This window comes from Gymnodraco acuticeps, unplaced genomic scaffold (assembly GCF_902827175.1).
Source record: "Gymnodraco acuticeps unplaced genomic scaffold, fGymAcu1.1, whole genome shotgun sequence".
NCBI lineage: Eukaryota > Metazoa > Chordata > Actinopteri > Perciformes > Bathydraconidae > Gymnodraco > Gymnodraco acuticeps.
In genome coordinates, this window is record NW_022990027.1 from 150,468 (window position 1) to 222,556 (window position 72,089).

Below are 72,089 nucleotides of genomic sequence, written 5' to 3' on the forward strand. Positions count from 1 at the left end.
CTGCTACCAGAGCATCTTATCGTGTCAGTCACGTTCTTGAGAAACACATGAAGTCTTTCAAAGACGGCGAAGTTGTGAAAGAAGCATTCCTGGAGGCTGCCGACGCGCTTTTGGGGGACAGTAAAAATAACAGTAGCATTTCAACAGGTTTTTGATATAATAAAAACTCAAGTTAGATACCGTTATTAATCAGCTGTAAGTTTTAGTTTGTTTGAACTTATTCATTATAATTATTGTACAAAATGGTATAAGAATGCTAACTTAAATTGATTATAGTCTGTTATCAATTCAGGTTAAGAAACTAGTGATGCTTGCATCCTATTTTAAAGGCATTTCTTTTTATACTCTACTAAAATGCAACAAAAAATGGGTTTGATTCTATTAATTTTGTCTTTTTTATTGCACTGTTGCAGCAGATTCCTGAGTAGCTTCAGATCTGAGTCGTCTTATTAGTAAGCCTAATTTATACTTTTGTAGCAACACTGTTTTTATATAAATGGCAAATAAAGGGTTCAGAGTCTTTTCTTTTTGTCCTGTGTCATATGTGGCAGCACTGCCACAAGTTCCTCTTCAGAGAGGGTCTTCAGTACAGGTGGCAATATCGTCCCCTGCCTGCGCTCATCTCTGAAACCAGACCATGTCAACAGGCTGGTGTTTCTTGCAAAAAATCTTTAAGAGATGACATGAGCAGCCCTACCAGCATGGTGTGACCATGGTGGCCAAAACATTTTTATTTGGTCTTAAATTGTAGTTCAACATTTATTTCCTGTTACTTCTGGACCATGACGGTTGGCCAGCCTTCAACGTTTAACTGAGTGGAATATGTTGAATATGTTTTACCAAAATGTTGGCTATATGTTAAGGAGTTTTCAGTAGGTTGTGACAGTGCACTGCAACATATTGGATTTAATTTATTTTGGTCTAATTTATTTGTATTTATCATATTAATATATGTTTAGTATGGTTTTGGAAGTGTGCTCCAACATATTTATTGATCTTGTTTATTGGTAAAATATTATTTGATTTAAAGTTCAATAAATGGTCAATGAATAATTGTCAAAATAATCGTGATATCAATTATTGACCCAAATAATCATGATTGTGATTTTTGCCATAATCGCACAGCCCTAACGTGTCGTGTTGCACTGTGCATTATGAGGACATCAGGTTAATGAGAGATCTGCCAACATGTCTTGCCAACTGGGAAAAATCTGATTTCTTATTGTCTGGGTGTAATTCCCACCTGGGTGTTAAACAGTCTGCTAGATACTGAACACACTGATGAATAGCTTTTGTTTGGCAAATTAATACAACAACAACAACAACATCTTGGCTGTGTCATTATGGTAAGCCATTGCCACTGACAAAAGAAACTGGGTAAACATACTTAATATTAATCAGTAGCTTTCAACAGAGTAAATGAAGTGGAAAAAGAACAAAAACGTACACTTTGACGTTACTTACATCTATTTGAATGACCTGGAACATATTTATTTCACCTTCTTTTCCACTCTTCACTGATTCTTTTTAATCATCATTTAGGCTTTGTCTTTGAGTTGGTGCCAACTAAGGACATAGTTAATCAATGGTGGCCAAAGCTGAACGCTCACCATAAATCATGAGGTATTGTTTTCTCATTTCCATGCACTGTGCCAAAGATTTAGCTTTATTTGGAGAAATTGCTTTTTAATTTGGTGGCTGTGATATTGTCCACGCCCTGCTTAGCAAAACAGCAGGTCAACAAACATATGAACAAAATGGTGTGTTGTTTACATTTGGTGCTACCATCTGTCGGGTACAGAAGAAAACAAAAGAAGAAACATTCTTGAAAACATTAGTGTGACAAACCATTTGAATTTGAATAGAAAAACGAGGTTCTGTTTCTTGTAAATAGCTGTTGTATTGGAAGGTAACGCTGATTGTGTTTTGGAAATGAGATGAAGAAACCATATGATTACCTGTAGTGGAACTGCAGGTGACTCAGGCAGACTACCAACTCCTGCTGTTAACCATAATTGCAATAACTGACACTTATTTAGATTAATCCAACATGATGGAATGGCAAAGCCTCATGACTTTCATATTAGATGTGATGCACCTCCTGGAACAGGTTCTGTAACTCTCAAACTATTTTTAAGAGGCCACAAATCCATCAGACCATCAGAGGAAGCTGTTTTCTTACCGTTCCTGCCAGTGGGTGCTACTTAGATGAGTACCAATCATGGACATACTAATGTTGCAACCTACAGGCAAAGAAAGTAATAGCTGCAGCAAATTCAACACCTACGCCACCTGCAGGCAATTCATGTTTTAGCTGCTTTTGTTACAGCTTGTAGCTGAAGAACACAATTCTCCTGTAAGAAAATATGGATACGGTATTGCTCTGCCATTTTATTTTATGACATTGATCAGTTTTAAAACCTGCTAATTATTTATATGTGCCCTGTTGTTCTAGTGCTATGATTGATCATGGTGTGTTTTTTAAACAGTGAATGTTTTCATAAAATTAGCTTTTAAAAGACCAGTATGTCGCCTTCCTTACAGTGTTGCATCGTGACCGCTGTATCGTGAGATGTATTTAATCCCCAGATTATTGCCTATACACTGCAATATTTACTACAGAGTTATGGTAGCTCTGGACACTCAAATTGCTTTTTGTCGGATTCATTATTGACTGATCGAGACATGGGCACAAATTAAAAGATGTATTGTAAAACTGCTTAACCTAAGTTCAATGCTCGGCCTCGCAAAACAAGAAATCAAAGTAACAATGAAACAACCTGGCAGTTAGTTCCAGCGTAACATAATAAACAGTAATTAAGTAGGCTTACACAATTATTTGTACATCATTTAAAAAACTGCAGTCATCAAAAGTGTTTTTCTTCAACCATTCATACCTTTCCAATACCAAATATCAAATCACATGTAAAGTCTTACTAAATACTAAAAGAATAATTCCTCTGATAGATATTTGTGCAAAATCCTCTCAATACAAAAAAAAAACACTCCTAAATTATTTTTGTGGATAAGTTTCTAAAATGTCTTTTATGCACTTAAGACATGTAAGTGTTGATTATCTTGAGAAAAACAGCTAGTATTTGGTGCAGTACGTGTACTGTTTGGACATGTTTTCAGGACATCCTGTAATAGTGGCTATTTTTACATTTTGAACAAATTGAATAGACTCGGACAGCTCCTCAGGATGTTCCAGTGAAATCAACAGTCAGTCATTATCAGCATCATTAGGCTTTACTGCTATTCAATCCATTAAGGTTCTTGTATACAGTACACATCATGCATTACGTTTAGATCTACATCTTGAAAAGTAAATCCATTACCTCCTGGTCTGACTTGGACATCTGCAATGTGTCACTTTCCACAAAATCCTGATTATCATTTGGGGTAAATCATGTTACGGTGCTAAATGATTACTGACAAAAGACAGTCGTAGCGATTCATACAGAAAACACTGAGTGAATACTGAAATGCAAAAAGCTTTTACTATAATGCAACAAAGGGCTAACAAAGATGCAGCTGGTTGAACTTAATTTAATAAGTAAAAATCCCTGTCAACCCTTTTTACGTAAGGCATCAGCTCCCATTGAGGCACTAAAGTAACTCCTGAATGCCAAACAGCAGGCAGACACACTTCCTTAGAAACTATTGAAACACTGTGGATAAAAATGTCTGAACTTGTTGTCAAAAGCTGAGTTTACGTATTGATGATAAGTCAATTACACATGGTAATAGTTGAATAGAAAACCATTCATTTTCTTTCACTATAATCATTTCCATTACTACCATGTAGTGCTTGCTGCTATTTGGTTAAAAAGAACACAATGGTTCTCTAGGAGGAGATTCAGGTGATAAGGTGTGGGGGGGGGGGGTACCTTGGTTGGTGATTGGCTAATGGTTACACAAGCCAAAACCCTTTTCAGACAGGTTTTTATATGGATCAGGACAAAAAGTGAGAGAATCTTTTTTCCTGAAACGTTCAGAAACGTTCATGAAAAAGGGGATTTTGCATAATAGGTGACCTTTAACTGAATGGTAAATTCACTTTTACACTTTTTGGGTACTTTTCTCAGTTTCATTTATGATAATATCTGAGCAATGTGCATGCTCATAACATTTGGCTTAGCAAGCTGCTCAGAGAAGTCCGCTCCAAGCTGCCTGTTGTGCATAACTGACACTTGTGCTGTGGTGCGTTCATGTGCTATGTCCAAAAATCTACTGATGAACCACAGCCTTTGTAATGGGGGAAGCTGCCATTCTGACCCCAGTGGTGTTTGGTAGCCAAAGCAGGGTTTGAGTATCCAAATCATCACAATAGCATTTGAATGTGCCACACACACAGACACAGAGCAGCCAGATTTCCCCATCCCACACAATGAGAACCCATACTCTCACAGAACTATCTCTAGATTGTGTTACCTCTACAACCTTGACCACGAAATGGTGAATCAGGTGGATAAAGATGGCAGCCTCCATGATGTTGTTTATTTCTCCCAGAGTGCCGTGCACATGCAGCATTTCTAAATTGGCAAGAGTGAGACCTGGATGATTTGTACAAGCCTGGCAAAATCATCTTCCCTGGCAGCAAGGTCAAACAAGAGGAATGTAACTATAGCTCGATCCGTGCCGCAGTATGACTAATTGCCGGGTATTTTTTTATTCAGACTGAGGCTGTTGTCATCCAGGCAGCTTAACAGGAGCAAGACAGTCTGGATGTGCAGTACTTTATCAACACAATGGCTTACGTTTGACTATTTCAAATGATACATACACATATAGATAACAATCAGTGACATTCTCTGCAGGACAATGATTCAGTTATTTCAAAAGGGTTATGCAGCTTGTAGTTGAAATGGCCTTTGACCTCCAGTGCTACAATCAGGCAAACACATCCATCTCTGTTCCCATTTCCTCTGTGTAGCGATAAAGAGTGCAGTTGTAGAAAGAAATGGGGGTTAGAGAGCTGGAGCTCAGCCCAGTCAGTGCATGCTGGTCCATGGGCATGAATGCAGGTCTGAAGGTTAATTGCTTCCAGATGTTCATCCTCACTAGTTTGTTAATCAGATGAAATGATCAGTCTCCCGCAGTCAGAGGTCCAAGCCAGACCTAACACATTATTGTACACAATTTGGTTTTCTTGAAATGTATTTGATTTTCCCCCCTTGTACCCGAGTACTCCATTAGAAAAAGATCTGAAGATTAATTTATTTAAAATGAATGTAACTCTTTGCATGGCAGTAGATTTAGTGAATAGGAGAAATGGGACTTATAAAGCCATAAACCTAAAACAATAAGGAGCAAAATGAAGCTTCTGAAGAAAATAGGATTTGCTTGAGGTCCTGGGCAGTTAAACGGTTTGCACCAGCCAGCTCATTTCCTCTTTGGAGAAAGTAACACCGCTGGCGTAAGTCCTGATGGCAACACTGATTGATGATGCTGTAAATTCCTCCTTATTCTGCTTAAAAGTGTAGTTTTGACCATTTGAAACAGAGAAAAGTTCTGTTTATGTAAAGTTTAATGCACTTCATATTATAGAGTGCCACAGTGACGCATCCTAAAACCCGGAAGTAAGTTAGCATTTTACCACTTCCGGTTCCTTCGCCAAAAAGCAATGGGATTTCTCCATAGGATTCTGGAAAATATCTGGAAATAAGGTCTGTGTATGACACAAATTGAAGAGACAGATCACCTTTTGTTCTACGACATTAAATACATCAGCAGTGACCCCACTGGGGATTTTTGAAGAGTTTACGTGTCTGAAAAACGATGGTTGTTAAGAAGTGGCTGAATAGGACTACAGAAGTTGTCGAGGCCGTTGTACGTCATTACACCGAACACGTAAACACTCCCGCTAAGTTTGTTTTTCCCCGTGTTCTGCTTGAAAGCAAGTACCTGCCTCCTGCAAACTGTTAAAACAAACGCTTCAACTTGTGCAATTTTGAATCTGTATTTTTGAATAGTGATCTTAAAGTGGACCTATCATGCTATATTTGAATAATATATTGTAGGGCCATACCTATATAAAACATGTCTGTGAAGTTTATTTTTCAAAATACCAAACAGATTATGCATTTTAGCCATGCCTCATTTCGCTCTATTTGTTCTATTCCAGCCCTGTTTTTGCAAGGGCTGATTCTGTGGCAAATGAGCTGCAGCTGACCACGCCCCCTGCAAAGGAGGGGGCGAGGCACAAGCGTCATGTTACCATGCTGTTACCATGCTGTTACCTTGCCACGGCAACCTCTCATTCCCCTGATACAGTAGGTGGAGAGTTGCCCATATAGGCAGAGCTCCTCGTTCCTGACGTCAGAGATATTTCAAATCTGTATCAGTCTGTATCAGATCCGTTGCAGCCCAGTTTTTAGAGATTTGGGTATGGAGGAAAAGAGAGAGGGTTGTATTTTCTGACACTTGGTGAGTTCCCTGACACACCGGGGACACATATTCATGTATAAAAGACGTACAAAAGTGCATTTTGCATGATAGGTCCCAGTGTTTCCCCTATATACAAATAGTGGCGGCGCAGCGCCGCTGCAGAAATATGCGCGCCGCTGCTAGGGGGCGCCAGCCAGGTACTTTTTTTATTTTTATTAAAATAATAATAGGTGGCGACCCTTTTTCATTTTTGATTGTTTGTTATGTGGATTTGTAGTATTTGTGTTACTGTATGTTCAATAAAGGTGTATTTTTGCTAAATCTTGAGACATGATTGCCAATGTATGTATTAGGTAGGCAGGGCCGATTTTTGGCGACATGGGCGGTGTAGAGTTATATTTGTATTTATTCATGTTAGCAAACTATGGATAAGCTTAAAATGAGAATAATTTGGGTAAAACTGTGAGCTGCATTTGGGGCCTGTTGACATGTGTTTTTGAGGACAAAGGAAGATGGGGGAAGGGGAGAGCATGTCCTGATTTGCATTCAACTTAGATCTAGCTGCAGTGTTTGTGAGGTTAAGAGAGGTCTCTTGGGTTTCTCTGGTGCTTATCAATAGTAGCAGTTAAGTGAATACTGTTCAAACAATACCTGTGTTTGTGTTTTATATTGATTTCTCTGTTTTATCCTTTCATAAATGTAAGGACTACAAATGGCTATAAACATTCTGGGCTGGTTGGAGTAAACAGGGTTTTATGGCTCTGTGGGGGAGGTGTAGGTATGCAGGCCTTGAGACCTTTTGTTGTAAAGTGAGCCTGTTTGGTTTCCTGCTGCGTTTCCTGCTGCGTTGCGTCTCCCAATGAGATGACCTGAAAAGATGACCAGCTGACCTAACACCAAACCCCTCCTTCTTACTCTGGTATATCTCCGGTGGATCCCTGGCGTTCGGCCTCTTCTTCACATGCTGCGCTCGGGTGAAAGTAGCTCTGCAGTATGCGGACTAGAGCAGGAGTAAGCCGGCATTACTCCTTAAGCATTGCAATATAACTGTAATATATCATGTTGTATTGTAATGATTGTATTGCATTGTCATATTGCCATTAAAGTAGATTATTGTTAACGGTTACTTTGTAGATATGGATTCCTTCCTGTATTATAACCAGCTTCATAGGAACGCGCGGAGATTTGAAAAGCGGATCAGATATCCCTTCAAATCCCCAACAAAATGGTGACCCGACGTCTAGAGATAACGAAGCGGAGGAAGAATTCAGACGCTTTCAAACATCTCAGACAATCAGCAGGACTCTGCAACTTTGCAAATAAGGTAAGCAGACGATGAAAGTCGCCTGTCTGTAATTGGATACGCTAAAACTTTAGGATTGTCTGTAGGCGTTTCACAGTGTTTTTATAGTTTAAATGGAATATACAATGCATATTTTACTATGTTAGGAAAGTTATATACAAAACGTAAACGTGGATCGACAGGTAGACGAAAGTCCTGCGTGACGTGAAATAGAGCAGTTTGGCGCGGATCTGCAGGTGTTTATTCCTGAGTGGCGTAGAAATGGTGCAGTTTGTGTGAATGCGAGGTTTGAATCCTGCACGGCAAAACCTGAAAACTCGATATATCAGATCGAGTCGCCGTTTAAAACTGGGGTTTAAATAACAGACCAATGCTAAAAGCTTAAAGCCAGAGGTCTGTTATATATTAAACCAAGGTAGAGCGTTTCCCTTTGTCTGGAAACTTCTGCTGCTGCCATCTAGTGGCTGAAAGGGGGTATCACACCCTTGAAACTTCTGCTGCTGCCATCTAGTGGCTGAAAGGGGGTATCACACCCTTGAAACTTATGCGAGCTTAGAGTTTAATCATTACATTGCTGGCCGGTATTGTTTGGTAAACTGGTACAAAACAATAAGGGATTGAACATTTTTTACAACGACAGCACCAGGAGATGAGTAAACTCAAGAATCTGTAGAGTGTAAATACATTGTGCAAAACACATTTTACACTCGAACTGTTTGCAAATGTAGACAATATAAATAAATGTTCAGAAAGAAGACATAGGCCTACACTTGATTCAAATTTCATTACTGTGATCCGATTGGTGTGCTCTGCAGGTTTACTATTGTTCGAAGTAACAGTGGGATTTAAAATGAGAGAAGATATGGAGATGTTCTTTCATAGTGTGTGGAATATGTGATGCTGGAAACATGTAAGTATTTCAGAGTTGTGTTGGGTAAATATGTAACAATGGATGAAACAATTTTTGGAGTGAGTTTTTGTAATATCATAAGTAGACATTAATTATGTTGTTTAGATGGCATTTAACAACTAAGACAGATAGTATGATTAGAAAGAGACAGAGTGGAAAGGGTTGGATTTATTTAACATCAGTGTGCTAGACTTCTTATAGGTAATGTGTACCGGGACCTGGACTCCCCCTCTGAGTTAGAAAGGCTTTGATCCCGACCCTCCAAGCAGACAACGAGACCTAACCCAACAGGAGACTCCTCCTTCTCCATCGTACAGACAGAGAACCAGAGCTGAACCAACAACAACAACAAGACTACATCAAGACTGCAGCCAGAACTATCTCCACCTGTGGCATCCAGAACCAAACCAGCATGCTGACATACAGAGAGATACTCTCATCGGTCCCTCAAACAGGACATGAAGTTCCAAACTGCGCTGCGAGATTTGGCACAATAGACATGAGAGCAGAATCCGCCCTCCATAAAAACAGCAGAGAGACTGTAAAGGAGGAGTGCAACAACAGTGGCATGATGGGGCTGCAGATGTGACTGGGCCAATGGCTGCCTAAAAGAGTTACAGCGGATGGATTCAACAGCTGATGGACTGAAGAGAAGACAGAATCAGAGGAGTTGGCAGGGTCGATTAGAAGTGAGGAGGCCGGGGTCACGGCTTGAGAAAACCAGGGGAGGAGGAAAGGAGAACGGGAATGAGTGAGTTACACATAAACACACTTATTCACGAAACGCACATTTAAATAACTTGAATTAACTTCATAAATACGTAAAGACAGAAAGATTTATTAATCATTTGGTAAATTAAAAATAGCAGTAAAGAGGAAACTATTAAAGTAAAATGATAATCATCCTAAAACACACTGACAGAGTATAACCATATTCTTCAATATTTTCATCATGTTAACAAATCATTCTTTAAGAGATTTTTATTCACGTGTGAATAAAGTAGTGATCTCATTGGTTACAATATTGATCACCATTAAAAGGATAGTTTTAGGAACCACTCTATAGGACAAATCTTTGTTTGTATTAATGGCTAGTGCCAAGCCACATATTAAATTCCAATCTAAAGTGTTGATTTCACCATTGTGGCATAGTTATTACCAGACTTCGGTTTTAAATCCTTGATAAAGGAGGGAGTAATTGTTGCATGTTCAGACACCCGGGTTCCACACACTGCTAAAGAGTTTAACATCGTTTTTTAAGTAGACCAGAATTATAATGAGCTATGAAATGCAGAGCGACACAGATCCTAGTAATGTTTTGACTCAAGATAATAGTTATTGTACAAAAGTTTCTGAAATAGATCATTAGACATTTTAATTAGTAGTGGTACTCGAAGGAAGTGAGTTTTGTACCAAGTTTCAGGAAAGGTGGGAGGCAGAAGTCCCAATGACAAGTGAGAATCATCTTGAAAATTATAGTTGAAATCGTGACATATTTTTGTAGACAAAGGATACTGGCCTATGCTGAAATGTCAAAGTCTCTGCAGAGCACGACACATGGCCAAAAAAGACGGAGACCAACTGACCTTTGACCCTGACCGACAGTGTAACTTGACAAGGCACTGTGGATGACTGACTCTGGGGTGAACCTGACCAAACTTGACATGACAACCAGACAGTGTGAGTGTGAATGTATGCCGGCATGTGATCAGTGTAACTGCATGATTCTAAAACAATAACTAACCAAGCATGTTTTTGGACTAACATATTATTTTGGAGCTCCAAGGGAAACGAGAGGTTTCCTAAAAATTCCACAAAAAGGGGAAACCGCACATGTGATATTTTCCTCTCACATGAGTTGGCGGTTTGCAAATGTAAAAGCTGAAGATTCTGTTTCTTTTAGGCCTGAAGGACGGAGAGGAACACTTCTTTTCACTGAAGTGTTCACTGTGGAAATAATGATAATAATGTTCGTTATGTTCCTAACCAATTACCTGACAGTTTTTGTTCCCCTCCCATTACAGGCTTTTGTTACACATGATTTCATGTGTAAAAAGGGGGAGTGAGTAAGTATAATGTATAAATGTCAACATGGCTGTAAAATTCACAATTTACATTTTTTAAGGATTGAGCATTGAATGTAATTAACCTGCTCCATATCTGGGGATAAGATACTGTTTGATGAATGTTGAGATGTTTCTAAATATTGATTTGAATTATAACAGGTAACAAAGAAGCAGTGGCCAAGGGGCTACTGTGAAACCGAAGAAGTTGACCTGTGATAATGAAACAATTTTGTAATATTTTAACAGACATTAGAGTAACTGAGGTTTGAAATGTAGAAAGAACATATTACAGTTAAAGCTAAAACATAGTAGTGTATTGAGACAGAATTTAATTTAGACAACATCCTGTAACTAGCCTGGTAAAGAAGTAAAAGCCATATACTTTATTATTTAGGTCATTATGGGGATATACATTTCATCTAAATTTATAATAGAAAGACATTTGATGACAGTTTGTTGGAATTCTGTATTCATTTTTTCAGCGTGATAATATCTAAGCACTGACAGGTAGAAGCAGTATCACCAGGAAATCATTCACTTTGTTAGTATCGTGATTTTGGTTGTTTTTGAATCCATAACATTAGTGTGTTTCTTTACCAGAAACATTAGCAGTTCATATTAGATTTGGATTTTAAATAGGATTTCATTTAAAAATAAACACAGATGCTTGTCAGAAATTCAGAGCTATTGAAATATGTTATTTAGTTTACCTAAAGATGTTGGGGTTCTTATTTAGTTGGCACAATCCAAGTATTAAGATTCTGAAGCTGTACTGGCAGATAGGAGGTCTACAATTAATTTGGAAAACCTGTTCACAGACGGCTGTTGTTTCAAGACACCCCACCAACAGGCTCCAAGTGGGTCAAAACAGCTGAGCGTAGGCTTGAGGGAGTTGTATCAGATTTCTCCACACAGGTCACCGGCGCCAAAAGGGGGACCCGAGAAGCACGAGGACAAAGTGGCTCAACCCCAGGCTCTCCGACCCCGACCGAGTGACCCAGCGGACCTCTTATGCCGTCTGCCTGGGAGAAAAGGGGGACAGCTCGTACCACGGGAGCCAGTGTGCGGCGGGGAAACCACCTACTAGGACCAGGGGACGACATCAGGACGGACGTGGCCCTGGCAGACGTGGACTACTCGGAAGCAGCAGACTGGAGGAGCAGGACCCTGGAGACATCCTTACAGCAGACGACCCGGGAGGCATCATCAGCGGGCCGGAGAAGGAGGACCCTGGAGACATCTCTACAGCATCGACCCGGAAGCCGCCATCAGCGGGACGAGGAGGAGGAAGACATCTCTCTAGCAGGCAGCCCAGAAGCTGCTGTCAGCGGATTTGGGGAGACAAAGACACGGCAAGCCGGGACGGCGCAGCAGAGGAGTCTACTTTGCTCTGATCAGTTCTACCCGTGAAGGGAAAGCTGCATCTCCCCCTCCCTATTAGCTGTCCTTGTGGGCTATTCCTCGGGGGGGGGGGGGCTGATGATTCTAGCACTCAGCTACCCCCTCATGGTTCCTTCACTGCCATGGAAAGTGGTGTTCGGTCTCCATGAAGGTTTCAAGTACTCTGAATACCAGCTTCGGATGGATTTACGGACACAGTAGAAAAGAATGACCGTGGGTATATTTCAAAATGCCTTGTCTAAGTTTATCTCTGGAGAAGGAGATAAAAAGGGGGATTTGTAGAGTTATATTTGTATTTATTCATGTTAGCAAACTATGGATAAGCTTAAAATGAGAATAATTTGGGTAAAACTGTGAGCTGGATTTGGGGCCTGTTGACATGTGTTTTTGAGGACAAAGGAAGATGGGGGAAGGGGAGAGCATGTCCTGATTTGCATTCAACTTAGATCTAGCTGCAGTGTTTGTGAGGTTAAGAGAGGTCTCTTGGGTTTCTCTGGTGCTTATCAATAGTAGCAGTTAAGTGAATACTGTTCAAACAATACCTGTGTTTGTGTTTTATATTGATTTCTCTGTTTTATCCTTTCATAAATGTAAGGACTACAAATGGCTATAAACATTCTGGGCTGGTTGGAGTAAACAGGGTTTTATGGCTCTGTGGGGGAGGTGTAGGTATGCAGGCCTTGAGACCTTTTGTTGTAAAGTGAGCCTGTTTGGTTTCCTGCTGCGTTTCCTGCTGCGTTGCGTCTCCCAATGAGATGACCTGAAAGATGACCAGCTGACCTAACACCAAACCCCTCCTTCTTACTCTGGTATATCTCCGGTGGATCCCTGGCGTTCGGCCTCTTCTTCACATGCTGCGCTCGGGTGAAAGTAGCTCTGCAGTATGCGGACTAGAGCAGGAGTAAGCCGGCATTACTCCTTAAGCATTGCAATATAACTGTAATATATCATGTTGTATTGTAATGATTGTATTGCATTGTCATATTGCCATTAAAGTAGATTATTGTTAACGGTTACTTTGTAGATATGGATTCCTTCCTGTATTATAACCAGCTTCATAGGAACGCGCGGAGATTTGAAAAGCGGATCAGATATCCCTTCAAATCCCCAACAGCGGTCACCTAGGGCGCCAGATATGGGGGGGCTGCGCTGGTAGCTCTGGGAGGGGAACAACATTTTTGACCTTTGGTGCTCATCCTAATTTTTGGCCTTGATGTAACAACATTCATAATTAAGTAAATGTAACAGCCTTTTCACCCCGGTTACACTTTTCATTTGCCCTGTACGATGGGCGCTGTAAGTGATGAAAGTGGGGGATGTTGGCTTATCAGGCGCCCGCAGCTCACATTCAAAGTGCGAGCGTGGGAGCGAGAGAGCGAGCGAGGGAGAGGGCGCACCGGTACCGGCGCTGTTGTTATTAGAATCTGGTGCTAGCTGCGCTAACGGATATAAGAAGTAGATGTTTCTACAACCAGGGTGGAGGAGAGCTCTCCCGTCAGACTGAGAGGCTCAGTGAGGTAAAGGACTCTCTGAGTGTTTAGATAAGTTCATTTTAGTCTAAGTTATCTCAGTGGGTCTCAAACGTTTTGACCATAAATTATGTAAACACATATTTCCAAGGCACTCCTTTATAATTATTGGGATAAATAAAAACAGGTTTGAAATCATTCCAATGTATACTATAGGACAGTAAACCAAAAATATCGTTTAAAGTTGGAGAGGTACAAAAATATGCATAAATAAATAAATGTTAACTAGGTAAAATAAGATATGAATGAACAACAAAATAAAATAAGTTACATTTATTTGTTATTGGCTGTGGTAGGTTATTGGTTATGTTCACATACTTATTTGATTATTAAAATGTAAACCGATCATAAAATGTTCAAAAAAATCTTCCCGGGGGGGGCATACCCCCGGACCCCCCTAGAGGATGTGACGTCCACCCCCCAATTCAAACATGTTCATACAATACTGAACCATTTTAAGCCATGTTGTCGTATATTACCTATGTCAATAAGTTTCTGTTTTTGTAGTGTATTTGTCTTTTGTAGAGATTTTTCATTTATTCTTTATATATAAAATCTCGCCTAGGGCAGCAAATTGTCTAGAACCGGCCCTGGTACTAGGCCTCAAGAGCCTTTCTTGTGCTGGCAGACACATAGAAACAAATTGGCGGGGCGCACTTCGCACGCACACACACTAAAAAAGTCCACGCCCTGCACGCTCACATTATGCTGGGCCCACGTACCTTAGAACCGCTGCTATGACTCCATCCTAGGGGAAACACTGGGTCCCCTTTAAGTTGGCGTGACGTTGAAGCAGCGACCCTGCTGTAGTTTGTTTATAGCATATTATCCGGCTGAACAAAACGTGATCCGTCTCTTAAATGTGTGTCAACCACAGACCTTATTTCGAGCTATTTTCCAAAATCCTATGGAGAAATTGCATTGCTTTTTTGTCGAAGGAACCGAAAGGAGTTTACTTCCGGGTTTTAGGATGCGTCACTGTGGCACTCTATAGTGTAGCAAAGAAAAGTAAAGGCTCCATTCTGTCAACGAAAGACCTTTCTCATAGTCGAGGACTTTTTTATCAACTTTGTGTAAAAACGAATGGACTCTGAATGCAGTTTACAAAAGTGCATGGAATAGCACAGCTTGTGACCATGAAGTATGCTTTCTTGGATTTAACTTTTTGGTCCCTGTACATTGCGTATATCATAAAATACATTGAAAAGGCGGATTGAATAAGGACTTATATCTCTTGCGTTTTGCTTTAGATAGCTTACTGTGTTGTAAAACGTATTAAATGGCCGTGTCCTTGGCTACAATTATATTGCAATCAATGAGTTGCACCATTATATCAATAGTAGGATCTAGCAACCCTAATCAGTGTTGTGTAAATAATTAATTATATAATCGCAGTGCTTTGAATAATCTTGTTGTTTTAAATCTATAATTCTTATATCAATTATTCCCCAGCTACAGGGTTGTGTGTGCATGTTTGTGTTATATGGTGGTCCTGCTATGGAAACTCTTAGGACAGCTCTGCAGCCACTAAATCCTGGAGGGGACAGGCTTCCCCTGGTTAGGAACATTAATAAACTGATGGGACCAAAAGTTCACTGCCGAGTTTTAAGGCAAGTAAGGACTAATTTCCTACACTTGAAAACTCCATAGATAAACTCCTAGAGCTCACATTATCCTGTTTGATGGATGGGAGTCGAGGAATTGCATCATTATCCCCAAAACGGATACCTATACTACTGTATATGTGCAGGATTATCTGGTCTTCTATGAAGCTTAGTTGTTTCAGGTTATCTGGAGTAGATTCAGAATTAAAAAAAACACATGGCTTTCTTCACAATTGTATTGTATCCCAGATCATTAAAAAAACTCACACATTTGGATTGAAATAAAAGGGATAAACTTCAAGTATGTTGACGAACCTGCCGACTTGCAACTGTCACCTGACAAAGCTCGCCCATGGCACTTCATTAAGTGAGCAGGGGAAATGACTGCGTGCTGTAAACAGCGATTTGGGGATTAACTCTCCTATGTGGGAAGATAAAAGACAGGCTGGATTAGAAGAGAAACGATTAATGTTGAGTTGTGAATAGACAAAGGCTGATAAATATTTGGTCATCATCCTCCGGTCTATAATCAAGATGACAAACACAGAAGCTGAACTTGGAGGTGGCGGTAGAAGAGGAGTAAACCATACGTATGGATCAAGTAACATAAGACATAGGAGAACAATGGCTTTACATGTGTTTGTTCACATGTGATTTATAATGTTATCCATGGTTATAACTTTATTGTCAGACTTCTAAAGTGAGGATATTGTTCTCTTACCAGACCTCTATCAAGAGGCCATATAAGGAATAAGATGTGGTTTCAGTGTATTCTGTTAAATAAATGGTTTATGTCTTGTTGAGAGTTAGATGAACAGACCAATTCCACTGTCATATAAGTAAAAAGCTATAGCTATAGGGCTAGGCTGGCTCTGTCCAAATGTTAATACAAACTCCACCTACTGTAGCAGCATCCCTAAAGCTCTGAGCTGTTATCCTGTATGTTTAATTTATACAACAACTAAAGTGTAAAAACTGCAAATTGTGATTTTATGTCCATATAATCACATCTACTTACTACTTTAAAGAACATCATAAATGGAGGTGTACCTGTAAAGAGTGTACTTTTTTGTCAAATTGCCAACTCATTCAAACGTATTACAAGTAGTTTATATAATATTAGTTTAAAAAAGTAGAAGATATCAATCAGAAATTTATTTTATATCTTTCATTCAAAAATAATTGATGGTCTCTGTTTTGCGTGAATCAAACAAAATAGGGCAATCTATAATTAATTTGATTATTTTCACCTTCTAAGCTTATCACTAACACTCATTACTATTTTACATTGTTTAATAATGAAAACATTACCAAAATAAAGGAATATCAGATTTTATCCTCTTATTTATTTGTTGGGATTTTGATTACACACCTCAGTGGATATGCCATAGGCATAGCACACATACATGCATGAATGTGTGCAGGGCCGTATCCAGGATTTCCTAAATACCGAGGTCCAAACATGTTAGGGGGGGTTCGGGGATACCCCCGAGATTTTTGGGATTTTCATGATCTAGTTAGGTGCTTTTTAAGTCCTGTGGGGGGTCACAAATTGGATAATATATTGATTTCAAACCATGTCAGTGGGCTGCAGCATAAATTATTTTTGAAAGTGTAATACATAAGAATCAGTTGATTGTTACTATTGATGATCTGGACATGCAGAAGGACCTGCACCCTCTCTTCCATCTTCTTTAGTCTCTCTGTCTTCTTCCTGTTCATTACTCTCTCTGTCCTCTATGCTTTCTCTTTGTTCACTTTTTGCTCCTCCTCACTTGTCGCTCCTGCCAGTGAATTAAAAGCAATTCAGCCACTTAGTTTATTTCACTTGTTTTTTTGCATTTTTTAAAAATTTAAATCTGTTTTGTTTGATTCTCAAAAGAGAACAAAGATGTAAGCAAATGGTGTTTTATGATGAAATCATAACTGCAATAGATGTATGTTGTTTTAAAATTATGCCTATTGTAAATGAAGACTATTGTTATAGATAAATAGATATATAGATGGGGTTATTAAGCCTACATTCTTCTGTCCGACTGTACCTGCAGTTCCTCCCTGACTTCCATCACTTTCTCTCTCTCTCTCTCTCTCTCTCTCTGCCTGTCCTGTCTCTTCCTTACCAACGCTGAGCTTCGACTGACGTAGTCTTTTCATTACATCTGAGTCAGTGTAAAAAGAAAACAATACAATGTTATATCTTCAATGTTTTATTAAAATTGAAATGAATGAAAAACATTAAAAAGTTTGTTAAAAGGTAATCCTTCTGACATTGGATGAATGTAATTAACTGTAGCTCTCTAGCTAGTTTATTCACGCAATGTAAACCAAAGTATAGCCTATAGCTGCAATATAAGTTAGTGTGCATGCATGTTGTCGGACGTCCACTGACTAACGTAGAGCGTTCACACAGGATCTGCTGGTCATAAGATGTCCTGATGAACAGAAACACAAGCAGCCGCTGGACTCAGATCTCTAGATACCTCATCACTCCTCCGCCGCTCCGGTTCAAGTCCGGGCTGCGGTGGTTTGTTGATACATGTCGTCTTCTTCTGTTTGCTTTAATCGAGGCTACGTAGTTATGCAGCGCTCCCATCGTCAGTAAATGGAAGTACTACAAAGAACCGTTTAGTGCAATTATTTCACAAGTTTTGTTATATACACAGCTCGACAAATATTACCGAGGTCCGGACCTCGGTGACCTCAATGGTAGATACGGCCATGAATGTGCACAACGCAGGAAAATAACAACTACATTTTTACATAAACCATGAGAGGTGGACTATTGTCAGTGGGATGGAGAGTCTAGTCCTCGTGAAAGGATTTGAAAAAGCATGCGAGCACATGGGGTCTAAGAAGTAACAGAGCAGTGAAAGCGAAAAAGCAACATAAAGCAGAGGGATATTAAACAGCATGATTTTAACAGACCCATGAAGAGTGGTTATTATGCGCTGAGTCATACATTCACGTGTTGCCTGACTAATGAGAAGGGAGTGCAGAGGAATCTAGTGCAAACTAGCCAGGCTGAGCTGGTATGCTGGTAAATGAATCTGTTAACTCCTGTGATATAGTCATTACAGGGACATTGGTGACATTGTACTAGGTCGCAAATTGAAACAAATGAAACTGCTTTAATGAATAAATGGCCCGGTCTGTAAATGATCGCAGGGGTGATGCAAGAAGTTAATAAATAAGGTGCTGGGACCCAGCCAGGATATGATATCATCCTTAAATATTGCCCCACACTTTGCAGAGGTGAAGTACTGTCCTCCTATCAAGAAAGGGTGGCATTGGTGAAGAGATCAGATTGTTTGTATCATCCTGAGCTACTCGGCCAACACAAAGTAAGAGGAGCTCGTCCTCTGAATACCAAACAGAAGGGCAGAATGAGGATAGATAACCAATTAGTGAGATGGAAAGAGAGAACGAAAGTCTCCAAAGACAGTTTATTGGTGGGCCAAGGGTTCCTCATGTCTCCAATTTGCAAGTAATGCAGAGGAGATGGTCCAAGACATGTTCATAGATGTTGCTGTTATGGACCCCTGCTGGTACACAACAATCCCTTGCTGAGGGAGATTAGCTTTCACCGGAGAATTGAATATCAGACTTACTTCTTGTTTGCTTTTCTGTGTATCCTCCTCCCTCCCTTCCTCTCTGTCTTTGTGATTCACAATTTGACCCACATGACATAATAGCGTATGCGGGGGGGAAAAATCCTTTTGCTTGCTCTCGAAACAGATGTATATCTGAAAAAATTAAAGAACTATCCACTCAGAGCTGTTCTTATGAGGTTGAATCATGCTGCATTAATATAAAAAATATATATATAATTGTTGTTATGTGCAACTGAATACATCTTCAGGGATTTTGAAGTGTGTGTGTGTGTGTGTGTGGTGTGTGTGGTGTGTGTGTGTGTGTGTGTTGTGTGTGTGTGTGTGGTGTGTGTGTGTGTGTGTGCGCGTGCATGTGTGTGTGTGTGTGTGTGTGTGTGTGTGTGTGTGTGTGTGTGTGTGTGTGTGGCCTAGCATTACTATACTTGTGGGGACCTACATCTGTTTACACAGTCATGTGTGGGGACTCGCCTCCCTTATGGGGACAAATTGGAGGTCCCCATGAGGGGAATCATTAATTTTAGGGTGAAGACCTGGTTAGGTTTAGGATTAGGGTAAGGGTAAGGTTAAGAGTAAGGTTAAGGGTAAGGTTAAGGGTTAGGCATGTGTTGGTTATGGTTAAGGTTAGGATAAGTCTCCAGGAAATGCCTGTAAGTCAATGTAATGTCCCCTGAAGTGATGTATACATGGTGTGTGTGTGTGCGTGTTAGCGCTTTTGTTAGTGCTATACAATTGACAGCTGTGTGCTAGAATCCGCCACAGTCCAAAGAGACAAAAAAGAAAAGGAAGCAAATGACAGAAAATAAAGAAAAGTAGTCTTCAGTTGTGCTTTGACTTTTCCGCCTCAAAGCCTGTGACCCCAATCTCAGTCACAACAAGTTGCAGGGAAAACATCAGTCATGCGGATTCTCATTTGTAAATCATCATTATTCCTAATTCACATAAAGCGCTCTCTCACCCTGGAACTCACCTTCAGTGCCACTTCCGGACGTATTGATAATGCCAGATTGCCATTTAGACGCACTGATATTAAAATGCAGTCCCTAAACTGCTCTTCACTGACCTTTTTATGTTGTCACAGAGTTTGACATTTTGTTGCGATGAACCGTAAGTGGCTGTTGAATGGCAGCTTTGACACGGCAGTGATGTACTGTAAGGGACATGTAAGGATATGATCTCCTTCTGTAAAGGACAGAGGTGCCCTGAAGGAGCCCATGTGGGAAAATGGGAACATGCAGATAAGGGGAAGGGAGGAATCATGGCCATCATTGATATTGGTGGCACCGGGCGTGAGTGATGGTATTTTAGAACCGCTCAGGCGTCAGGCCGTTCTCCTCTAATGTCAGAGATGATCACACACTAATTGAAGTAATCTAGTGCTGCTAATCATGGTTAAAGAATCCGCCCTTTTATCACCTTGGACTGGTTGTCATGCGGACTCTGTGACCCAGGAACCTTTAAATCAAGCTGCACAAGAGAAATAAATGAAAACGGCATGATACAATGGGGCAATCCACCACTCTCAAGGGCATTCTTCTGTCAGTCACTTATAGCCTTTTACACAGAGAATAGTGGGTTTTTCATCTGAAGCATCTAGTAGTAGAGCTGTAATATATATGGTTTATATTTAGAAAACAGAGTTATGATAGAAAAACTAAATAAAGATTTTGAGTACATTCGGTAAATTACCAGAAATGTAAAATAATGATCTGGAAGGATGGTTAGTTTTGTGATTTATTGATAGCCAAAAAAATCCAACTTGTATTTGGTCTTTTTTCTTGATTTGTTTTGTCCAAAGCCCCAAAATATTTAGTTGACTTTTTTCATGTGAGGCTGCAAATCCTCCCAATTTAGTAGTAGGAAACATCAATTGTTTATTCATTCAGTAATTTTGTTTTGATATCAATTAGGGCTGCAATTGATTGTTTGATTTTCGGTAAAAAAAACTTGTCCAATAAAATGTCCGAGAATGGTAATATATTCTCCATCACATCTTCCAATATAATATCGTCAAATTATTCAGTTTTATTCAGCAACCCAGAACCCAATCAGTACACTTTAATAAAGACAGGCAATAGATGATCACAGTTGAGGGGCTGGTTTCAGGGATGTTTCTTGCCTGAAGAATAACTCAAATACTGTAATAGGACAATTTGCAAAATACGTGATGAATATTTTTTTGTTGAGGATTTATACATGAATTGAGCAACAGTTACAACTCTACAGGAAATTCTACTTTACAATATGAAATGTTTGGTGATTAAAGGCTCATATATTTGAAGGAATGAAGATTGGTTTAAGTAGCGGTAACTAACCTGCTGCACATTGTTCTTTGGGGCTCTGAATTCTGAAAACATTTGTATATTTACTTTACATGTGCATTAAGACTTGGGATATCCCGTGTCCCCTTATTTTCCCTCTATACACCATATGGCTCTGTCAGAGGCTCTCATGGCTTCTCCTGCAGAGCAATAACACTAAACTAATATTTATTTCTTGGTCAAAACACAAGTTGTTGCATGCATCTCTGCTTGTCTGGCTGACATGTCTCAGGGGATATCTGCACACCACTTGAAGCTCAATTTAAACAAGAGAGAACTGTTTTTCTTTCTAGGGAAGGACTCTCTCATCTAGGGGTGGGCGATATTGAAAAATATATTATCACGATATTTTTCAAGCAGTATCACGATAGATGATATATATCACGATATTTTTTCATGTCGGTTATTATGGTTATTTTTCAAGTTACTTAACAGTACAAGCACCTACAAGGTAACAGAAACTAAAACAAAAAGGAGTAACAGACCAAAATAGCATTTCAAGCTGGTTTTATTTCTGAAATGAATCCCTGAATGAATGAACAATTCAACATTTTTGATATGGCTTCAAGGCACAGTTTCTCAGTATAAAAATGAACTTTCTGAGGTAGCACTAGCACTAGCGTGTCAAACAACTCGGACTGAACTACCAACACGAAAGCAGAGGTGCGCTGACATTGTGAAATCGATCGGGCTTGATATATGGTGAAATTAAAATCAGTAGGTGAGGCTGGGGGAGCGGGAGGGGAAGAGGCTCTCCGTCCGCTGTCATAGCCCCCTGCGCCGCGCACGGAGAGCCTCTTCCCCTCCCGCTCCCACAGCCGTTCAAATCCAGTTTTGGACAGTCTGCCGTGGTTCCATCCCATTTCAAGTGCTGTTCGAGGCTCGGCGTAACCCTCGGAGCACACTCTCCAATCACAGAGCTTGAGGACTATCACGGGGTTTGTCAAACAGAGCACATGGTGTAGTCCAAACGATAGCTGGGGATTCTGGGTAGTGTAGTGTCTTCTGCCATCCTTTACTCCGAAAAAATATTTGTTTCTCCGAATCGAAGGGGGAAAATACAAAAGCATTGCACACAATTTAAACCAATCAATGTTGTGTAATTAACAAGGATAATCTGGTGTTTTTGAGTTGATGAGTAGTGCAGATATCACTGTAAAATCAATCGACAGTAAGGGGAATACTTACTTCCGGGTGTACAATTCTCCGTTATCCAATGAGAATGGACGTTCACATTGCCTTTAAGGGCAGCCGACACAAACGAATGCCGTGCTTCCATGAGCGTCAAATCCCGCCGCAGATGGGAATACATTGCAATCAGTTGAAAGCTATTTGCGTCCCTTTATGACGCTGAAGGAGCCTAGGAGCGTCACAACTGGACGCCACGGACACTGACTAAACGTCGCTCCTGGACGATTATGGAGTGAGAGTGTGTTGGCTAACCCTAACCCTAGCCAGACAGGGGATCGTGTCCGTCTCTGTGGCTTCAGGCTTGATCGCCGTTCAAATGACAGTTTTAATGATCTCAATGGGAATGGTTAGCGTTTCATATGCACGCAAATAAAATAAAATATAAGCAAACAGAATCAACCAAGACAATAAATGAAGTGCAATACTGTCTGAATCCTGACTAGACAGCTTTAGAGCATGTCTTTCACATCAGTTTTTTTTTTTTCAAGTTTTTTAAATTTTTTTATCACGATATCTCTGAAAAAGCATATCGTGGAGACCTAATATCGTCACGACGATATATATCGTCATATCGCCCACCCCTACTCTCATCCATGAACTTTCTATCAATACCGGCATCGCTGCTGTTTCCCCACTCAGACTGAAAATCTGGGTTTGACAGTGGACAACCAACTGTCCTTCAATGCTAATACCCTCTCTCACAAATACACTCTTTACAACTTCAGTGGTATACCTCCGTTTACTGACCCAGGTGATGCAGGATCTGGTCCCAGCTCTCACACCTTGACTATTGCAACTACATCCTGGCTGGTTTGGCCTGACTGGTCTTTAACCTCCCACAGCTCCCTTCACGTCTACCAGTAGCTGCTAGAATCCGCTTCAAGACCCTGGTACAGACCAAGCCCCCAGGAAGTGTGCCGGACTCAGATGAAAATATTCGTGCTGGCCAAACGGCAGTACTACACTTCCGTTTGGTTGCCAGGCCCGGAAACACTTTTTCCCATTGACTTACATGGGGAAAGAGTGATCTGTAAATCATTGGATACTTTTTTTTAAACTAAATAGACTACCCAGTATGAACACTTGTATAGCCCTTATTAAAAACATTCGTTCCTCAAGTTGTACAAATTTGCTAATAACGTTATTCTGAGAGTTATTTCCCTCTGCATTATGAACACGCATCTAGCCCACGGGACCGCGCCGCCCGGCACGTTCATGTGATGTGACGTGTTCAGCACTATCAATCAATCTATCAATGTTTATTTATATAGGCCTAGCCCAATATCACAAATGTTACATTTGTCTCAGTGGACTTCACAGTTTGTACAAAATATCAGTATGACAATACGACACCCTCTGTCCTTAGACCCTCACATCGTACAAGGAAAAACTTCCGGAGAAAACCCACAGTTTAAGGGGAAAAATGGGAGAAACCTCAGGGAGAGCAACAGAGGAGGGATCCCTCTCCCAGGACGGACAGACGTGCAATAGATGCCGTGTGTAAATCGAAAAGATAATACATTTGCAACATAGGTAGTCCAAATGTTTGGAAATGCATGTACTACATGCATTGTACCTTTACCCATGGATGCACAATAAGAACGGACCCATATCGCCTTACGGCGCTGTAATAGTTGGATATATAATAATGGATATATTGCACATGTTTGCTGTAATTCATCATTTGTAAAATATTATACTACATGGGCTGTATGATGTAAATCTTGTATTAAATAAAGTTAATATTACCAACGTAGATTAACGTCCCTGTAGCTTCTTATTGCACTCGCAATATACCATTAAAGGAGTTGAACGTTGCTGTTTGCTATTACTATAATACCACGCAGGGATAAACCAGAGTTTACAACCTTTGCATGTGGGCGCAACACGTTTTGACCCAGATGAATTAGCATATGATATCGCCCGAGGAAGTCGTCATACTTATACATATATAAATAAAGATATATGTGTCAAAGCTCTAATCAAATTAACAGTTGTATTAATTATACTTGTATATGTATATATGTATGTATACAGCCTGTGTTATATATTTATACACACAAATGAACAACCTTGTGTGTGTCAAATAACAAGTTGTATTGTAGTGTTTATTTTAGTGTTGTATTATGCTTATCCACATTTTGATTTCAGAGCACAGGAGAATGCTGGGCACAACATAAAGCTCAACAGTGAAGCTGGCAATGCTGAACAAAACCATCACTAGGTCCTGTTCCATCAGCGTAATATAAAAGTACATAACGATTGATGTTTTTCATTAGCATAATTACTAATGGCTCGGACGTTACACTAGCTAGCCGCTAGCTGCTAACTGCCGCGGCCACCTCGTTATTCGTTAATATCAAATCCATCATAACAATCCAGAACGCGCGGTGCTGTTACGTGTACGCAAATTGACGTGCTTGATGTGAACAAGCCTTTTGGGGTGCGTGGTTAAAGTTGCGCATGCTCTTTGAGCGCACATACGGGTACTTCTCAGGCATGCTGGGTAATCTGTGACGTTTCACTCTCTCAAAAATTGGGCCATTTTATCATCATGCGCCAATCTCATAGGAATGAATGTGGCCCCGCCTCCCACGCTGTATCTAGTTCTTATTATACATCCATGGTACAGACCCACCGTGCTTTTAAAAGGATATTGTCCATCCTACATCCAGGACATGGTTAAACTATACACTCCAGCATGTGCACTTTGCTCTGCATCAGCCAATCGGCTCGTACTTCCTCACTGAGATAATAGGCGCTTTCACACCGCAGTACTTTTCCCACAAAGGTTCATCAGAACTTAGTTCATGAGAACTCTTTAGTTCTCATGAACTAAGTTCAGGGGCCTTATTTATAACGCCGTGCGTAGGATTCACGTGGGAAGGTTGCTTACCTAGTAGAAATCCAAAAAATAGGTACAGAAATGTTCCGACATTTTCCGATTCACCGAACGAGGAAAGTGCGTACGGCACTTCCTACGCCGGTTTCCCTTTATAAATCACAATCGACTCGAAATGCGGTGCAGCTTTTGGGGCTTCACGTAACGCCCATATTTGCCTATAAATAGTAAAAGAAACGCCCATTCATTCATTCATTTTGACTGACTGCATGAAGAAGATAACAGGAAATGACGACAGAACAGCTAAAAAAGACATCTCACACCGTGTCAGATTTTGGTTATTTTGGGGAGGTCGAGATAAATCATATTGTTTGGTGGATGCCGTTTGAACCAGAGTAGCAGCATGGAGGTCGGATCGTCACCAAAATAAATAAATAAGTGGCCCGAAAAAGGTAATGTGTTGTGTTATATTAGCTGTACAAGTCTTAGCAAACGGCATAAAACATGATTAAAACGTGATAGTAGGCCTATTCTTTCACACACAGTGACGTCACGAGCTACCCACAATGCAACACGCGCCATATATATATATAGAAATGCGCCATTTTCCTGGAGGTGCTAATATCCTGGAAGTGCAAATATAAACAGCTATCTAACTAGCCAGGCAGAGCGCAGTAGGTTTTTTTTCTGAATTAACGACCGAAGAAATCGCTGCATGTCTTCGGATTACATCTCTGGACTTGAGGGGTGTGCTTTAGGTCGTTACCAGCGTAAACTAGAGCTGTGTGGGTTGTTACAGACTGCCTGCAGATGTATGGAAAAACGACAGTGGCCTTCGTCGATTTTGGCTGCATCTACGTCTAATTTCTGGAAACACCAGGTGAATACCCCACTTGTCACACTAATATTATCATGCCATTACATATATGTGGTATTTTAGAGTTGACTAGATATTGATTAAGGAAATAGACTATGATATTCAGTACAGGAAGCTTAGCAACACCTAGACGGTGTACGACTGCTTGCACCTCGCGTAAAACGGCACCGACCGGAAGTACGGTGTCGCGCTCGGCCCAATACCCGTATGTGTGTGTGAAAGAATATAAAACCATGCTCGTATCTACAACCTATAGAAATGCAACGGCGTCAGTTTAGACGTAATTCTGTCCTCCTGTTTACCGCATCATTTATGAGAAAACATTTCATAACATTAACACAACATATTCGAGGTGGTTTTAAATAACATATCCGTATTTATTTATTTCTCCAAGTTATGTTTTGTGTGCACTGAGGAGTCGCAAACAGGCGTTTGTTTAATCATTTTAAGATTGGCTTTAATCAATGTTTGAAAATGAATTCTTCATATATGATAAATGAGAGGTAACATTTTGTTTATGGTATTATTTCCACATATTTCTCTCCATTCTTCCTTCTGCCAACGGTATCACAGTTTCTCGTCTCTCCCGTTTTTGTGCTTAGTGCGTAAGCATGGGTTAGAGTTTGCGTGGAGGACCGCACGTTTTCCCGTCAAGTTAGTATTTTATAAATCGCAAACATTGCGTAGAAACTGGCGTACGCCATTTTTTGAGCGTATATCCCTTTATAAATGAGGCCCCAGATCGTGTTCACATCGGAATAAGTCCCTGGGTGGATTAGGCCAATGAAGCCGCTGACGTCACTTCTTCTTCTTCTGCTTTGGGTTTACTGGCAGGCCGCAAACAACTTCACGGCGTATACTGCCACCGGAGTCTCCGGAGTTAGGGACTGGCTTCAGTAGAAGCTGCTCCCATGTTTTATTTTGTGTTGCCATAAGTTAGTCTCTCTGCGTTTCTGCGCTGGGCTAATGCTAATGCTAATAATGCTATTGCGAGAATAATAAAATGGCGGCTTCACAAAACTTTTTTGGAGTTTTACGGGGCGTGGTTTGCATTCCGCCCAGCCAATCAGACATAGGAACCTTTTTCTCCCACGAAAGTCCCTGCTCTCTAGCAGGGACGGAAAAGGGTGTAAAAAGGTTCTCATGAACTAATTTTAGTTCCGGCTCTTTTTGGTGTGAACGCAACATTTCGGAACTATATCGGAACTAAAGTGGGAAAAGTACTGCGGTGTGAACGCGCCTATTGACCTAGGCACCCTTCAACAAAAACACTTGTTTGCTATCCTGGCTCTGAAGTGGAACAACCAGCTCCCTATTGATAACAGGACAGCAGGAAGTCTACACATCTTTTGTGAATGACTAACAACTTCCCTGTTTCTATTACACCTTGTACAATGAAAAAACAACAAACAAAAACAACCTCTATTCAGTTTGTATGTAGCACTTAGAAATATATGGCTTATTTATAGCCAATACAGAAGCACATCTTGCTGTTTTGAGTTTGTATTTTCATGGTTGTTTACACATATTCTAGGTCGCTTTGGATAAAAGTGTCAGCTAAATGAAATGTAATTGAATAGAATGGGTGTGGAGTAGGACAACAAGTCCGCCCTCTAGAAAGTCACATTTAACTATATCCTGATCTGAATAATAAGCACTAGGTTATCATGTTATGGTTTAAAAACAACTCTCTCTCTCAGTTGGAAAACCAGAAACAAAGAAGGATCTCTCTTGTTATGGTCTGATGTTTTGTTGACACATGGCTGAAATGACCGTTGCTGTCTTTTCGGGGACAGTCTCAGTTTGAAAGACATGAGCATTTACCAGGCAGAGAGGCTCTGACAAGTCACTATGGATTATGGGATTTGTAGGCTTTTTGGAGCCTGATCCGCACTTGGGACTAAAAGTCAGCATGTCTGGTCCTCTGCTGCTGAGATTTTGACCATTCTCTCTTAATCGGCTTGGTGCTTATGTCCCAACTTTCCAGGCTAAACTGCTAGAGTGCCCTTTTAATTTTCTGTCATGGCAGAATTGTCCTCTACTGAAGAAAATCTTAATTCATACAATTTTGCTGAATAATTGAATAATCTATTTAATTGACAGATGTCAAACTGATTTTTATCCACAACAATTATTCAAAAGCATAATTTACCAGAAACCTGCTCATAGGTTCCTTAAAAAACAAATCATTCATCATGAAAAAAAGGCTTATTGACTTAAGATATCTTAATTGGCTAAGACCAAAACAAACAGAAAGTTGAGCATAAAAAAAAGTCTAATTTGTTTTCTGTTTTGTTTCAATATTGACATTTGGTTTGTATTTCATGTATGTTGGTGAACATCTGGAGCTGAGTTGCTTGGGAAGTCACAGCTTGTTGTTGACTTATTTGTAATTGTTCACAAACCATGGTTGTGGTTACTTTATCATACCCAATACCCTTGTTCCTCTAGTAAAGTAAAGAGTATGAGAATGCATAGACTGCTTTTGTTGTACAGCGACAATATAAGAATTTTTGGTAACACTTTATTTTGATAGTCCATATTTAACACTCTATAAGTCATCAATTGACATTTAGTAGCATGTCAACAGCGTATTAACCCTCTGGAGTCGGACTCCAGAGGGTTAACCAATATTCAACCTTACTATCTGTATATTGTGTCAACATCTTCAAAATTGACAATCAACTACTCAAAATCAATCTGTCAGTTGAAAGTCAACAGGGTCATGTCGACTATCTGTTGATAATCTGTTGAGAGTCAAGATGTCAACTAAAGATTACATTAAGCATTAGTTGATGATCAACAGATAAGCAACTTTAGAGTTTAGTTGACTATCTGTTGATCGTCAACTAATCTAGAGTTGACTATCAGTATACTTTTAGTAGGTATTCTCCACTAAGCATTTGTAGGCATGTGTTAGGACTATCCAATTAAAGTGAAAAACAGTTGAGAACAGTAGAAAGTCTATAACCTATCAACAGAACACATACATTCATCCACTAATTATATGCAACAGACATGGGAATAAAGCGAAATGTTTTGCACAACTGATCACAAACTTGATTTATTCATTATGTATGTAATGTTTGAGTTAGAAACACATGTTCCTGTTTTATTTGACTAATATATAAGATAAACACAGAAGCCTAATGCATTCACTTGAGAAAAAAAGGTTTTTCACAAGAACTCACAATCTACAGATAGTAAGGTTGAATATCGGTTAATAACCTGTTGCAAAAAACATGTTGACAGTCAACAGACACTTTTTGTAAAATCTATAGATCAACACTTGAGATGTACCTTATATTCTACTGGCAGTTAGTTAAATGCATGTTACTTGTCTGTTGAAACACTGTTGTTGAATGTCAACTGATGACTTGTAGAGTGTTAACTATGGACTATCAAAATAAAGTTTTACCGAGTTTTTTTAAAGCTAATTGTGGAGAAGAAAGAGAAGTCCACTTTAATGCCAGGCCTGGGTTCACTTCGGAGCAGGCAGTGTAAGTGGGGCACTGAGAGATGTGGATTGAGAAATCGTGTGTCTTTTCTACTGTGATGAGGTGCCGTGAGAGCAGGAAATAGGGGTTGCCGGTCAGCCTGACTTCTCTACTCGCTGTAACCCCAATTCACAATATTATTACAGTTAAGGTTGACCAGAAACACAGGATGAAGGAAGAGGGGTGAAGACAACCTGACAACGAGCATGTAAAGAGCCAGACGACAGAGATAAAAAGAGACAAAGTTAGAGATATATCGGTGAGAGGGTCTGCCTTCCCATACATCCAATCACTTTATGGTGACAAAAATTGAATGAAGTGTAGTGATGCAGTCCCTTAACTGGTTTTGATGTTGTTCTGTGGACCAGAAACCTCAAGAGGATGTCTCTCCTTGTCACAGTGAATATATACCACCTACTTTCAGCCTGCCATGCTTGTTAGTCCTTACTTACTTGTCCTCGTTCAGTTTCCAATGGCAACTGGCTGAACTAAAAGAGATTTTTCAGTTGGCAGATTATTATGAAAGATATATTTTCTCCGTTATACGACATGTACCTCTGTAGATCATTGTGGAAGATGCTGTGCATTTGTACTCCCGAGTTTCATACTGAGGAAAGAGCTCTGAGGGGTGAGGAGTGGGGGGGCGAGGGGAGGGGAGGGCAGGCTGTTGCACATGTCTGTTGCCATGGGGATTCTGGCGCAGTGACTATGCAGTAATGCGGCTGTGGGAATGGAGGATTTGTTTTCGCAAGGGAGGCTCCGGCAAAATAAAACGGAGTGTGCATGAGCTGGAGCCTCAGCCACCAATTATGTGGAAGGGGACATTTATTTTAGAAAGAGAGTTGGCGAGGCTTTACTTTGACCGGGAGCAAGGTGCTGCCTCACAGACCTTTGACGTTTTCATACTACCTCACCGTCCAGATTAAATTAAGGATCGGCCACCACGCAAATGGTTAGGGGAAAAATCCATTTCAATAAGGCAAGACAATGGAGAGCTAATGGATGCCTCATAATTGCATGTTCCCAAGATAAACGTGTTAATCAAATACAAAGCCTGCATAGAAAACAGTAATTTACTGTTCGACACGAGGAGGCTTCTTGGAATATAGCAGATACAATCACCGGCATAGATGAATTAATTGTAATTATTAATAAATAAACTCAGTCCTTAATTTGCATATTATGAAAGTCAACATTTTAGCCATTGTAATATTTGAAATGGCTTCAACCCTTATGTTGTTGTATGTGGTACTTTACAGTATAATATATTTTAGTTTGGATCTAGATTTGATGACTTATAAACAAATAATCATTGTTAAATTAAAGTAATTCTAATACATTTGCTCCTGAATAGAAAGTAATGAAAATATTTAAGCACAATCTTTCACTATTAACCACAGCTGTCAGAGAAATAGTAATAGTAATCAACTAACATCAACATGCTAATTTTAGCTACAAGCAATCCTGATTAGAGTAAAGTACAGAGCACTTGAGTCTTTTATTTTGTTCATCTTAATGGTCTTTTGACCTTTTCTGAAGGCACATTCTGTGAATGTCAGTGCTGTGTAAGAGTCACTTTAAAAGTATTCTGAAGCAGAGAAACTTCAGGTAGCAGCCCACACAATGTTAATTAACACAGAAAAAGACTCACACAGTATGACACATACAGTAAGTTAAAGGTCCCATGTCATGCTTTTCCGGTTATTACCTGTCCCCTTGTGTGTTATAAAGGTTTTTCTGCATGTAAACGGTCTGCAAAGTCACAAACCCTCAAAGTACACCCTGTAGGGAGTAAAACTATAACACAGAAAATACCTGTCTATGCTGCCCCAGAACGCCTCGTTGGAGATTTTTCTTTTTCCATTGTTCATGAGTATAGTGACGTAACCATACCCCTGTCCAAATGGACCAATCTGTGGAGCTCCACACACACACACACACACACACACACACACACACACACACACACACACACACACACACACACACACACACACACACACACACACACACACACACACACCACCACACACACACACACACACACACACACACACACACACACACACACACACACACACACACACACACACACACACACACACACACACACACACACAAGGTTCTAAGTCAAACTAACATAGCTACAGAGTAATTATGTCGTTGAAAATCTTAAGTCACAGGCTTCTCCAACAATGCAACACAATAATACAGATAAGCAGACAATATTAAAGCAATATTAAAGTATATTATATTAAAGGTGGGGTAGGTAATTTTGGAGAAACCAGCTCGAGTGCGCTAGAATTTGAAAATACACAACCGGAAAAATCTGCCACTTCCTTACAGAGCCCCTCCTCCAACACACACAAACGCGCACATGACCAATGAGGGCACGAGATAAGTTTGTGCACAGATGGAAGGCTGACAGGCAGGTAGGCCATCCAGTTATTTTAGCCGGGCCGGCTCAAATGATTGGTCGTGCTTTTTACAGTGCTACGGCTTCCACAGATGACATTTTTATGGATCTTTTGTCAAAGCACTTAAGATATTCATTGCTATCGGGATGTTAAGAGCATTCCATGGAATATAACAAAAAGTGTTTCTCGAGCCGGTTTCTCAAACTTACCTACCCCACCTTTAAAAGTAATACAAAAGAAAAATAGTTTAAAAAAAAAGTGAGAAAAAAAAGTGGAATAGTGCAATACGAATCTATATACAAGTTATTGGAATGACATATTAGATAATAGATAGATAATTACTAAGTAGCAGATGAATGTTATGAAATTGTTTCAGCAGTTAACAGTCTTATTGCCTGTGAGATGAAGCTGTCTCTGAATCTGGTTGTTTTTGTCCGGATGCTGCGGTAACGCCTGCCAGACGGCAGCAGACGGAACAGTTTGTGGCTGGGGTGATGGGGGTCTTTCACACACACTCACTCTTATATTTTCTCATCCGCTGTACTCCGCTGAGTTTCGCTGGCACACACACTCACTCAGCCTTATCTTTTCTCAGCCGCGGCTCCGTGGATCTCCACTCACAGTTCGCCACACACTCGTGTGTGTGTGTGTGTGTGTGTGTGTGTGTATGTGTGTGCGTGCTGTTGGAGATTTGGAGGGATAACTGGTCCGCTTTTCAAATCTCCGCGCGTTCCTATGAAGCTGGTTATAATACAGGAAGGAATCCATATCTACAAAGTAACCGTTAACAATAATCTACTTTAATGGTAATATGACAATGCAATACAATCATTACAATACAACATGATATATTACAGTTATATTGTAATGCTTAAGGAGTAATGCCGGCTTACTCCTGCACTGGTTCGCATACTGCAGAGCTACTTTCCCCCGAGGGCAGCATGTGAAGAAGAGGCCGAACGCCAGGGATCCACCGGATATATACCAGAGTAAGAAGGAGGGGTTTGGTGTTAGGTCAGCTGGTCATCTTTTCAGGTCATCTCATTGGGAGACGCAACGCTGGCCAGCAGGAAACCAAACAGGCTCACCTTACAACCAAACGTCTCAAGGCCTGCATACCTACACCTCCCCCACATCTTCCTTTGTCCTCAAAAACACATGTCAAAAGGCCCCAAATGCAGCTCACAGTTTTACCCAAATTATTCTCATTTTAAGCTTATCCATAGTTTGCTAACATGAATAAATACAAATATAACTCTACAAATCCCCCTTTTTATCTCCTTCTCCAGAGATAAACTTAGACAAGGCATTTTGAAATATACCCACGGTCATTATTTTCTACTGTGTCCGTAAATCCATCCGAAGCTGGTATTTAGAGTACTTGAAACCTTCATGGAGACAGAACACCACTTTCCAAGGCAGTGAAGGAACCATGAGGGAGTAGCTGAGTGCTAGAATCATCAGCCCCCCCACCCCCCGGAGGAATAGCCCACAAGGACAGCTAATAGGGAGGGGGAGATGCAGCTTTCCCTTCACGGGTAGAACTGATCAGAGCAAAGTAGACTCCTCTGCTGCCTCGACAAGTCCCCTGTGCCGTCCTGGCTTGTCGTGTCTTTGTCCCCCCAAATCCGCTGACAGCAGCTTCTGGGCTGCCTGCTAGAGAGATGTCTTCTTCCTCCTCGTCCTCCGGCCCGCTGATGGCGGCTTCCGGGTCGATGCTGTAGAGATGTCTCCAGGGTCCTGCTCCTCCAGTCTGCTGCTTCCGAGTAGTCCACGTCTGCCAGGGCCACGTCCGTCCTGATGTCGTCCCCTGGTCCTAGTAGGTGGTTTCCCCGCCGCACACTGGCTCCCGTGGTACGAGCTGTCCCCCTTTTCTCCCAGGCAGACGGCATAAGAGGTCCGCTGGGTCACTCGGTCGGGGTCGGAGAGCCTGGGGTTGAGCCACTTTGTCCTGATGACTTTCAGCCAGACGAACTCTGCTGTCGGCCTCGTGCTTCTCGGGTCCCCCTTTTGGCGCCAGTAACCTGTGTGGAGAAATCTGATACAACTCCCTCAAGCCTACGCTCAGCTGTTTTGACCCACTTGGAGCCTGTTGGTGGGGTGTCTTGAAACAACAGCCGTCTGTGAACAGGTTTTCTAAATTAATTGTAGACCTCCTATCTGCCAGTGCAGCTTCAGAATCTTAATACTTGGATTGTGCCAACTAAATAAGAACCTCAACATCTTTAGGTAAACTAAATAACATATTTCAATAGCTCTGAATTTCTGACAAGCATCCGTGTTTATTTTTAAATGAAATCCTATTTAAAATCCAAATATAATATGAACTGCTAATGTTTCTGGTAAGAAACCCACTAATGTTATGGATTCAAAAACAACCAAAATCACGATGCTAACAAAGTGAATGATTTCCTGGTGATACTGCTTTTACCTGTTAGTGCTTAGATATTATCAAGCTGAAAAAATGAATACAGAATTCCAACAAACTGTCATCAAATGTCTTTCTATTATAAATTTAGATGAAATGTATATCCCTATAATGACCTAAATAATAAAGTCTATGGCTTTTACTTCTTTACCAGGCTAGTTACATGATGTTGTCTAAATTAAATTCTGTCTCAATACACTACTATGTTTTAGCTTTAACTGTAATATGTTCTTTCTACATTTCAAACCTCAGTTACTCTAATGTCTGTTAAAATATTACAAAATTGTTTCATTATCACAGGTCAACTTCTTCGGTTTCACAGTAGCCCCTTGGCCACTGCTTCTTTGTTACCTGTTATAATTCAAATCAATATTTAGAAACATCTCAACATTCATCAAACAGTATCTTATCCCCAGATATGGAGCAGGTTAATTACATTCAATGCTCAGTTTGAACATCTGGGTTGGGGCGGAAGGTTTCTGTCAATCCTTAAAAGAAAAATTTAAATTGTGAATTTTACAGCCATGTTGACATTTATACATTATACTCACTCCCCCCTTTTACACATGAAATCATGTGTAACAAAACCCTGTAATGGGAGGGGAACAAAAACTGTCAGGTAATTGGTTAGGGACATAACAAACATTATTTTAAATTTGACATCATTATCATTATTTCCACAGTGAACACTTCAGTGAAAAGAAGTGTTCCTCTCCGTCCTTCAGGCCTAAAAGAAACAGAATCTTCAGATTTTAGTTTGACATTTGCAAACCGCCAACTCATGTGAGAGGAAAATATCACATGTGCGGTTTCCCCTTTTTGTGGAATTTTTAGGAAACCTCTCGTTTCCCTTGGAGCTCCAAAATAATATGTTAGTCCAAAAACATGCTTGGTTAGTTATTGTTTTAGAATCATGCAGTTACACTGATCACATGCCGGCATACATTCACACTCACACTGTCTGGTTGTCATGTCAAGTTTGGTCAGGTTCACCCCAGAGTCAGTCATCCACAGTGCCTTGTCAAGTTACACTGTCGGTCAGGGTCAAAGGTCAGTTGGTCTCCGTCTTTTTTGGCCATGTGTCGTGCTCTGCAGAGACTTTGACATTTCAGCATAGGCCAGTATCCTTTGTCTACAAAAATATGTCACGATTTCAACTATAATTTTCAAGATGATTCTCACTTGTCATTGGGACTTCTGCCTCCCACTTTTCCTGAAACTTGGTACAAAACTCACTTCCTTCGAGTACCACTACTACTGCAATCCAATTACACCTAATTAGTATTAAAATGTCTAATGATCTATTTCAGAAACTTGTGTACATAACTATTATCTTGAGTCAAAACATTACTAGGATCTGTGTCGCTCTGCATTTCATAGCTCATTACAATTCTGGTCTACTTAAAAAACAATGTTAAACTCTTTTAGCAGTGTGTGGAACCTTGGGTGTCCGAACATGCAACAATTACTCCCTCCTTTATCAAGGATTTAAAACCGAAGTCTGGTAATAACTATGCCACAATGGTGAAATCAACACTTTAGATTGGAATTTAATATGTGGCTTGGCACTAGCCATTAATACAAACAAAGATTTGTCCTATAGAGTGGTTCCTAAAACTATCCTTTTAATGGTGATCAATATTGTAACCAATGAGATCGCTACTTCATTCACACGTGAATAAAAATCTCTTAAAGAATGATTTGTTAACATGATGAAAATATTGAAGAATAAAGTTCTACTCTGTCAGTGTGTTTTAGGATGATTATCATTTTACTTTAATAGTTTCCTCTTTACTGCTATTTTTAATTTACCAAATGATTAATAAATCTTTCTGTCTTTACGTATTTATGAAGTTAATTCAAGTTATTTAAATGTGCGTTTCGTGAATAAGTGTGTTTATGTGTAACTCACTCATTCCCGTTCTCCTTTCCTCCTCCCCTGGTTTTCTCAAGCCGTGACCCCGGCCTCCTCACTTCTAATCGACCATGCCAACTCCTCTGATTCTGTCTTCTCTTCAGTCCATCAGCTGTTGAATCCATCCGCTGTAACTTTTGTAGGCCGCTATTGGCCCAGTCACATCTGCAGCCCCATCATGCCACTGTTGTTGCACTCCTCCTTTACAGTCTCTCTGCTGTTTTTATGGAGGGCGGATTCTGCTCTCATGTCTATTGTGCCAAATCTCGCGGCGCAGTTTGGAACTTCATGTCCTGTTTGAGGGACCGATGAGAGTTTGCCTCTTTGTCAGCATGCTGGTTTGGTTCTGGATGCCACAGGTGGAGATAGTTCTGGCTGCAGTCTTGATGTAGTCTTGTTGTTGTTGTTGGTTCAGCTCTGGTTCTCTGTCTGTACGATGGAGAAGGAGGAGTCTCCTGTTGGGTTAGGTCTTTTTGTCTGCTTGGAGGGTCGGGATCAAAGCCTTTCTAACTCAGAGGGGGAGTCCAGGTCCCGGTACACATTACCTATAAGAAGTCTAGCCCACTGATGTTAAATAAATCCAACCCTTTCCACTCTGTCTCTTTCTAATCATACTATCTGTCTTAGTTGTTAAATGCCATCCAAACAACATAATTAATGTCTACTTATGATATTACAAAAACTCACTCCAAAAATTGTTTCATCCATTGTTACATATTTACCCAACACAACTCCGAAATACTTACATGTTTCCAGCATCACATATTCCACACACTATGAAAGAACATCTCCATATCTTCTCTCATTTTAAATCCCACTGTTACTTCGAACAATAGTAAACCTGCAGAGCACACCAATCGGATCACAGTAATGAAATTTGAATCAAGTGTAGGCCTATGTCTTCTTTCTGAACATTTATTTATATTGTCTAAATTCCTTGTCTATGATGTGCAAACAGTTCGAGTGTAAATGTGTTTTGCACAATGTATTTACACTCTACAGATTCTTGAGTTTACTCATCTCCTGGTGCTGTCGTTGTAAAAAATGTTCAATCCCTTATTGTTTTGTACCAGTTTACCAAAATCAGTTATAATTAATATACTGGGAACGTGCTTCCCGTCTTCAATACCGGCCAGCAATGTAATGATTAAACTCTAAGCTCGCAGAAGTTTCAAGGGTGTGATACCCCCTTCCAGCCACTAGATGGCAGCAGCAGAAAGTTTCAAGGGTGTGATACCCCCTTTCAGCCACTAGATGGCAGCAGCAGAAGTTTCAAGGGTGTGATACCCCCTTTCAGCCACTAGATGGCAGCAGCAGAAGTTTCCAGACAAAGGGAAACGCTCTCCCTCGATTTAATATATAACAGACCTCTGGCTTTAAGCTTTTAGCATTGGTCTGTTATTTAAACCCCAGTTTTAAACGGCGACTCGATCTGATATATCGAGTTTCCAGGTTTTGTCGTGCAGGAATCAAACCTCGCATTCACACAAACTGCACCATCTCCACGCCACTCAGGAATAAACTACCTGCAGATCCACGCCAAACTGCTCTATTTTACGTCACGCAGGACTTTCGTCTACCTGTCGATCAACGTTTACGTTTTGTATATAACTTTCCTAACATAGTAAAATATGCATTGTATATTCCATTTAAACTATAAAAACACTGTGAAACGCCTACAGACAATCCTAAAGTTTTAGCGTATCCAATTACAGACAGGCGACTTTCATCGTCTGCTTACCTTATTTGCAAAGTTGCAGAGTCCTGCTGATTGTCTGAGATGTTTGAAAGCGTCTGAATTCTTCCTCAGCTTCGTTATAGACGTCGGGTCACCATTTTGTTGGAGATTTGGAGGGATAACTGGTCCGCTTTTCAAATCTCCGCGCGTTCCTATGAAGCTGGTTATAATACAGGAAGGAATCCATATCTACAAAGTAACCGTTAACAATAATCTACTTTAATGGTAATATGACAATGCAATACAATCATTACAATACAACATGATATATTACAGTTATATTGTAATGCTTAAAGAGTAATGCCGGCTTACTCCTGCACTGGTTCGCATACTGCAGAGCTACTTTCACCCGATGGCAGCATGTGAAGAAGAGGCCGAACGCCAGGGATCCACCGGATATATACCAGAGTAAGAAGGAGGGGTTTGGTGTTAGGTCAGCTGGTCATCTTTTCAGGTCATCTCATTGGGAGACGCAACGCTGGCCAGCAGGAAACCAAACAGGCTCACCTTACAACCAAACGTCTCAAGGCCTGCATACCTACACCTCCCCCACATATTCCTTTGTCCTCAAAAACACATGTCAAAAGGCCCCAAATGCAGCTCACAGTTTTACCCAAATTATTCTCATTTTAAGCTTATCCATAGTTTGCTAACATGAATAAATACAAATATAACTCTACAGTGCTCAGGCTGAGTTCCGCGGTGTCTCACTCTCTCACAGACCCCACGCAGCAACCAGGAAACGACACCAGTAATACAGCTCACACTGTCCACTCCTCGAGACTCAAAGGGCGGAGCAGCGAGCCCCGCAATGTCCCGCCAACACGGCAGCCAGACCCCACGCAGCATTCTCCTCTGTTTGTCATTACTGGTGTCATTTTCTGGTTGCTAACGCCATTGTAACACATAAACACACATCAGAGCACAGTGGGCTCACAGGGAGGGGGGGGCAGGAGCTCCAACAAGGCGTGTAGGACAGAGAGTGAATACACATACTATACAGAGATGCTGTATGAGAAACCAATGTGATTTTGGAACATTGAACAATGTAAATGTATTCCAGTAGACAATCAACAATGGAATCATGATCAGTAGAAATGGCCATGACATGGGACCTTTAAAACAAATCAGTTGTTGACTGTTGAATAATAATGAAGTAAATTTGTTTACCGAGATTGTTTTTTCCTTTCATTATTATAATTATGACTTCATACTATCCAGGTATGGCTTGATTGGTATTCATTTCCCCTTTCCGTCCATTATAAAACATGTAAATTAGAACCTTCCTGCTGCGGGTGAACAGTAACAAAAGGATAAAAGGACAATTCTGAGTATAATGTGGCTATACGGGACACTCACAGTGGAGTTATTTAATGAGTTTGTGATTATGTGTTGGATTATAAATCATGAGAAAGAGATGGGATCTGCTGCCATCTTTTGATGAGTACTACCTAGCAGTAGTTCCTTTCTCATAATTCTTTTGGAACACATGTACGCATGATGCATAATACATTGACAGGTCAGGGTCAAGAAAAGACTTGAAGAGAATGCCACGAGATGAATTTCATAAATCTTAATTCCAACATGCCCCTATTGTCTGACGTTATGTCAAGGCACAGCAGTCACTTCCTGTTGTGACTGTGGACTGATCGCCATGAATAATCAATGGGACACTGTCTCTTCACTTTGTTGTCGTAAAAGAGACAATTTAAGGGCACGCAGCAGTTCAAAATACTTTGCTTCCTATGCTGGATAAAACTCGTAGGACCATGTTGATGATCACTCACATGCATCGTTACAAAATGAAATCCTGAATTACTTTTGTTATGTAACTATATTACTATGCATTCACATGCTACCTGTAAACATTCCTGCGTTATATTGAAAGGGACCCCATTGTGCTCATTTTCGGTTTCATATTTGTATTTAGTGCCTCTACTTTGACATGTCTACATGCTTTAATGTTCTGCAGCACCTCTTTTCACCCTCTGTCTGAAACCAGAGCCCAGTCTGCTCTGATTGGTTAGCTGGATGTCCAGACTCTTAGCGTCTCATGTACATTGTGTCAGAGCACTAGCCAAAATAAGTGATACGTAGTGATGTCACTCTGTCACGGACGTAAACAAAGGACTACAACGGAGGCATTTCAGGTGGGGGGACTCACTCTGGACACTCCCATACTATATTCATTGTGTGCACAGTTTTTAACTAAAACAAATTCAAATTAATATCCCAAAGCCAACCATTGAGGATCTCATAATGATGTGAGCAAAAAACAATAACAAACATTTACCATTTGAATGACACTGTTATTGTGCACCATGACTGCAAAATCCAATTTGTGTGCACGAGCACCTGACACACCTGGAGTCTCTCACCATAATGAGGTGATGCAAGCTTCATGTAATTGTCAAAAGCCCCTGAGGTTTAGATATACTGTGACTCCAGCAGACCCTCAGCGACACATCTCATGCTTCTCACAATATAACCCCCCAAATAAATCGGATAATGGAAACCGTTTACCATAGCATAGTCAAATATATGACTTTCAACCTGAATGTCATTCTCTAATGGCACCAGCTATTAGGTTCACCATTTCAGATTTGACAGGTGTCAGTGAAGAGGGATTTAGTCTGCACATTTCTTTTGAGTAGGCTACTCTTGCAGACCATGAGTGGATAATAGATCTGTAAACATTGCTTACCAGGTCTTCCCTGCACTCTTAGTGCTGTGTACCACCATAGACATCAAGGGAACAGTTAAACACAACATTGCTAATTGCTGTCAAAGGATTCAGAATAGAAAAAGAAAGATCAATATCTGGGCATTTATCCATTTAATAGTTTTAGCTATTTGATTTGAGAAATGACTCTGCAGACTTTGAATGTGTCAGTAATGAAGCCAATTAAAACTTTTGATCAAAGTCTCAAAAGAGCCTTTGATACTGAGACAAATGAGTTAAACTATGAGTATGATATTGTGAGAGTAAATCACTGCTTGTTTTTCTGACCTAAAAAGAGCTATTTTTGCCGTAAATTGAACATTAGGCGCATAACAAACAATACACATATGTCATCCCTATGGAGGGGGTCCTCTGGGAGGCAGGGGCTAATTGCATTTCGAGTTGTACCTCCCTGGGACAGATGTTATAGACTTGGGAATTAGAGTTTTGTCTCTGAAACAAAGCAAATATGTCTGTGAAACGAGTCTGTAATTGGCTATAGAAATGAACCCTCGGTTTGGTGGCCCAACACATCATCGTAATGAGTGGGGTCATCAGAATGAATGTCTCACTTTGAAGCCTCAAGCAATATCCTGCATTTTCTCAGGAATTTTTTTCCTATCCTTAAGACTTTCTGTCCTAATCTAGTCAACATAAAATCTCAGGAGGGAATGTCTTCAAATTTGTCAGAAATGTTTACTAAATCGAGGGTGAACGAATGGAAATGTAGTGGTCAAAGGTTATTGTGATCTCTCATACAAGTTTTTGCCATAACTCAAGAATTACCCCACTATTTCTGACATTTTCACACAAATGTCAGAAAGGATGAAATAATGGAGTGGTGACCTATTAGCTTAACTTCTTGGCAGAAGCATACAACCTAGTTGATATATGTAAGTAGGCCTTAAAATGATGCAGTAAAACAATAGCTTCCTTGATATCTTGAAAACATCAATGTGGGCTCTGCGTGGGAATGAAATGCATGCGTAATGTTTCACTACAAGCCTTTTCATGGAGCAGTTCATCAGCAACACCTGGAACTAGTACCATGTCGGTAGAGTCCAGCAGCACTTCAGACCGTCTCAGACCACCGTGTCCCCCCATGAGAGATAGCTGAGGCAGTGAGGTCCCAGGCTGTGGATACACACATTAAGATACTAAATTGGGTCGCCATCTATAACTGGGAGGCCTGCACGACTGAAGTCCATGCGTGGGAGACACTATTGTATAGCTTTATGCACATAAAATGAATGTTTTAACATAAATTAGCTGCAGGTCATTCTGGATATGCTTCAGTGGCTCTCGATGTGTATAGGGGTATTGTGTAAACAACAGGAGTTAAAACAGCAAAACGTTCTATCGTATTACATCTTAGCACTAGGGCCAAACGTATAGAAACATTACTAATTGCAAAATGTTAGATGATTTTGCAATTGCGCTATTATTAGCAACATTAGAGGGAATGAAACATGATTTTATTACAATTAAAAAAATATATATATGTTAAGATAATATATACCAAACAAGGATTTTTTAATTTATTCTAAAGAATACAATGTGTAGGCTTGGACGTTACTGCAGCTCCATATACTTCATTCAGATATTCAAATGATTTTGCCTTTATAAAAAATTGTGTGACTTTGATGAAGTGTTGATCAATTGGCGGTCCTAGTTAGCACAGCATAACTTATTTCGTTTTAAATGTTGCATCCTTTGTGTAGTTTGAGTGCCTCTGTGATTTCAAAGCAGCCTGGTCACGAGGTAGAGGGACGTTGGGGGTAGTTCAAGGCCGGTCCTGTTATAAAATGGAAATAAAACGTCCATTGTGTCCCTGTGAGTCTCTGCAGGGATTTCTTGTCTTAGGAGTCAGAATATTCTGTCTTAATGTAGAATGTAACTGCAGCCACAATGGGTCATTATGAATAACAACTAACTACAATTTCACTAGCTGAAAAACGTCAGGAGTGACTATAATAAAATTCATCTCCACAGAGCTGACACACACAATTCAGTTTAACATAAAAGAGTTTAAACGGATATGGTCTCAACTGTTCAACAACAAAATTATAAAAATGATTTATTATGCAAATGCTTATAGCGCCAAAGTTTCATATACTATATGACATTTACATGTGTTGACTCATAATGGATGATTGTTTTATATGTATGGAATAAAATGTGGGAACACAGCATAACTTTTATACTTGTGTATGCAGTATCTATGGAGCTCACAAACCAAACAGTGTTTTTTGTTTGTCAACTACATGTTATATTGAAACCACTGACAACAATGTCTCTCTTGTACTTTCTGTTCTAGTGCGCTATAACCTGCACATTGGAATGGGACAAAGAGCCATTTAGCTTGACTGTTTGCCTCAGAGCACTACACACATTCAAATGGACATTTTCTTTAATGACATTATGACTATCATTATTTTCAATACTTCATTTCCATGATTTTAAAGAAATGTGCTTCAGTACAGCTCTTACAAACAGACACCTTGGTAAATCAAATATGTAAAATAAGCACAGTGAAAATAATTAAACAAAATATTTTCAAACATTCCTAATATAACAAACCCCTAGTAGTTTTCGCTTGTGTAGCTGTATGTCAATCATCATCACAATCACTGTAAAGAGAGTCAAACGTTTTACAGGCCATTATCACACCACCCGAGTGCTGCCTTGCGCTTCAAGCTGTGATCATGGCAAAAAAAACGTGTCCCTTCAGCCTTTTCCAATAACATGGAGGAAGAGGAGAGGGCACGAGTAAATCCCCAGATGCCATGAAATCAATCACAGCTGTGCCTGGAAATGGAGAGTTAAGATTATAGTGGTGGTTTTTGATTTGTTCATTTCTCATCTTCTATTCATTCCATATTCCTTTTCTAGTGGTGTGTTTCCTTAACAACCAACCCTAAACTGGGTCATATGTATAGATGTGCGATATGCTTTATTTACAAATAACTTTGCAAGATGTTCTATAGTGTCTGTATGCCCAGAACCTGATAAACCTGTTTGTGTTTTGACTCAGGACTTCTGTCTTTCAGTTTCTCTCTGAGTGGATGTACTAGAAACAAAGCGTGACATGAGTGGAACGAGCAGGTGTTGCCGTCCCGCTGTGGCCTTCAGGTGTTGCTCTGAGGAGCATCAGTGTTTGTGTTTACTGCTCCGCTGGACATCTCATTTGGTCAACTCTTCAACCACTGAAAGATAATGTGCTTTTTGGATGAAAACTCAAACTGTTCAGGATAATGGCTCATTTGCACTTAGCTTGACCCAGCACATGAAGTATTTTAGTGGTCTGCGAAAATCGTGTCTTTTTTCGTTTTTATTATATCTAAGACAATCATAACCAGCAGTCTCTTATCACAGGTGTCACACAATGCCTCTTGTTCTGGCTCTGTTTACATGTATTCTTTCCATTGGGAATAAATAAAGTCACTGGCCTTGTCAATGCGATCCTGCTGTATAATTAAGAGCGTCCTCCGCCGACTTCATTACACAGAAATATAATCTATAGTACATTTCAAGCGTAATTAATATTTGTTTTGCTCAAGGAAATGCTGGGCTGATTACTACTTTACAAAGGATACTGTAAATGAGCAAATTAGAGGAGGCTACTTTTCCGTGTTTGTTAGATTATAATTAAAGAGAGTGTGTCCTTGGTTCACTATCCAGGAGTATATATGTTTGTAATATATTATGTATGAAGACTGCTGGAACTGAAACCTTAGTGATCTGTAATAGTGATGACTAGCTTTAATAAAGGTTGGTCAGTGCTTTACTGTATTGTACGTACACAGCTCATTATTTTTAATTAGCCCTACATTCTCAGCCTGTTACTACCAGTTTTAGCTCTACCACTGCTGTGTGTTAACAACCGCATGCGTGGCCAAAAATGTGATGCTATGTCCTAAAACTGGAGGCCCATGTCTGTGGTTAATGCAGGTTATTTCAGGACAAAGCTGTTTCTCAGATTGTCACAACTGAACGTGTCCCAGTTGGGTTGGTGGGCTTTCTACAGAGCTTACAGCTCAAAGATTACTACTCAAGTGTAATGTGGCGCCATTATTAAATACTTGCCAATAAGCTGCCTCCAAAAAAACATCTGCAAACAACAGCATTGTTTCTGTGAGCACAGCCAGATAATGGAAGACAGGGAGCCAAAAATGTGACTTTGAGCAAACTGGTGGAGACAAGCTGGGTGCTTGTTTCAAGCATGCCACTTGATTTCTGTGAAGCAGATCAATATAACAGCTCATAAAGCAAAACACACATCTATTGTTCATTCATCATTTCTAATGACAGTTTTGCCCACACGACAGAGGGATAGATGATTAGTCATGTTGCCTATTTTTCATCATTTGTCATAGAAAGTCTTGCTTTACTATCAGTTTTGACATGGCTACTAGGCTGAAGAACAGAGAAGCTTTGCACATATGTTTTTCTGTGCGGGAAGAGATGCTGGTAACTGCAGAGGAATATACATGTCAAAAGCCTGTTAGTGTAACTGGACACTCAGCCCATACAAATATTTATGATCAAAGATATTTAATTAATACTAGCATGAGTAATGCATTTAGCCCAGCACTTCATAAGCCTAATTATATTATGATTAAAAACACCTCAGAACTAAAGTCCCTTTGAATTTGAACATTCTAACTCAAATAACACTGATGCTTGGCCAGTGGCCCTACATTTCAAACAATGGTGCTCTAGGTATGACTCTAGCATCAGTGGACCTGTCAGTAATGGTGTCTCAATTTCCGGTCATTACATGCATGCAGTACACTCTTTTCAAAATAAAGTTCCAACCAGGGTTTCCTTTTGAAAAACATAGCACAGGTAAATGTGTCCTTTAATAGCAGCTCAAACGCTGCTCTCCTAAACATGGTAACATACTGTACAGTATGTGCACAAATGAAAAAAAGAGGTTTCATGACCTAGTTTGGCCCATCTTGGATATATTTTTGGTGAATTCCCTGTTGAGGATTGTGCATACCCTTTCTCATACTGTCTCTCTTCAGCTGTTCTAATAAAGGCGACAAAATAATATATACATCAAATATATCTAACAAAATGAAGCTAGTTAAGAAGGTAGGTTTCTTGAAACAGGAAGGCAAATCAGTGAACATTGGCAGGATAGGTGGTGACGTGGGACAAAGTCCGGTGTTGGTTTGACCCAGCCATTTCTTTATTCGCAGCACAGTTTTTCTAATATGGCAGTTATCCTGACCAGCTAATGACACTGATGGGTTATCGTTGGAGTTCGTTGAAAGCCTAAAGTATTTGACTAATTGGAGTGAGGAAGAAAGAAATTGGAAAGTTATTGCAACTCCTAGAAGTGCGGTCCACCTCCAAGTTATCATCAGGATGTTCTTATTTTTTCTTAAATAATGTTATAGTATAATTCATGGGTAATACATATAGGGTCTTTAATTAAGCTTAATCGGCTGCTCCCTCAAGCAGTAGTTGTATCCACGTGTGTATGAACAGGCATATCCGACATGCTATACATGTATTGAAATACAGAAATGACAGACTGTCTCATTTAATTAGCCTCTTCGTTTATATAATTAATTCACGCTTAACTTAATCCTGGTACTCCTGACAGCACCCTGAAGACAGCATAACGTTCATTTGTTAGTTCAAATTCATGCAAAACACAGTCTGTGTAATGATTTCAGTTCAGCGCACAATGATAATAGTTCACAAAGTTAAATTGGCTCAGCGATGGGCTGGTGAGATGTGGGTGAAACTTACGCCTGCCGCTCCACCAGGGGCACTCCCCCCTCTCCAGATGGCCGCTCCTCCCCTCACCCCCTCCGAGGGTTCTCACCCTTTCTTTGACTCAGTCTGAGGCGACACAACAATTAGCCTCTCCACTTAGCCTCAGCTGCTAAATTACCTTCACCTGCTGGATGGAAAGCAAAGGAAGTGAACTGGACTAAGCTTGGAGCTTCATGAAATTAGGCTACACCATCAGAGATTGGTGCCAAGACGTAACATTTAATGACACATTGCTTATTGATTACCAATGAAAATCAATCCAAACTATTTTTGTTATAAATCGACCAGTAAACTTCTCAACTAGATTATTAGGCGATGAATAGTGATCATCATTTCACTTTATTAATCACAACGCACATTGACTTTCTTTTTCAAGTTTCTGAAATATGAGTTTTTGCTGGATTGTATTTATTTTATGGCTTTGCTTTGATATCTCTTCAGAACTTTTACAGATCCATACAAATTAGAAATGGTCTTTTAGGTTCAGATTTCCCCTGAGCACTATGTACAGTATTTGTATTGAGCTAAGCATTTAGTGGAAGTTCCTCTCAAAATGGCAGAAAGTCTTACACATGCAATTATGGTCCAAAACACATTCTCCCTGACCCAAACATTAGATCAGTGTTGGACAGTAAGACAGTCAATTTACTTACAATGTTAAGCAATCTCACTTCACTTGAGTATTTGAATGTTCTGTTACCATCCACTTCTACCCGACTACATCACTACTGTACCTTTATTTGCCAGCCATATTTACAATTAGTTTGAAGATAAACAAAAGCTGATCAGATGGCAAAATGTGATGTAGCATACTGTAGATAAAGGAGCATTAAAAGGCACACGCTTACACATACACAAGTCCTAACTAAGTCAAGTCAATATATGAGTTCTTGAATTGTGAAGAAGTATTTCACAGTATTATCTTATTTTGGCACCACACAAAACTTAAGAAAAGAAGGAAAGAATTTCATAAAACTAAATTGTAATTGCAAGCACCAGCAAACTGAAATGGTAATATAAGCTATGTTATGTCGAATAAACAACATGCAATATAGCTCAAATCACTGCAAAGAGGTCAAAAGACTTCCACTAGTACAGTGGTTTAAAAAAGTTTAATATGATATGGCTCTCATTTGGGAAATAAAGAAGGCACAGCTGTCACACGCAGTATACACAGAATACATATGGGTTTGGGAAATGATGCTAAACAGCTGGCAACCTCTAACTTGTATTTACTCAGCCAGGATTTAATTGCTCCGTAGTTATTTTATCATGATGTGTTTCCATTATTCTGTCCATCCTCTGTATTGCTGGATTCCAAAATCTCCTTTACAGTGCAGAATACCAAGGGCAGCGCAGAGGGCTTCCTCTTGTCTGTGGTATTGATCTGAACAACATGACATGAATGTAGTGAGGCAGTAATCTGTGTGGCAATGAGGATGTCCTTAGCAGCCGAGGTGATTTGTATTCCAATATCACACATTTTATCCCCATAGCCAGTTTACACGCTTCATAATTCTGAAAGGCAAGTTCATTACTACAGACTTTATTTATATACTATATAAGAGAAAGCATTGGACAACTGTTTTAACATTATAGTTTATCTTTGTTTCTCAAACAGCATTGAGAAACATTATGAAAGGTAATTCAAAAACGATGCTAAAGTCATTAAAGAGCCAAGTAAATACAATATTGAAATTAGCTCAAATAAATTCAAACTAAATAAATTAACTCTGAATTTCAGTGTCCACACCTAATTTTTAATAATACAAGTATAATTTATTCTAGCACTTTTCATTAAATGTAAGGTTACAGTTTTAAATATATATAATTCTAATACTAAATCATTTAGTGTACTATAACTATTTAGTATAACTACTTTTGCTGCAGGCTACCATTGTTGTGTTTGGATATGTGATGTTTAGATACTACTGGACCCCAAAGCAGAGACTGACAAAAATAAAGTTTCAATGAGTTTAATAAACAAAGGTAGTCCAAGGCAGGTACTGACGACAGGGAGCTTGGCTGGCCGTAGTAAATCCAAAAAATAAAGCTGCGGGAAAATGTTCCCGACCAAAACTCAAAAATAACTCCTTAACTAACTGCAAAGTGAACAACAACAGACTCCAGGCTGCAGAAAGGCACTCCGGACCGCGGGACAGCATGAAAAATACTCTGGCAGAGAAGTGAGGTGAGGGCCAGGCTCTTAAAGAGCAGGTAATCAAGTGAGTGGGGACAGGTGTGCCTCATCTGCAGCCAGGATCCACGCCCCCCTGTCACACACCAGCCCTGCAGAGACAGAAAGACAGAGTAGTGAGGGGTAAAAGGAGCACACAACAAGTAAAACACAAAAACAACAAAAGCCCCATGCAAAACATAACAGGATATCCAGTAATAAACAAACATTTTGCCCTTGGACAATACTGCAGACATAAAAATGAGCACAGCATTTTAGTCTCTCGATAAAGAAAAAGTTGTATTTCCTTATCCTCTTTAAAAGTCCGACGTATTCCTGATAGGCAGGCAGTGTTTCTGTCCTGGTGTGCACCGAGCAGAAGGCAGGAAGCAGTCTGCAGCGCCTGGCTGTGACACCGCTTACCAATGAGCTTCCACGCTGTCCTAAGAAAATCCTTAATTTCCTTCCTCGTGATACTGTCTATTGTATGACACAGCCCAACCCTGCTTACGTGGTCTATCTTTCTTTTTAACACAATCAAACACATGTAGGGAAATGAAATTGTTGACATATGGATGCAGATAATGTTACTTGAGGTCAGTGAATGAAGCAGTGCACAAATTATGAGCTATTTTGGCCACTGAGGCTGGGCACAAGCCAATGAAAAAGATGAACTGTCTTCCTTTTAAAAACCCATGGTGAATATCATTAGCCTTTACAGAATATTAAAACAAGAGAAAACACTCCCTATAATATCCAATTAGCTTAACATTGAACTAAGTAGTTCAGTCTGAACAATTTCTCATCAGTTAAAATCTTGACTACTTGCCCTATCCTTGAAAAGCACCATATTTGTTTTACTTTGACATCACCGGGTATCGTGACTAATGCAGCACTGACTTTTCTTTCAAATCAGTTTCACATCTTGTTTTTTTTTACTTCCTCATTCAGTGCTGCTCATCTCTCTTCTATATCACTCAGGATGTATTACATGTGTTGTTTACACCACCCTCTTGATTGTGGCAGTCGTTGTCTATGAACTGAGGACATCATTAGGTTACAGCTCACATCATTACAAGTGCTTCTGTGGCACTACCTGTTGTTCCGCACTGCCTCTACCCATGTGAAGAAGGTAGAAGCATGGAGAGAGGCCTCCTCAGAGAGTGGCTCAGTGATGCACGAGGACATCGAACTCTGGATTAAAGACTACAAGGACATGCCACGCTTTGTGTCGAGAGCAGTATGTCGGACAGGCAGCGGTGCACAGGGCCACCTCAGGTGACTGTACTGTTACCTACAGCAACATTCATACGTCTCAGTGCTGACCGTAACTCTGTCGGCTTCATACCCACTGGATTGGAAATTTAACATATATATGAAGTTTTGGCTGAATGCCTTTTTTGAACTGTTTCTTCAGCATTTCTCTGTGCCCATACTTTCAGCAATGACAATCTTAAGCCTCATTTTCTTGTATTTATGGATTACTGAAATCTCTAAGAGACACTTGAGCACTTGTTCAAACTACACATTTGAGAACCTTAACTTTAAGAAAACCATTAAGTAATTGCTTTGGGGAACCATTTCCTTGAATTTCACTACATTTTAATTTAAATGTCCAAATCAAACTTGAGTAAATTCACCAGTGGTTGCAGCATGAAATAGCTGGATTTAAACAGCTACTGTACCAGTCGAACTTGTGACTGGTACGTTAACTTCACTTTAGATTTACGTAACTCTGGATTATGTTCAGAGAGTAATCTACCAAGGGATGCATTGGTTATTTCCAAGGATGAAAATCAGAGACTGGTGGCAAGCCGTTTTAGGCGTGTGATACAAACCAGATGCTTGTTAATGACGGAAATGTCAAGCAGGCAGCTGCTGACACCTGTCAGCGTGTAGGGGAGCTACACACTGCAGGCCTGCAGGCAGTGGAGAGTGAACATCACCTGGATTGGTCTGATAATGTAAGAGGGCAGATTAAACTGTTGTTTCTGTGAAAGCAAACCACTGTACACGCTCTATAATTAGGGTTGTTAGCAGCGGACTTCGTGCTCATGTCCACAGTGAACTCAAATAACACAATGAGAACAAAGGCTAATATCAGAGCAGAGCATAAAAACAAACCTGTACACATTTCACATCCTCATTACCAAGTCTATATCGAGTTATGTAGCTTCTCCTGCATCTGCCGTATCCCCTGAAAGGTGTAACATATAGTGCATTAGTCCCCCATTTGTGCCATCAAATAGCACTGGGCTTTGTGCCGGGCTCCGGAAGCAGGCGGCTGCTCTGCCTATACGAACCACCTTGCCTAACATGCCGGTGCTTTGATCTTTGCACAGTCCACTCTCAGGTTGCATGTATCAACATGACAATAATAAGGGGAAAAAAAGAAAATGAACAAGAAAGAATATAGAGAGAATACCTAACAAATATTCTAAGGTATAATATAGTATAACATGTTTCCAGAAGTTGTTTGATTGGTGGAACAGTTTGCGGTTGTCCTCCATAAAAGGTTTACAGGCACTATATCTTTGAACAGATTACTCAATTGACGCTCCCTAGCCGTTTACTTTAATATTTAGTCTCTTGCTGATACCGAGTCTGATCCGATACTTACCCAAGTATTTATTACATTTGTGTGAAGCATTGATTTAATAGCTGTAGCCTCCTTTACCTGAAATGCCTTATTTAAGCTTACAGACTCAAATACTGAAAGTCCTAAACAAAAACTTTTACATTTGAAAGCTTAAATTATTGATATGATGTGCAGTGTTTCCCATTGTCGGCTGCCTCGGCCTGTTGGATGCCACAGCGACAGATGACAGCCAAGTTTTATATTGGCCTGCAATCAAGTCACTAACAAAATTAACATGAGTTACCGCGGGTCGCATTTTTCTTTTTAACCGGTGAAAGCAACAGTTAACGTTGGCAAAACATGAGGGGCTGCTAGATGATTGTCTGCAGTCTGCTTTTTAAGGAGACATTAGCTTCAGTAGTAACGCATCTGTAACACATCTGTATTTTGCCAATCCAGGTGTCAACCAAATAGTTTTTTACAATTCACAAACTATGATGTCCACTGTGTATGTAGTGGGGCTAAGTGGAGATAGAGTAAGAGCATTTTTAGACTCTATTGTGTGACGCATTTCTGAATGAAGCATAATGTATCTGCAGGGTTTCATTTCAAACACAGCTGTGGATTGGCGAGAGCGAGCCTCTGGATAATAGGGAGTCATCCAGCTGTAGACGACTGTTCACTGCACCTACACATATAAATCAGGCGCTAGATCAGGGAGAAATTGACCAATTTTACATCAACTATGCTTTTTTGTAAAAGTAACCAACATTTTTGACAGTTCCAATGCACACCTCCATCCAATGATGGCAAAAAAAGCGACACAAATATCTAGGAATGTTGCCAAGTTTGTATCTATGCTAAATCTTTGAAGAACGAAGTTACAAAAATAATATCTGTTGAAGGTTATATATCTTAGAAATACTTGAATATTAGTGCTGGAAATCACCACTGATTTCCCAAGTCAATTAAATTCTCATTCATAAGGTCCCAATTCAAATGGATTTCTGATTTGTTTAGGTTAAACTATGACACATTCTGCACAAGAAAATATCAGGGAACTGTTCCTGTTCATTTTAAAAGAAAGAAAAGTGTACATAAAATGGACCCAAACGGTTACCTGTTTACCTACTTTTGGATACCTTGCATATGTCTTTGCTTTTGTCAAGCTCTTTCCTGTATCAAGTCTTTTAAAACGAATATTAAACCCACGTCTGTTTTAGTTCTCGCTTTCAGCATAAAAGGTGTATAAAAAAAGGTAAATTGTGAGATATCATTAATCAATATTGCATCATTCAGTGGAAGATTGGTTTAAATTGGATTGCATTTTATTTTCATACCCAGACTGATTGATTATTGTGTCTTTTTTTCTCCCTGCCACGTTGGACCTTTTTATAGTAGTTTTATTGAAGGATGTAGTTCAGTATGTGTTCTATAAAATAAATTCAATCATACACTATATATACATGACTCACCTTATTGCACACTGTGGAACAGAGCAGCAGAGGTATCTGATGGAGCAGAAAGTATATTACAAGACAATAACTCATCAATCTTCTAGCTCTCAGCCACTCTATAACTTTACATACCAAGACACTCACATCCAAAGGAGATTTATAACAATGAATCTTGTTTAAATGGAATCTAATTTGCACCATTTAGGCAGCATACAGTATGTGCAGACACTAAAACTGAGGAAGAAGTGGAGTTATGAGACATTAACTTGTATACTGTATGAGTTTGTAGTGGGTGTTATATTGAAAACTGACACATTCCTCACAGGTAGATATGTGGGCTTGGTGAGTCAAGACATAGTTGTAAGTGTTAATGCAGTCGCAGGAGAGGAGAGAAGGAGCTCACAGCCAGAGCTGCTGCTGCTGCTGCGTAGGTGTGGCGCTGACTGAATGTGGAGGTAGCCGAGGTGTTTTACACATGGTGCAAGCTCAAAAGAGGACGGAGGAGTTATTTTATTTCTATGTTGTCTTTTGTAGATCTCCTGTTTATCTCCTGAGGACAGTTGACTGGTCAAAACTGTTATCCTTTACTGCAAGGGCGGTGATCCTTCTTATGATGCCCAAGGATATAACTCTTTTATCACATCATGTGTGTAAAAGTCTTAATGTAAACTAAAGTCATATGTTATCTCATGACATCGAACATGGCATATTATTGCTATACTGAACATAAAGCTGAACAGTTTAGTAGAAAAATAAGTCGATCAACAGAATATTAATCTGCTACTATTTAACTATTAGATTCATTATTTTATGCATTTTAAGCAAAAATGCCAAATGCTTATTTCCAGCTTCTCACATTTAAGGAATTATTACTTTCAATGATTGATATCATTATAATTGACACGTAAAATGTTACTAATTATTTATACAACAACAAAAAACAAGCTGACAATCAAAGGAGAATTTTATGATCGAATGTCTTTCAGTTGTGCTGTTGCAAATTGACTACATGAGCTGGCAGGAGGAAAAAGTGCTCTTGATGGATCTCCTCAATAAAAAGGTCTAGGTTAATCCTGCATGTGTGCCTTATCAGCCTATTTCATTTGTGTTACCCCTTTCCTCTTTATCACACTCATATCCCATGTGTGCTCCAATTATTGCATGAAGATGGGATTGAAGGAAGGCGGGAGGTTAAAAGGTTAGGTGCTGGCTGCAGAGGCGTTGAGAGGGCCGTGTGCACCACACAGTTAATAATTGGGCCGATAGTAAGTAAGCCTGGAGCGTGTGACTCTTATCTCCAATGGTTACAGCGCGTGGCTTTAGGGTTCCTGCGCGCTACACACCTTTAATTACGAGTGGACTACTGAGACATTCGCTGACACATCACTCAGACCTTCCCATTGATGCAGTCCAATCACTTTAAAGTATTCATCATATTGCATGTCAATAATTGTACAAGAGATGAAAAATGTGATTATGCAGAATGTTTTCGCACCACAAAGCTAGTAGCTCTTTATGAAATTGATCAAGGCTCTCTTAATTTCCTCTGAAACGTTCTTGTGCTCATTTGAACTGTTGGTCTTTAAGAGAAGCAGACATGATAGAAGTGTTAATAGCAAGTTGTGACTGAATACTTGGCACATGCCATCTCTTTGTGTTCACATCAAGTTACTAAACTGAAACACGCACACGGTAGTGTCAAAGTTGCATACAGTAGTTTATGGACCCGTTTCCTCTTAAAAACAATTCATCTTGACGTGACCTCCGATGTGTCAGCAAAAACAAGAGCCCGACTCAATTCCGAGGCGAGGGGTTAAGGAATGGCCTGTGATCGAGCACGGCTTTCACCCCTTGTGATTAAACACACAAACTGACACCCTGTGTTTGATGAACAATCTATTATTCTATTAATAAATCTTCCAGTGCAGAGCGTGATGGACAAGGCAGATCAAGTGGGCGAGGGTCAAAGCAGAAGTGTGCTGAACTGAGAATAATAAACAGGTTATGTTCAACATAACTAGACAGTCAGCCCTCAGGTTCTTTAAAAACTTTTTTAAGGAGATCTATTTTTTTAAGGTCTTAAGGTGTTAGATTAGAGGCAAAGAACATATACATCAGCATGTGCAATACTGAAAAGCCACCACTTACAATAATAATAATAATAATAATAATAATAATACATGGGACTTTTATAGCGCTTTTCATGAAACTCAAAGACGCTTTGACAGAGAATTAAGAGGAGAAAAAAAGACAAGAGAAAAAAATAAAAAAAATAAAAAAGATAACAAAGAAGTACAAAAAGAGATAAACAGAACAGAAAATAGGGGGGGGAGGAGGGTGGTCAGTGGTTGAATACAGTGTTGAACAGGTGGGAATCTCTGATGGATTGGGGGTAGTGAGTTCCAGAGGGTGGGTGCAGCAACGGAAAAGGCTCTGTCGCCCCAGGACTTGAGGTTGGTCCGGGTGGGGAGGGACAGGAGGTTGGCAGTAGCAGAGCGGAGGGAGCGAGTGGGAGTGTGTCTGTGGAGGAGGTCAGTCAGGTAGGATGGGACCAGGTTATGGAGGGCTTTGTATGTCATCAGGAGGATCTTGTACTGAATTCTCTAGGGGATGGGGAGCCAGTGGAGCTTGATGAGGATGGGTGTAATGTGTTCACGGATTCGGGTGTGGGTGAGTAGACGGGCGGCGGAGTTCTGGATGTATTGAAGTTTTTTGAGATTTTTGCAGGTGAACCGTAGAGGAGGCTGTTGCAATAGTCCAGACGGGAGGTGATGAAGGCGTGGATGAGGGTTTCTGCAGCAGTGGGAGAGAGGGATGGAGTGAGGGATGGAGAGAGGGATGGACGTAGACGGGCGATGTTTTTGAGGTGGAAGAAGGCTGTCTTTGTGATCTGTTTGATGTATTTGTTGTAGGAGAGGGTTTGGTCAAATATGATGCCTAGGTTCCGGATGTGAGGGGAGGTTTGAACTGGGAAGCCGTCTATGTTGAGGATGAAGTTATGGATCGGTGTGGTGAGCTTGTTTTGTCCAATGATTATTATTTCAGATTTATCGCAGTTCAATTTCAGGAAGTTAAGTTGGAGCCAGGATTTTATTTCAGTGATGCAGTTTGTCAGAATGGAGTGGGTAGCAGTGGAGATGGACTTGGTGGAGATGAGAAGCTGGATGTCGTCGGCAAAGCAGTGGAATTGAAGTCCATGACCAATGTTTACGGTTCATTTCAGGCCAGCAGGATGGATGCCTTTTTAAAGTTGGTCGATGGACAGATAGATATCCCAGGGGCAGGTCATGATCCAGACTTTGAAAACCACAGGTCTATACTCTTGCCAGTCCACAAGAGAGAAACAAACAAAAGGTCATCCTCCTCCAGGCAAGAACAGCCACTTTGGATCCATGCTCACTGAATAACAATAACTGGTTCATTTGAATTTGTGGTTAGTCACTTCGATGTGGTTATGGTTATTCTGAGCATTGGGAGATGAAGGTAACAGTATTGTTTTCACATTTGAATACATCTTAACAAGAAGTCACTCAGTAGCATGCATGTGTTCTCCCAATCTGACAATCTCCACAGTCCCTGTTAACTCTGTTGGCAACTTTGCTCTTCCAGAGGACAGAATAGTTATATAAGGGTGGGTGTGTAAAGTGATTTCTTATCAAACACCTCCCATTGGCTTGACAGGAGAACAGAATAAAAGTTTCTCCTTTTTTTTTCATGATGAAGTGTATCCGTGAAAAATGGAATTCCTGTCAGTAACAATGTTTCCAATTCCAAAGGTGACAGGTTTCCACAAAAAAGAAGGGAATAGAAATGTTATACAGACTTCACAAGTCGCTCCTGTATCATAATCCGTTCACCTCCATTTATCTGTATGCTAAGTACCATGCATGAGTCAATTATACATGGGTTCAGACTATGTGGAGGTTTTCAACATGGCTCCAGGGATAACACTGATCGGCCCATTTCTTTGGTCACAACCAAAATATCTCAACAATTATGGTTAGTAATGGACTCCAAAGTATGAATCCTATTGACTTTAGTGATAAATTGACTTAACCTCAATCACTGTAAGCAGGTTGACATCTGTGTTTGGACACTGGGCTGCATTACCTTGAAGTTAGCATATGTTTCCTACAGGATACATCCATCGGATTGCTTACCCTTACCCACATATGATCGACATTTTGGAATTTAAGTTTGTGAAATTATATTCTGTTAAAAATGTAATGTACTTTGTGTTGAGCGCTATATAGCTAGGCTCATTTCGAATTGTAGCCGACCCTTTTGTAACCGAACAAGCAAGTAGGTCAAAATTCTTATAAGCAGTTACATTTCTAACTTTAAATATGAAATCCATAATGCTAATAAGAACATGTTGTTATGCTTAAAACATGTACTGGGCTGCTGTGGCTCAGTGGATAGAGTGCTGGACTTCGAATCAGGGGGTACCAAGTTCAAGTCCCACTGCAGTCAGCATGACACTTCACCCCAAATTGCTCCTGTGGGGATTGTCCACAGTACTGAATGTATGTAAGTTGCTTTTGATAAAAGTGTCTAACTAATGTAATGTAACTTGTAAATGTGAAAAGCACTGTTGTAAACAGAGGAACTTGCATGTCTATAGACTCTTAGACTTGTCTTAACATTTGGCATCATTAGAATACATTGTAACATTGTTACATTGTTGGTTAAAAGCACAACAAATTATTATTTGAAACTGGTAAGATGTTCATGGTGGTATTAACAGTATTTCCAATACTGTACCTACAGTAAAGTGCATTTCTATCAGTCCACTCAGCAATAGACGAGTTCACACCCAGGACATTTTTCTGCGAGTCAACAGTGCTAACCACCCAGGCAGGGTGCCATGAGTGCAGGCAAAGACTGACCTCAATGTGGCTTTTGAGGAAAGACGGGTCAAAAACATCAATAGGTGTGCACAGCACATTTCCTGCCAAACCAGCCATTAGCTTTTGAGAGACTCTTAGGTCACAAACAAGCTAACAAGCAAATGGTCAAATGAAGGCAATCACATTACGCATTGCATGACAGAGATACATATTGCAGGTGTCAGTACAGTGCTTTGTGTTCAAAATAATTTATTTTCATATCAAATACCAAGACTTCCCTTCTTTCCACTACAGCTCTTCTTGATGTGAATATGTCTAGGCTAGGCATTGCAGAGTTAAGCTCAAAGACACCACTTGAGCTGGGGAGGTTAAGCTTTTAGCTTAGTGATGTGTGTTCCTTCTTTGGTGGAGTGAACTTCTGGTTTAGACTCCTGGTCTCTTCAGTGAGGATAAAAGTGGTTTGAGTCAGTGATCAGCAGTGGGCAGATCTTAGGGGCCTCTTTTATAAACGGTGCTTACGCTTAAAGATGGCGTAAGCCAGTTTCTACGCAATGTTTGCGATTTATAAAAAACAATCTTGACGGGAAATTGTGCGGTCCTCCACGCAAACTCTGACCCATCCGTAGGCCCACGCACTACGCACAAAAACCGCGTTGGCAGAAGGAAGAATGGAGATAAATATGTGAAAATAATACCATAAATAAAATGTTACCTCTTATGTATCATATATGAAGAATTAATGTTCACAAATTGATTAAAGCCAATCTTAAAATGATTTAACAAACACCTGTGTGAGACTCCTCAGTGCACACAAAAACATAACTTGTTGCTGCGGGGGGGGGGGGGGGTTGAGATGCACAGGCTGTAGTGGAGACGCTGCGCACAGCTGATCGCCAGCTGGAACACAAACTACCAAATACAAAAAAATAATTCAGATCCAGTCGTCATGACTCCACTCCGGAGGGATCCCCCGATCATTTCTTGCTATCCCACAGTTTCTCATTGTTAGGGAATAATTTGCTTAGGTATTCAACCTTTGACACAGTTCATCCTTTTCTCCTCCCACTGTCTCCTTTTCCATGGCATACTGTAGGTCTACGGCCTTGGGTATTACTGCTATCTCTCTTAACCCTTGTGTTATGTTCACATTTCGCACCCTTTGGTAATGTTCGGGTCAAATTGACCCGGGACATATTTCAGGGTTTTAAAAAAAATACAGAACTAAATTCAACATGCACAATTCCTTATATATATTGTCTTTAACTCATTCCCCAACAATATAAATGAAATATATGATTAGTTTTTGAAAATACTCTTTGCTAGATCAAATGTAACAATGGAAGTGTTCATCGTTTTTTGTGATAAAAATGTAATTTATGTTAAAAAAAACTACACTGTAATAAAAACTAAGTTTACATTTTGATCATGCTTTGCTAGGACTAATGTAAATGAAAAAAAATGTCATTAATGTTTATTATTTTTAATCTGTCATATAATAATCAAAGCCCTGAAGGAAATACAGCAATTTATCATCAAATGGAACACAAGAACCACACAGCCAAAAGTATTTGGCTGTGAAATAGAGAGAATGAAACATCCATATAAATGACATAGAACAGATATAAACACAAAGCAAATAAAAACAATTAACAGTCACTATTCATAAAATACAGTATATCCGAAAAATATATTGATGAAGTGACGCTGCAGAACATCATGTGAGTCAATGGGCAAGTCCGTTTAGGAAACACATGATGTGCAGAACTTCTTCGTGTGTATAGCACAGATGTACTTGTTGCAGTTGCTGCATGTAGTCTGTGTCTTTGAGTCCTTTGAGGGTCCACAGACCTCACAGCTGGCTGTGGGGGTCTTCCAGAAGCTGACTGTGGGGGTCTTCTTGCGGCTGGCTGTGGGGGACTTCCAGCAGCTGGCTACTATGAGTGAAGTTAATCTTCCAATTTGCTGTCAAATTCTGAGTTTACCTCCTCATCTTCAGAAATGTCTTCCTGTCCCACTTCACCGTGTTCTTCCTCTGCATTCCACTCACTCTCATCCATTATTAGCTCTTTTGGCCATTTTGTTGGTAGATAATTGTAGTTCTGCACTACACTGTTACTACACTGAGGTTATGTCTCTGTTTAGTCCCTCCTCCGGCGTGCAGGTGCGAGGGGGACAGTGCGAGAAAATGTAAAATGTTTATACATTTCTGGAAGATCTAAAATGTTTATAATGTTCTAGGATAGTTTTGTGTACACACTACAAAGGGTAAAGATCAAGGGAAAAAAGGATCAAACAGCTTCTCTATGCATATGCATACAATTGTGTGTGTGTGTGTGTGTGTGTGTGTGTGTGTGTGTGTGTGTGTGTGTGTGTGTGTGTGTGTGTGTGTGTGTGTGTGTGTCTTTAGTTTCTGTGTTTCTGTGTGTTTTTCTCTGTCTGTCTGTCCTGGTATTGTATCCAGGGCAGATTGACCCGAACCTCTTATGAAGGACATAAATGCGGATCGGCATTTTTTCACAAGTGGAAAAAAATAAAAACAATTCCACATGTCCTTCACAATAAATAAGCCATTGAGTTTCAGGTTGAACGAAAATATCCTTATTTTTTTTTTTATTCATTGAAAATGGAAATCGGGTCAATTTGACCCGAACACCACACAAGGGTTAAGGAGGAGCAGCTTGGGCGCATTGTTGTTGCCAGTCTATGACAGAGCACAAGCCGCCATGAGGTAGTTTACTGTTCAGGGACGTAGGTTCCCTGGCGCACATTCTTTCCTATGGACGAGAGCTCTAGTTAGATTCAGGGTCCATAATGTTTAGTCTCACTGATGAAGAATGTTGATTATTACACTCTGAACTAGTTAAAACCTCGAGCTACAGAAAGAGTTCTTCAGAGTTGGTTTGGCAACCGCTGTGTCAACTCGTGACGCACCGCCTGTCTTGTCAACTCTCCGGCCGTAACTCCAAATAAACCATCAGTGTTTGACATCAAAGCTCCAGTTCTCCTCGTGTCTCGCTGAGTCCTGACTCTCCATTGCTACAGCAGTTTCCCCCACACTCATCAAGGGGGTGTCTCCTGTCCCCTGTACAAACACACTGACACACAGCCTGAGGAAGGCTATGTGTATTGTTTTTGTCATTAACCTTTTTCGGACCACTTATTTATTTATTTTGGTGACGATCCGACCTCCATGCTGCTACTCTGGTTCAAACTGCATCCACCAAACAATATGATTTGTCTCCGCCTCCCCAAAATAACCAAAATCTGACACGGTGTGAGATGTATTTTTTAGCTGTTCTGTCGTAATTTCCTGCGATCTTCTTCATGCAGTCAGTCAGAATGAATGAATGGGCGTTTCTTTGACTATTTATGGGCAAATATGGGCGTTACCGTTACGTGAAGCCCGCAAAAGGTGCGCCGCATATCGAGTTGATTATGATTTATAAAGGGAAACCGGCGTAGGACGTGCCGTACGCAAGTCCTACGCCGGCACGCAGTGTTTTATAAATCGGAAAATGTCTGTGTGTATTTATTTGCTTTGTCCTACGTAAGCAACCTTCCCACGTGAATCCTACGCAAGGCTTTATAAATGAGGCCCCTGAAGAGAAGAGTGAGAGATTTCAGCTGGCCCTCAGTCACAGCTTCACTCTAGGGAAAGATAGGATTTTACATGTCTCACAAAGAGTGCACTTCTTGTCGCATTCAGGATCTTGGGATCTGACATTTGACTATAATATTAAAGGTTCCTTTAAGATTTGCATTCAGATCCGATTTCCATATATTTTGTAAGCTGTGCAGGGTTCACTGAATCAGAAACATGCACCGCTGAGCGCATTGTTTGGCATATTGAAGCTGAGGTCTTGTTACCAATCAAACATTGAAAAGGAAACAAAAGGAAAAGCAGGGTAAATAGTGGTTTAAGCTTTGCTCCCGTACAAATGTTCCTATCTCACTACCAAAGCAAATCTTACAAGCCGTTCCTGCATGTTGTCATCCATGTTCTTTAATGCCGGGAGGAGCTATCTTTCAATTCCCAGAGCTTATGGTGATTGGGACATCTGTCTGTTTTACGTTAGCTCTTCCTTTATCATCCCACAAAGCATCCCTTGGGATTTCTTCTGATGGAAGCTGATTCAGAGGAGGACCGTGTCTTAGGTGCATTGCTACATCCACACTAAGCAGAACAAGGTGTTCATGCATCTTTGTAGAACCTTCTCAAGGTTCACGAGTGAACCATCTTCCATTTACAGTCAAGGAGTATCTCACCCCAACCTTCAGACCTATCTTTAAGCTATCTTGTCTGATTTGTATCAGAATAGATTTTTTACTCAACATTTCTCGATGGAAGGGTATTGATATACGTGTTGTCCGGTAAAGATTGTGTGCGAAGATTACACCAATACAGAGCTGTAGAAAGATTTGATTTGAGTGTTTATCCACAGTTTTAACTTACTACTACTACTGACATGGTTACACATATTGAATGTTCTGTATAAGTTACACTCAACTTTAAGCAGGTATCCCTGTTGTAAGTGCCATCATTTCAGCTGCATTTTAAATATGATTTGGCTACAAAAAACACATTTCTAATAGCCTTTTTATTATCATAAATATTTTTAGCTGAAAAATGAATAAACGTTAGATACATTTTGCTTGAATGGGACTGTTTTCTGAGTGTTTTTACTTTTAGACCAGTTGACAAGTCTCAATTTTAAAGTTGATATAATTTGTCACTTGGAACATCTCTAGTTACTGAAGAGACATCCGGCCTATGAATAGCTAGAATCTGAAGCACTAAGATGTTGATTGTTGTCTTTTTTCCTTTAAAATTACAGTATAAATTAAAAACTCTTTGAATACCAGTAAAATATCTTCAAAGACTTGACGTCAGATGTCTCAGGTGTGCTGGAAGAATTGAAAAATTATAAAAAAGTTAGCACTTCATGAATCACTGCAGTTAATGTTTACCGATGGCAGATCACACGTGCTTATAGAGCAGGGTCCCTGGGAGAGGGGAGCAGCTGTAGGAATCAAAGATGCTGTAGCCCCCTTGTGTAACTAATGTATGACTGCGTATGCCTACCGTAATGTGATCTGACAACGCAACACAGTGCTTTTGCAAAGGGATATGGATAAGTTGTTCACCAGAGTCCACGCGCAGCGGGGGTATGACTCTGAAGTCATGCAGCTTGATGTAACTTGACAACATAGGATTATTTATATACAGTAAATATATAGAGAAGGAACATATTGGATGCAAGGAGCAGCACCCAGCAGGTATGTGCCTTAAGATGTCACCCCCCTCACATGAATCAACATTAGAGCGGGAGAGGATGGCGGGTGTGTGGTGCCGGGGGGCTACAGAGACCTTATCATAAAAGCAGCGAGTGGAGCAATCATGTACACAACAGCATGCATTACCCCATCCATTGCTTGCACTTGTGTCCTTTGAATTTGACAAGCGATGAAATCACAAGTAGTGCTATGCAATTATTTTCAACCAAGCAAATTAAACAACACAACAGCTGGTAACTTTAATCATCTACACAAGGACACACACGTAGATTTGATTTTTGTTGGGGTAACGGCATAATATATGGCACCTTGTCTCAAGGTCAAGAGGGAAATGTATTCAGCACAAACTCTGCGCTAAGTACCTACATAATATTATGTTTGCTGGATGGTAAAGGACACTGTCATAAAGGATGTGTGTAAAACAAATTGCAATCTGTCTGTCAGCTCATGTTAAATGGAGTGCACCATTGATGAGACATGCAATCTGGCGTCTGCTTTTGTTCGAGGCAAGCGCTCGCTTATGAGTCATGGCATTTAATATAGATTTTATACATTGCATACATTTTGGGGAGGATGGAAGCAAGAAACATATTGTTCCTGTCGTTATTTGATGACATCATGTTGTTGGCCAGCAAATGTCAGAAATGACATTCAAGAGGAATAAATATTGTCGAATATTTAATTCCATTTACGTTGAAAGATGCATGCCTGATACAGTTTATATGCAGAAGTATTCCTGAGTGTAAAAATAGGGTTCAAACACCGCAAGCCATGCAAATCAGTGGAAATGTGTTCCAATTTCCCTTTCACCTCAGCTGATGTGGAGGAATTAACTGTCAATCCGGCTGTAGCCTTTCTCCACGCTTTTAACGTAAGATCTGTGTGAACGTTTTATGAATTTACTTTCTAATCCTCACAGTCATGAAATCCCTCCATTTGTATACCAACAAGAGCATTTATTATTCTGCCAGCGCTGCATTCAAAGGGGCTGGTGTGGCAGGGAGGTCAAACATGAATCAGAGCGGCTCTCTAATATAAAAATATCGCCTCAAAGCAGCCAGTAGCAGAGGCAGTTAGAGATATGGGAAACCGCCAAGATCCATGTTTGCAGTAGTGCTCCCGCCTGTTGGTGACTGCAATACTACGTACAGTAAGATACAGTGGTGTAGTGATTGTTGGACGCAGGGGATCGCCGCCCCCCCACTTTTTTTAAGCATGATTTTTTTTGAATAGTCTAATAAATAAAAAATCATTGCCAGTGTTATCGGTTGCAAGTGTGTATTTGTTGTAATAATGACGAAAACATAATACATTTCACAGTAATTATAATAAAAACGTAGCTCAAGTATTTATGCAACTTGATTGAAGTGTGTGTGTGTGTGTGTGTGTGTGTGCGCATGTATGTGTGCGCGCGCGTGTGCGTGTGTGGTGACCAGGTGTCCCTCTTTGTGCGGGACTGCACACATAGCATTTGTATCATTTGTCCCGCGTCCCACAAATTGAGACTATGTCCCGCATTTGAGTGACAGTCGCACAGAAAGGCCTGCTCGGTTCGCTGACTGCCGGCACCGCCCTTTATTATCATATTTTGTAAACGGCACCATGTAAATTGCGCTGACAGGCGACAGAGGTCCACAGTGCACCACCCCCGTTGACAGTTCACGAGCGCGTTGATAGTGTCTCTCCCCACTACACCACTGGTAAGATAGTAATATATGATCTTGATAATCATTGTCCTCATCATGGCGTTGAATAACCTGAAATCCAGTTCTGTGATTAGATCCACAGGTGCTTAGCTTCAAGAAAATAAATACATTAATGCTTCCAGCTATGCGCCCGTGTATTACTCCTGCTACTGATCCTCTGCGTTGTCACCATGAATGAGAATATGTTCTTAGTGAACTCAGCCAGCAAATTAAGGATATAAAAAAAAAAAAATCCATCATGTTCTTTTTTGTTGGTCTGCTGTTCTACACAGATGCCCCTTTTAACATCTCACTCATCAATTGACACCACTTCACACTGCCACCATGCACAACAACAAAATTAGGGGGGGGTTGTAAAAAAAGAAAAGAATAGAAGAGCAGGTGACATATTGTTAGGATGACAGCCTGAGTTTATGGCATGAAAGGAAACCTGCCTTTTTTGTTAGCGCACTCACTCTTCCCACCTATGCTTTGTCAGGATAGACAGCGTGCCCCACTAAGACAGCGCATGCATACTAATGGAGGCTCACATCCACCTCTGCAGCCACAGAGCGGTCAGAAGTGGCAGCCTGCCGCCTTGCGTCGCTGCGTGGCACTAGTACCACTTACCTCTGCTGCAGGCTGTGCTTCCACATCCCCCCGCCGCCTGTACACTGTAGGGGGGAGAGGTCTTACTGTGCCATTACTTTACAGCTGTGGGCTTATGTCTGTGTCTCAAAGAACTGGACATACGTGTGCATGAGAGGAATACATTTTCAATCCCAGCAGGGCCTTGTCAGTACATATTTGTGACAGATAGAAAGTGTTACTGTTTTATGTAGCATTTCCAGGCGTCAACAGAGTGCTCTGACATCAAAGCGTGTGTCATTATTATGCTTTCAGGGGGAAAAAGTTCACATCCATCAGTTGGAAAATGCGCTCCTCTTTCAAGTAGCTCGGGTGGCTGGTATTGTGTCTCTTAACACTTTGCTGATAAATATTCACGCCCTGTAAATATTTGAGGGCCAAACGACATGCAGTGTCGTTTATTTTAATCATATTGCACCTTTCATTATTTTTTCTGAGGCTAACAAAATCAATCTCTGCAGAATGTGCAAAGATGTATTTAATTTTCCCTCGCTATTAATCTCTAGCCCAATGAGATGATTAATTACACTGTAGTAAAGGCTTGTCGCAGTTGGAACTGTGTCTTTATTCATGAAAGGAGCTGCATTTACATTTAAATGTATTCATGGTAGAGATGTTCTTATCTGCCTGGGCTGAGGTTGGAGGGCAGGATGGGTTCAGAGCAGGGACAACAGATGTGGTCCTCTGTGTGAAAACCAAACTGAGAATCATGCATGAATGGCCAGTGTGTTTTTTTTTTTAAACTGCCGCACAAACCTCATGCATTTTTTTGTTTGCATTTGGTGAGAGGAAAGACAAATTGGTCCCTTTACAGTCTAGATAAATACTTTATTGAAATAAGAGTTGAAAGGGCCAGTAAAAGCATCTTGCCACCATCTTGTTTACGTTTCTAAGGTATGAAACTATAAATAATAATCTAAGTTATTGAGTTTTTAGCATAATACTTCAGAATCTTAAAACCCCTTAATGTTTGTATGCAATTGTGCTAAATTCAACACTGGAATCAAGCAAATATTAATATGTTTGCATGACATTAGTTATTTATATTTTGATATCACTTAACTATACGTTTAATACATTTAAGTCAAGCTAAGGTACATGTGATGGTAGCTAGTTAGCGCTCTTACCTGTGAGGCCTCCTCCAAACAGCATAATAACCAGACTATATCATTAAAACTAAGTACCAGATCATTGAATTTAGACAAACAATTCAAAAGATAAAATGTATTTAAAGACCAATCTTTATTTGAATGTGCGTCTTAACCTGAGATATTAGTTATACAGTAATAGTATTGACAATCTAAAAAAACTGAGCAACTCAACAGTCAACTTTATGTTTCTTATTGTCTAAAGCATTTATTATTTTCATTTTCCCCCTCTCATATTCAGTGTGGACGGATTGAGACAGCCTGGTGTCCAGAGAGCTGCAGAGACTTCAGGGAGAAACCTCCGTGTGATGTCCTGTCTGTTGGTTTGGAGAGGACTGAGGATCTTTCCTCAGCGAGGAGGACTGAGGGTCTTGTGGGGTAATATTTTGTATGTATTCATATTAGCAAACTATGGATGAGCTTAAAATGGGAATAAGTTGTGTAAAACTGTGAGCTGGAGTTGGGGCTGTTTGGAGTAAACAGGGTTTTATTTCTCTGTGGGGGAGGTGTAGGTATGCAGGTCCTTGAGACCTTTTGGTTGTGAAGTGAGCCTGTTTGGTTTTCTGCTGGCCAGCGTTGCGTCGCCCAATGAGATGACCAGCTGACCTAACCCTTAACTCCTCCTTCTTACTCCGCCATATCTCCGGTTGATCCCTGGCTTTCTGCCTCTTCTTCACATGCTGCCCCGGGTGAAAGTATCTCTGCAGTATGCGAACCAGTGCAGGAGTAAGCCGGCATTACTCTTTAAGCATTACAATATAACTGTAATATATCATGTTGTATTGTAATGATTGTATTGCATTGTCATATTGCCATTAAAGTAGATTATTGTTAACGGTTACTTTGTAGATATGGATTCCTTCCTGTATTATAACCAGCTGGATAGGGACGCGCGGAGATTTGAAAAGCGGCCCAGTTTGCCCTCCAAATCTCTAACAAATGGTGACCCGACGTCTAGATATAACGAAGCTGAGGAAGAATTCAGACGCTTTCAAACATCTCAGACAATCAGCAGGACTCTGCAACTGTGCAAATAAGGTAAGCAGACGATGAAAATCGCCTGTCTGTAATTGGATACGCTAAAACTTTAGGATTGTCTGTAGGCGTTTCACAGTGTTTTTAAAGTTGAAATGGAATATACAATGCATATTTTACTATGTTAGGAAAGTTATATACAAAACGTAAACGTTGATCGACAGGTAGACGAAAGTCCTGCGTGACGTAAAATAGAGCAGTTTGACGCGGATTTGCAGGTAGTTTATTCCTGAGTGGCGTGGAGACGGTGCAGTTTTGTGGGTTGCGAGGTTTGATTCCTGCACGACAAAAACCTGGAAACACGATATTTAAGATCGGGTCGCCGTTTAAAACTGGGGTTAAATAACAGACCAATGCTGAAAGCTAAAAGCCAGAGCTCTGTTATATGTTAAATCGAGGGAGAGCGTTTCCCTTTGTCTGTAAACTTCTGCTGCTGCCATCTAGTGGCTGAAAGGGGGTATCACACCCTTGAAACTTCTGCTGCTGCCATCTAGTGGCTGAAAGGGGGTATCACACCCTTGAAACTTCTGCTGCTGCCATCTAGTGGCTGAAAGGGGGTATCACACCCTTGAAACTTCTGCTGCTGCCATCTAGTGGCTGAAAGGGGCTATCACACCCTTGACATTTTTCGAGCTTAGAGTTTAATCATTACATTGCTGGCCGGTATTGAAGACGGGAAGCACGTTAATAGAAACAACGACAACGACAGCACCAGGAGATGAGTAAACTCAAGAATCTGTAGAGTGTAAATACATTGTGCGAAACACATTTTACACTCGAACTGTTTGCACATCATAGACAAGGAATTTAGACAATATAAATAAATGTTCAGAAAGAAGACATAGGCCTACACTTGATTCAAATTTCATTACTGTGATCCGATTGGTGTGCTCTGCAGGTTTACTATTGTTCGAAGTAACAGTGGGATTTAAAATGAGAGAAGATATGGAGATGTTCTTTCATAGTGTGTGGAATATGTGATGCTGGAAACATGTAAGTATTTCGGAGTTGTGTTGGGTAAATATGTAACAATGGATGAAACAATTTTTGGAGTGAGTTTTTGTAATATCATAAGTAGACATTAATTATGTTGTTTAGATGGCATTTAACAACTAAGACAGATAGTATGATTAGAAAGAGACAGAGTGGAAAGGGTTGGATTTATCATCAGTGGGCTAGACTTCTTATAGGTAATGTGTACCGAGACCTGGACTCCCCCTCTGAGTTAGAAAGGCTATGATCCCGACCCTCCAAGCAGATGAAGACCTAACCCAACAGGAGACTCCTTCTTCTCCATCGTACAGACAGAGAACCAGAGCTGAACCAACAACGACCTGAGGCATCCAGAACCAAACCAGCATGCTGACAAAGAGGCAAACTCTCATCGGTCCCTCAAACAGGACATGAAGTTCCAAACTGCGCCGCGAGATTTGGCACAATAGACATGAGAGCAGAATCCGCCCTCCATAAAAACAGCAGAGACACTGTAAAGGAGGAGTGCAACAACAGTGGCATGATGGGGCTGCGGATGTAACTGGGCCAATGGCTGCAAAAAAAGTTACAGCGGATGGTTTCAACAGCTGATGGACTGAAGAGAAGACAGAATCAGAGGAGTTGGCATGGTCAATTGGAAGTGAGGAGGCCGGGGTCACGGCTTGAGAAAACCAGGGGAGGAGAAAAGGAGAACGGGAATGAGTGAGTTTACACATAAACACACTTATTCACAAAACGCACATTTAAATAACTTGAATTAACTTCATAAATACGTAAAGACAGAAACATGTATTAATCAATTGGTAAATTAAAAATAGCAGTAAAGAGGAAAATATTAAAGTAGCAATATTTTCATCATGTTAACAAATCATTCTTTAAGAGATTTGTATTCACGTATGAATAAAGTAGTGATCTCATTGGTTACAATATTGATCACCATTAAAAGGATAGTTTTAGGAACTTCTCTATAGGACAAATCTTTATTTGTATTAATAGCTGGTGCCAAGCCACATATAAAATTCCAATCTAGAGTGTTGATTTCACCATTGTGGCATAGTTATTACCATAGGAGGGCTTTAAGATAGAAATATAAAACGACTTCGCTTTTAAATCCTTGATAAAGGAGGGAGTAATTGTTACATGTTCGGACACCCAAAGTTCCACACACTGCTAAAGAGTTTATCATTGTTTTTTAAGTAGACCAGAATTATAATGAGCTATGAAATGCAGAGCGACACAGATCCTAGTAATGTTTTGACTCAAGATAATAGTTATTGTAGACAAGTTTCTGAAATAGATCATTAGACATTTTAATACTAATTAGGTGTAAATGGATTGCAGTAGTAGTAGTACTCGAAGGAAGTGAGTTTTGTACCAAGTTTCAGGAAAAGTGGGAGGCAGAAGTCCCAATGACAAGTGAGAATCATCTTGAAAATCATAGTTGAAATCGTGACATATTTTTGTAGACAAAGGATACTGGCCTATGCTGAAATGTCAAAGTCTCTGCAGAGCACGACACATGGCCAAAAAAGACGGAGACCAACTGACCTTTGACCCTGACCGACAGTGTAACTTGACAAGGTACTGTGGATGACTGACTCTGGGGTGAACCTGACCAAACTTGACATGACAACCAGACAGTGTGAGTGTGAATGTATGCCGGCATGTGATCAGTGTAACTGCATGATTCTAAAACAATAACTAACCAAGCATGTTTTTGGACTAACATATTATTTTGGAGCTCCAAGGGAAACGAGAGGTTTCCTAAAAATTCCACAAAAAGGGGAAACCGCACATGTGATATTTTCCTCTCACATGAGTTGGCGGTTTGCAAAGGTAAAACTAAAATCTGAAGATTCTGTTTCTTTTAGGCCGGAAGGACGGAGAGGAACACTTATTTTCACTGAAGTGTTCACTGTGGAAATAATGATAATGATGTCAAATTTAAAATAATGTTCGTTATGTCCCTAACCAATTACCTGACAGTTTTTGTTCCCCTCCCATTACAGGGTTTTGTTACACATGATTTCATGTGTAAAAGGGGGGAGTGAGTATAATGTATAAAGGTTAACATGGCTGTAAAATTCACAATTTCAATTTTTCTTTTAAGGATTGACAGAAACCTTCCGCCCCAACCCAGATGTTCAAACTGAGCATTGAATGTAATTAACCTGCTCCATATCTGGGGATAAGATACTGTTTGATGAATGTTGAGATGTTTCTAAATATTGATTTGAATTATAACAGGTAACAAAGAAGCAGTGGCCAAGGGGCTACTGTGAAACCGAAGAAGTTGACCTGTGATAATGAAACAATTTTGTAATATTTTAACAGACATTAGAGTAACTGAGGTTTGAAATGTAGAAAGAACATATTACAGTTAAAGCTAAAACATAGTAGTGTATTGAGACAGAATTTAATTTAGACAACATCATGTAACTAGCCTGGTAAAGAAGTAAAAGCCATACACTTTATTATTTAGGTCATTATAGGGATATACATTTCATCTACATTTAGAATAGAAAGACATTTGATGACAGTTTGTTGGAATTCTGTATTCATTTTTTCAGCTTGATAATATCTAAGCACTGACAGGTAGAAGCAGTATCACCAGGAAATCATTCACTTTGTTAGTATCGTGATTTTGGTTGTTTTTGAATCCATAACATTAGTGGGTTTCTTTACCAGAAACATTAGCAGTTCATATTATATTTAGATTTTAAATAGGATTTCATTTAAAAATAAACACGGATGCTGGTCAGAAATTCAGAGCTATTGAAATATGTTATTTAGTTTACCTAAAGATGTTGAGGTTCTTATTTAGTTGGCACAATCCAAGTATTAAGATTCTGAAGCTGCACTGGCAGATAGGAGGTCTACAATTAATTTAGAAAACCTGTTCACAGACGGCTGTTGTTTCAAGACACCCCAACAACAGGCTCCAAGTGGGTCAAAACAGCTGAGCGTAGGCTTGAGGGAGTTGTATCAGATTTCTCCACACAGGTTACTGGCGCCAAAAGGGGGACCCGAGAAGCACGAGGCCGACACAGCAGAGTTCGTCTGGCTGAAAGTCATCAGGACAAAGTGGCTCAACTCCAGGCTCTCCGACCCCGACCGAGTGACCCAGCGGACCTCTTATGCCGTCTGCCTGGGAGAAAAGGGGGACAGCTCGTACCACGGGAGCCAGTGTGCGGCGGGGAAACCACCTGCTAGGACCAGGGGACGACATCAGGACGGACGTGGCCCTGGCAGACGTGGACTACTCAGAAGCAGCGGACTGGAGAAGGAGGATCGGGAAGACATCTCTACAGCATCGACCCGGAAGCCGCCATCAGCGGGCCGGAGGACGAGGAGGAGGAAGACATCTCTCTAGCAGGCAGCCCAGAAGCTGCTGTCAGCGGATCGGGGGGACAAAGACACGGCAAGCCAGGACGGCACAGGGGACTTGTCGAGGCAGCAGAGGAGTCTACTTCTCTCTGATCGGTTTCGCCCATGAAGGGAAAGCCGCATCTCCCCCTCCCTATTAGCTGTCCTTGTGGGCTATTCCTCCGAGGGGGGGGGCTGATGATTCTAGCACTCAGCTACTCCCTCATGGTTCCTTCACTGCCACGGAAAGTGGTGTTCTGTCTCCATGAAGGTTTCAAGTACTCTAAATACCAGCTTCGGATGGAT